This window comes from Perognathus longimembris, chromosome 1 (genome assembly GCF_023159225.1).
Source record: "Perognathus longimembris pacificus isolate PPM17 chromosome 1, ASM2315922v1, whole genome shotgun sequence".
In the NCBI taxonomy this organism is placed as follows: domain Eukaryota; kingdom Metazoa; phylum Chordata; class Mammalia; order Rodentia; family Heteromyidae; genus Perognathus; species Perognathus longimembris.
This window is the reverse complement of record NC_063161.1, coordinates 128,846,953-128,918,274: the sequence shown is the minus strand read 5'-3', so window position 1 is coordinate 128,918,274 and position 71,322 is coordinate 128,846,953. Positions and strand designations below refer to the sequence as shown.

The 71,322-nt window shown below is 41.5% G+C and overlaps 2 protein-coding genes, 1 non-coding gene and 1 pseudogene across 3 annotated transcripts; 2 read left to right on the top strand and 2 right to left on the bottom strand.

Moving 5' to 3' along the window:
* Positions 1 to 1,927: 1,927 nt before the first annotated feature.
* Positions 1,928 to 2,678, bottom strand: LOC125363482 (annotated as a pseudogene).
* Positions 2,679 to 12,303: 9,625 nt separating this feature from the next.
* Positions 12,304 to 43,359, top strand: Smu1 (SMU1 DNA replication regulator and spliceosomal factor). The gene is made up of 12 exons (XM_048362184.1): positions 12,304 to 12,416; positions 17,784 to 17,994; positions 21,121 to 21,273; positions 23,357 to 23,467; positions 25,151 to 25,279; positions 27,322 to 27,441; positions 29,220 to 29,336; positions 31,157 to 31,284; positions 32,149 to 32,275; positions 35,469 to 35,636; positions 41,760 to 41,912; positions 42,871 to 43,359. The coding sequence occupies exons 1-12, from the start codon at positions 12,391 to 12,393 to the stop codon at positions 42,967 to 42,969; spliced, it is 1,542 nt and encodes a 513-aa protein (XP_048218141.1). The 5' UTR covers positions 12,304 to 12,390; the 3' UTR covers positions 42,970 to 43,359.
* Positions 41,952 to 42,083, top strand: LOC125341535. Its single transcript, XR_007209003.1, has one exon. It is a non-coding gene; the product is annotated as a small nucleolar RNA SNORA42/SNORA80 family (small nucleolar RNA).
* A 3,407-nt stretch (positions 43,360 to 46,766) lies between the features above and the next one.
* Positions 46,767 to 57,338, bottom strand: Dnaja1 (DnaJ heat shock protein family (Hsp40) member A1). The gene is made up of 9 exons (XM_048362303.1): positions 57,180 to 57,338; positions 55,975 to 56,114; positions 55,687 to 55,864; positions 54,003 to 54,107; positions 53,255 to 53,482; positions 49,498 to 49,612; positions 48,963 to 49,078; positions 48,607 to 48,707; positions 46,767 to 47,999 (listed from the first exon to the last, which is right to left on the bottom strand). The coding sequence occupies exons 2-9, from the start codon at positions 56,104 to 56,106 to the stop codon at positions 47,781 to 47,783; spliced, it is 1,194 nt and encodes a 397-aa protein (XP_048218260.1). The 5' UTR covers positions 56,107 to 56,114; positions 57,180 to 57,338; the 3' UTR covers positions 46,767 to 47,780.
* Between the last annotated feature and the right edge of the window lie 13,984 nt (positions 57,339 to 71,322).

Here is a 71,322-nt window from a genome sequence, read left to right as displayed (position 1 = left end):
AGCCAAAGAAAGTAAATGGAAAAAGTGTTCCAAGATTCTTGAATTGTCCTTTCTGGAAGGAGGTAAATTCCTATCAGACTTTTATAAGTCAAAGTGGTTATTGTAATCCCTGCAACATCACTCAAAGAATGGTAAAAGTACCAGTTGCCAGTGACTCAAGCCTCTACTCCTAGCTACTTGGGAGGCTAAGATTCAGAGGATCATGGTTTGAAGGCAGCCTGAGGAGAAAATTCCAAGAGACTTCATCCCCAAAATAACCAGCAAAATTCTGGGTGGGAGATGTGGCTCAAGTGGTAGATATCCTGTCAAGAATTCAAACCCCAGAACTGGCCAGAAAGTTAAAAACAAAACAAACAACAAAAACAAAACCTCTTGGCTATCCATATATTCTAGCTTTAACAAATATCTGTCAGGGGAAACTAAATCTTAAAACACTCATTATTTCTCATATGACTTGAAGAAGAAAGACTGAGCTAAGCTGAAAAAGTGAAGTTCTCCTTACCCTACTGCACCTCAACTTTCTCTTGGTGAGGATTTAGCAGCATGACAATCATCAGGTGACCCTGGTGAGATGGTAGAGATGAAGGTCATATTAGAATAAAGTAAACAAGTAGAACTAGCATTTGGGGAAACACTTTCTAGAAGTTTGGCTATGAAAGAAAGAAGAGAAGAGAAGTGAAATGATAGGGGTGGTCAATGCAGAATTTTAAGGATGATAGACATCAGAATATGTTTGTGTGCTGGTATGATGAAACATATTCAAACCTCATGGCAGACATAGACTACCCAGAGTAACTTCACAAGTTAGCTTTCTATAGCAACCTCATAGTGGCATTTTAATTGGCATGAATGAGAGAAAGCATGCGGGCCCAATTCTAGCCAGTCTTTCTTACTAGATCTCGCCAGCTACTTCTATTCCTTTCTCTTCATTCCCATGTCATACTGAGGCTCCATTTCCTTACTTTGTCCCAGTGCTCCTGACTGAACTTTCTGTCACCAAGGATACCAGGTTCCCACCCTTCTACCTGAAGAGCCAGTTGTATTTCTTAGGTGTCAGGAACTATCCTAGGAGTTGAGATATCAGTGTGTCATTTAAATGTGTCACTTTTCCATTTAGTAACACCTCATTTTCCTCTGGTGGAATCCTTCATTTCTTTTTCTTTTCTTTTGGCTTTTGTGGCTTTAAACAACAGAAATTTATTTTCACAGTTCTGCAGGCCCAGTGTTTGAAATCCAGGTAGGTATTTGACTCTTGGGAGAATCCTTTCCTTGCTTCTGTCTGGCTTCTGGTGGGGCCTTCCATTCTTGATGTCCCTTGGCTTGTAGCTGTTCCTCATCTCTGCCTCTGCTGTCACAGCGTTCCTGCTGAGTCTGTCTTCTGTCTTCTCATGACGCCTCTTCTTATGAACATACAAAGGACTAGGCCTACCCTAATGACCTCATGTTAACCATGGTAATAAAGATCCAATAAGGTCACATTCACAGGTAAATAGTTCAACCCTTAACAGTGCTCATTCAAATGTTTAAGTTCTTTTACATGTACTTTGTTTTTTTATTTTACTGTTTTATTCAGGGGCTCAAACTCAGGGTGTGTGGACACTATCTTTTTAGCTATTTTGCCCAAAGCTTATGTTGTACCACTTGAGCCACACCTCCATTTCCAGCGTTTTGGTGGTTAATTGGAGGTAAGTTTCATGAACTTTCCTGCCTGGGCTGGCTTTGAACTGTGATCCTCAGATCTCAGTCTCCTGAGCAGCCTCCTAAGCCACCAGTGCCCTGCCGTGTGTGTGTGTGTGTGTGTGTGTGTGTGTGTGCGTGTGTATAATTTATTTAAGAAAAAGTAAATACCAATTTGAACTTGGTTTCTCAAATCTGCAGTTTCTTAAATTTTGCAGCATTTTTGGCAGATCACATCACAGTGTTATGATATTCTAGACACATCTCCAAGAGAACATTTGACTTAATGAAGTTCAATACAAGTACTTCCAATATTTAGAGAAATATTAACTTAGGTCCCATACATTCTTTTTTTTTTTTAACTATGTTTAAGTTTGTAATTCCCATCTGCCATTATACTCAAGCTAATTCAGAGAAAATCCAGAACTAAAATGGAAGGAAACATGGCAAATGCTCTCTCTTACATGATATACAAGACCAGCTATCTTCCAGTCCACATGCAAAAGGCTGAGAATAGGCAGTTTGGTGTTTTGGTCAAACAGTAATGAAAAGTTCACCTAATCAGTGAATATAGACAAAGCACCAATTCACTATTAGCATAGCATTAGGTGCTTAGCCACAAGTAGTTTGACACAATAAGTTCATGTTTAGTACATATTTAAGACTTCCATTCACAAAATTCTTGGCATCATTGAGTTCCAAAGTTTTTATTGCTCTGCGACCTGAGGTTTGTGTTGTCTCTCTTTCAGTCCCAATAGCTCTGTTTTGAGTTCTCCAGGTTTTGGTGGAATTTCAGGTATTGTCAGGTCCGGTCAGTAGTACCTGTGCACCACTTGAGCACCGGTGCACATAGCCAGGAGGCTGGCCGCCACCATTTTCAGATAACTGGGCCAGGGCACGCCCACGGGCATGGTGGAAGGGCTGGCAGGGAGGGAAAAGGGGCAGCGTTAGAAGGTTCTAGGCCCACAATCCGCCCCACAGCTATAGGGGTACGGGGTGCTCTCCTACCCCCGCGCACGGGCCTGTCTTCTCGGGGTCACTGAGAGGACAGACTGTTGGCAGGGGCCAAAGTGCAACCTTAGGGCCTTGATCAGTCAGTGAGGGGCGCTCCGCGCGCAGAACCGCGGGCCCCCTCCCCTCCATGCCACCCCGGCCCCGCGGGCGCGGAGGACTGGAATCCTTCATTTCTAATCGCCCCCTCCCCTTTCATTTTTCTCCTCCTTAACTTCCCCTTAGCCAGGTTGCTGTATGGGGTAAGTTGGCTTGTTTGAGAAGGAGTTGCTTGGTTGAGGAAGGAGGGGGCTCTGTGTGTCAGAGATCGCCTATTCCACTCGGGCCAGGGGCTCCTGTGGCACACTGAGCTGGAGGAAGGTTCAGTTTCCCTGAACTGAAAGTCCCTGGGGCAGCACTTGAGCTAGACTGGAAGTTCCAGGGAGACAAAGGTAAGAACAGACATCTTACCCTGATGAGCCAGAACCAGGCTATGCCAGAACTTTTGTTTACTTGGGAAAGGCTTCAGGTTTCTTCCTTTCTGAGAACTATGTGTATGCCACGTGGACACCACACAGGCCAGAGTCAACAAGAAAAACAATACCCGGGGGAAAATCCATCTCCCTGAAGTCACAGGACTGCAGTGTGTGTGTACGCGTCAAAACTTCTGCCACATGACTGCACATGCATCTATGTGCTTCCTAGCTGTGTATGTGCATGTCCTACTCTGTGTGAACCTCTATGTGTTTAATGCAGAGAGGGAGAAGAAAAGACTATCTGTATTGTGTCCTATCCCCAGAAATTCCTGTATCATTGTATGTGTTGTGGGCATGCATATATCTGCATGGTTATCTGAATTCTGTGTCTAGAAATGAATGCTATGTGCTTCTTTCCATGCTTCTATGTTTCTATGTACTTGTCCTTTTTAAATCCCATGATTTTCCCCACATTGTATCTTGAGTCATGATACAAGGAAGAGAGGTGCCACCCTTGAAGTCTCTAAGCCCAGTGTTTGATACTCTGAAATACACTTCTCTCTAGTTCTTTCCTATTCAGTCTCTCAGCAAACCTGCTGTTCACATGCAGACTTATATGTGTGTATATTTGGGCCCATAGCACAGGCAATCATATAGGAATTCATGGCTATTGGACAAAATACAGACTAAGTCCTCTTCTCCCTCCCAGCATACCACACAGAGAGGGCCCCGGAGACATGCACATACACTGATATGAAGCACATACAGAAACAAGTATGCAATCATGACAGACGTCCAGGCCTCACAGCACAACAACTCTCTCCTTAGAACCCTTGATGTTCTAACCTCCTGGTACTATGGTTCCTTCCTTTTACTGCGCCCACAGTGCAGGTAACCCTTGCTAAGGAAAAAGACACAGCTAGATAGGTGGACCCACCTATAATTTATCATTTGTAACCACAGCTGGGGATTCCTCAACCTGATGCAGCCACATTTCCTCTCTGGTTGACACTATTCCTTTTCTCAGCAACACCATTTTTTTTTTTTTACCACCACAAGTACTGTGGTCTGAAAACAAGGACTTATATCATCTCTGATGAAAAATTTATTGCCCCCCTTTCAGCTACAGATATGTTGGCTTGTAACAGCACCCATTCTCACTTTTTTTCCCCCTGCATTGTGATGTTCTTCCTCATAGCCAAGACTAGATTCTCCAGAAAGACCCAATCTCAGGCTGGGACTGTAGCTCACAGTTCATCATATCAGCATACCAATATGCTCTGGTATTTTCCATACTTAAAATTCTAGCAAGTACAAGGAGACCCTGTATTTGATTGCCTGCCCTAGGAAAAAAATCCATCTTAGTTCTCTTTTGCTAGTACCCTATTGGTGAAAATGACAGAATAGCCAAGTATGGTGGCTCAGGTCCACAATACAAAGTTGGAGGCCAGCTTGGATTACATAGATTCCAGGGCATCCAAAAAAGACAGAATAGTGGCCTAGCCCAGTTTAAAAGGTGTTTTTTTTTTTTTTACCAGCTCACACAGCTAGGGGACTCAAAGTTGTACCTTTTTTAGGAACAAGCTCATAGTGCCACCTGGACATGGTCTCAACACTGTCTCACTTTCATCACCTATGAAATGGGATATTAATAGTCCCTATCATGTAGAATGTTTGTGCAGACAGAAGAAAAGCATTCAGAAATCCAGACAGCATCTTAATGGTTGTCATTTGTCATTGCTTTTTGCTTTATACAGTATTTTCTAGTCAAGGAACAGAAAATATTTCAAACTGGTTACACCTAGAATATTCTACCCTTTTCTTCCTTTCCCCCCCCACCCCTCTCTCACTTCTTTTTTTCCTTCCTTCCTTCCTTCCTTTCTTCCCTCCTTCCTTTTTCTGTTTAGTGTTTGAGCTCAGGACCTTGCACTTCCTAGGCAGGTGCTCTGTCTCTTGAACTATGCCCCCACCTTTAAGCCTTTTGTTTTAGTGATATTTCAGCTAGGGTTTCCTATGTTTGTCTGGGGTTGGCCTCAGACTGTGGTCCTATCGTACCTATGCCACCACACCTGGCTTATTGAGATGGAGGTCTCATGAACTTTCCATATAGTCTGCCCTCAAACCCAGATCCTCCTTGTCTCCCTCCACCTCTTGTGTATAGATGTATGTATGAGCTGCTGTGCCTAGAGGCCCTACTTCTTAATACCCAGAAGTTTATTTTGGCTCAGTATCCACCACTGGGCTATTCAGATACGATGGGAAGGAATATGGCTGATGAAATTTGGTGTTTGATAGTTCACTTCTGGGGATGGGTAGAGCATTACAGGGAGAAAGAGGAATAGTGAGCTTATTAGTCACCTTAAAATGTCATGTGACACTTTAATTGAAATAAGAGAAATAGAGAATTCCTTGCTCTTCTACAGTCAGGGATAGTATAGGAACAAGGATGGAACCTTTCCCTGGATCTAGTTAAAGGAAGGGCAGGCACTCCCAAAGCAAAAGTTTAGAACTTACTCTGTGGCCCCCGAGTTCCTGGAGGCTCTAAGAAAGTAATCTAGGGAAGGAGGTTAGAGATGACACTTAAAAGGCCAGCAACGCTGGGAAATCCCTGTGGGAAAGTACAGGAAGCTTCTGGGGCTTGTTGTGATCTGGCCCTGCAGATTCTGTTTGCACGGATCCAAGATCAAAGGTGTGCAAAGGAAAGCCTCTAGGAATCACAAGTCCTAACAAGTCATGGTGTAGAGAGCTTGCCTCTGCTTTGAGCCCCAACCTTGGGGTTTAACTCCTTTCCATGTAAACAAAAGAGTATGCTGGCCACATACTCCATTGTGGCTTTGTGTCACAGATGATGAATTGGCCAGTGGACACACACAGGGATTCCCAGGGGCCTAGACAAAGGGGAAGACCAGGAGGACTAGCCAGTCACCACCTGGAACACCCTAGGGGAGTATGAGCCTGGCCATGAGGCATCTCAGGAAAGGGGAGATTATGTCCTCACCCAGAAACTGACTACTTCTACCTGTATTTTGACTTACAAAGTCATATAAGTGATTTTTAAAAACCTATGTAGGTATACAAAACAAATACAAGTGTTCACTGTCAGGGATTCTTGCCCTGGTGTAAAGTGGGGATTAAAAAGACGAAACTGGGGGCTGGGAATATGGCCTAGTGGCAAGAGTGCTTGCGTCCTACACATGAAGCTCTCAGTTCGATTCCCCAGCACCACATATATGGAAAACGGCCAGAAGGGGTGCTGTGGCTCAGGTGGCAGAGTGCTAGCCTTGAGCGGGAAGAAGCCAGGGACAGTGCTCTGGCCCTGAGTCCAAGGCCCAGGACTGGCCAAAAAAAAAAAAAAAGACGAAATTGGGCTCTTTTGGCTCATACCTGTAATCCTAGCTACTCAAGAAACTGAGATCTGAGGATCAAGGTTCAAAGCCAGCCCATAAAGGAAAGTCCTTGAGAATCTCACCTCCAATTAACTACCAAAAAGCCACAAATGGAAGTGTGGCTTAAGTGGTTGAGTGCTAGTGTTGAGCAAAAAGAGACAAAAGAGACAAAAAGAGACTAAGAGACAAGTATCCAGGCCCCAGTTCAAGTCCCAGGACACACACACACACACACACACACACACACACACACACACACGGAGAAAATCATGTTGTTATGGTAGAATTGTGTGATGCTTTTTCTCTAACTTTGCCTTATCATGTTAGGTGAAGTTATTATAGCTTAATAGCAAGTAATTAAGTACTGTAGTTTACAAGGAAGTAAAGCTTTTATCCTACTTTGACATTCAAATATTTACCTTTCCTTCTACTTCCTTTGTCCTTAAACCAAGGATCTCTTTTCCTTCTCCTTCTCCCTAATAACCAGTTAAAGACATCTAAGAGGGCTGGTTTATTCTAGTTGATTTTCTTTGGTTGTTCTGCCCTCTGCTGGATTAATTGGTAGCAGATGAGCTTTGGAGACTTCTGAGCTTTGGCCTTTTCTGTAAGAGGCACCTTCCCTGAAAGGGGGCATGATTGGAAAACGAGATTTCCTTTGACTATTTATTCTCTAAAAATCATATCCAGGAGATCTCCGAGTATGAGATGGGAAGATTCTTGAGCAATATAACTGTCTTGTGTAGAGGTTAGAAGTTGTCTATGTGAAAGGTCTGCTTGAGTTTCTTCTTTGCTTCAAAGACAGGGTCTCTGTGTCCCAGGCTGATCTGGAACTCCCAATATTTGTGCCACAGGCTCCTGAGTGCCAGGATTACAGGAAAATACCACCCCACCAATCCTGTTTGAGTTTCTTTATCTATATATGGTGGAGAGATAGGAAAGAGACCTGATTTGTCTGCCGTTAAAAAAATTTCCTAGACAAATTCATCTTTAGTGATTGACAGTTTATCAGTTCGTTAACAAGAGATCAGCTTATGATATGGGTCATGGAAAGGGCATGGAAATGCACTAATTATATAGCTGTAATACCTGTATAAGCAAGTAATTCATTAACAAACCCTTTCTTAAGTAGGCAAAGACTGCAGTTTCAGGTCTAGGATGTACCTCCCCTGGTCAACATGCATGAGGCCATGAATTCAGTCTCCACCACCACCACCTCCCCACTCCACAACAAGAACAATATCATTACATATAGTAATGGATATAATAATCCAGTCTTTTATAGAGAAAACATGGAAGAGGAAGGCAGGCTGGGGCATGGTTGTCAACCAGAGATATAAAAAGCCAGTACTGGTCTAGTGATGTGGTTCAAATAGTAGAGTATTTGTCTATCAAGAGTGAGACCCTGAATTCAAAAATCCAGAACTGAAAACAAACAAAACAAAATCTGATATGTCTAAAGCTAAGGATGAAGATGTATAGAGTTCTCCAGGGTGGTGCTTGTGATGTGATTGATGTGGCTGCATAAAGCACAAGCAGAGCCGTAAGTAAAAAGATCTGACAGGCTGGTAGGCACCAGGGATTTTCTCAAGTAGCAAGCAATACAGACAGAATACAGCTCCTGCCCTTGTGTCTGTCTCCCTCTCTTCCTCCCTTCCTCTCTTCCCCCATCCCTCCCTTCCTCCCTCTCTCCCTCCCTCCTTCCCTTTCTTTCTGCAGTAGTAGGGTTTGAATTTAGGTCGTTGTAATCTTGTACTTGCTTAAGCAGGTACTCTACCACTTGAGCCACTTCAGAAGCCCTTTTGGTGTTGATTATTCTTTTGACACCTTGGCTTTTCTGGGCTGTGATCCTCCTATTTGTGCTTCCCTGCATTACTGTGATGTGAAGCGTTATGGGGTCTGGGGGGGGGGGAGGGGGAGGTTCCACATCCCTCCAAAAGTCCACCACTCAGAGACAGTCTCAAGCAAAAAGATGGGTTTATTGGGGAAGCAAAAAGCAAACTGCCCGGTTGGGGACATAGCACAGACTTGGGAGCTGAAGCTACATCCCCCACCAGTCCTTGAGCTGGGGTTTATCAAGGTAAAAGCGTAGCACAGATGTAGGGGGTTGACGAAGGGGGTAGAGCACGCAATAAGTTCACAGATGTAGGAGGTTGACACAGGTGGCAAAGCATGCAACAAAGCAAGCGTAACAGAGATGTAGGAGGTTGACACAGGAGGTAGAGCAAATAACAAGTTAAGCAAGCCATTCACAGAAGCAGAATTTTGGGGTCAGGTTGACCTAATAATCAAGATTGAGTCAGCTCTATTTCTCCTCCCCCGCTGCCCCCCCCACAACCACGTTTCCCTAATTTAGATGGAGTTAGCTCTACAATAAGAAGCAGTCCTCATCCATTGGTCAGAGGATATCTGGTGAAACATTTTTGCAAGAGCTTGCCTCACACAATTCACAATAGCCAAAATATGGAAACAACCCAGATGCCCCTCCACAGACGAATGGATCCAAAAAATATGGTACTTATACACAATGGAATACTACATAGCGATTAGGAATGGTGAAATATTGTTATTCGCAGGGAAGTGGTCAGAACTCGATCAAATAATGTTGAGCGAGACAAGCCTAGAACACAGAAAACAAAGGGGCATGATCTCCCTGATATATGACTGTTGTTAACAAAGGGAGACGGAGAGACAGTAGAGACCAGGTCTGTGAAACCAAAAACTGCTTGTCAAATAGTATTCCCCACAGGATTGGGGCAGCGACCCAACAGTATGTAACTAAAACCAAACAATTACTTAACATATAAAGGTCAAAAAGTGACCTCTCAGGGGAATACAATAGCTCAAAAGCTATGTATGTACGTTCATATAAGACTACTGTCGACATATGGTCTAATATCGACATTACATTTAAAGCCCTAGGCGAACTTTCTTGGGCGTGGCCACGTGGCTACTGTATATGTTCTTGGTACACTGTATATTGTATATATGTCTACTTGACCTAGAGAAGAGATAGAAAAACAGGGCGTAAGATATCACAAGAAATGTACACACTGCCCTACTATGTAACTGTACCCTTTTTGCACAACACCTTGTCAAAAAATTTGTGTTCAATTAATAAATAAATTTAAAAAAAGAGCTTGCCTCAAATAGTGATCCCTTGATAATTTGCCTACCAAATAGCTATGGTTACAGGCTTGAACCATTGTTCTTGAGCTATCTTCACTCTTAATACCCTCTCTCTCCTTTCCTTTCCTTCTTCAATGTTTGAGAAAGTTTGTTGTTTTTTTTTGTGCCAGTCCTGAGCCTTTGGGACTCAGGGCCTGGGCACTGTCCCTGGCTTCTTTTTGCTCAAGGCCAGCACTCTACCTCTTGAGCCACAGCGCCACTTCCATTTTTTTTTTTTTCTGTTTATGTGGTACTGAGGAATTGAACCCAGGGCTTTGTGCATGCTAGGCAAGCACTCTACCACTAAGCCACATACACAGCCCTTGAGAAAGGTTTTATTTTTGTATGTTCATAAGAAAGAGTTCTGATGATGCAGGAAAACAAAGAAAATAAATATTAGTCCAAATTCCATCACCAAGATGATGTTAGGTGAACATTACTGCAAATTGCTCTATGGATACATACAGATGGGCGATTAGATGGTAGTTAGATGGAACAGGTTCACAATACTTTTCATTTTATTTTTATTTTTTTTGGCCAGTCCTGGGCCTTGGACTCAGGGCCTGAGCACCATCCCTGGCTTCTTCCCGGCTCAAGGCTAGCACTCTGCCACCTGAGCCACAGCGCCCCTTCTGGCCGTTTTCCATATATGTGGTGCTGGGGAATTGAACCGAGAGCTTCATGTGTAGGAGGCAAGCACTCTTGCCACTAGGCCCTATTCCCAGCCCTTTTCATTTTATTTTTTGTAGATATTGGGGTTTGAATTCAGGGCCTCACACTTTCAATTGCCTTTTTCTTCTCAAGGCTGACACTCTTAACACTTAAGCCATACCTTTCTTCCAGCTTTTTGCTGGTTAATTTGACCAAAGAGTTTCATGGACTTTTCTGCCCAGGCTGGATTCAAACTGTGACCTTTAGATCTCAGCTAGGATTACAGGTGTTAATTTTTGCTGAAAATCTTCATGTCAGATATATTTTGAAATTTTTGTATTTTGGAAAGATTATGGTAGTATATGTATTGTATATTATATATGAATCATATATTAGCATATATGAATATACTATGGCATATAATATAATGATATTATTATATAAGCAACGTTATATATCTTATTGATACTGGAAGACTGTAGTGCCTGAATTAGGTCCTTTGTCTTTATGGTCTTGAAGAATGAGTCCCTAAACAGAGAAGGAAAACAACAAAAATTTATTGAGAAAAAGATAAGCAGATCTCCTGGTAGTCAGGAGGAGTCCCAAGGGAGGGAATCACTTGGGGGGTGGTGGTGTTGTGCAGGAGTTAATAAGGAGAGAGCTATGTGACTCTTGAGATGGTTGGACAGTCTGTGAGCCATATCAGTCCCTAGACTCAATCAGAGGCTTCAGGAAGCTTATATAAGTTCTCCATTCATCATTTAACCCCTTTGTCTGGATACTGGGTTTGGAGCACACCTCTGGGACCCGACCAGTCCTCATATGCAAGTCTTGGCAGGAAGAAAGACCCTCCATATTCTGGACTTTGTTTTCTGGCCCAGACTCAGTGTCATTACTTTCTCATGCTACATGACAACAAGTATCACTTTCCCCCAAGATTTTCCTATCCTTACTTCCTCAGCATGATTCTAAGGAGATTGGTAAAACCTGATGGTGGAGAGTTCAGATTTCAGGAGCTGCCAGATATCAGTCTACATTGCCTACTTACAAGCAGCCAGGTAAGCTGAGACTTCAATAAAGCATTTTAAATGGCCTACATTTTATTTATCACTACTAATTTAATCATGTAAGGTTTAAAGCCTATTAAAAGGAATCTCAATGCTCCTTTTATACACTTGCATTTAGTTTTTCAGCATCTGCATCAATCCAGTGAAACTTTTTCCAACTTAATATGTTTTATTTGGGAAGGCTATAAATAATTTACCTCTTTCCAAGATGTGACTATGCAAGTACTAATTGGGTCACAAACATTTTACAGTTAGGTTGATTCAGCTGTTTTATTTAATTAATTTGCCGATCAGCTCAGGTGTAGTGCTCTACCACTTTGAGCCTCAGCAAGCCACTTTCGGTTTTTTGGTGGTTAATCGGAGATAAGAATCTCAGGACGTCCCTGCTTGGGCTGGCTTTGAACGTGAGTAGCTAGGATTACAGGAGTGAGCCAAACGCTGGTTTAGCTATTTTAGTTTGAAAAATAAAACAAAAAAACAAAACAAAACTGATTTTACAACTCAACTCTTGGGAAAGAGTTAGGGAAGGGGTGACACTGTTCAAAAAGAAATGTACTCTTTACCTTACTTATGCAACTGTAACCCGTCTTTAACGCACCTTTCTAGTAACAATTTTAAAAAAGTTCTAAAAAAAAATTCTAAAGAACAAAACCACCTTGTCTTCTTAGAGATTGGCTAGCATTTCACTTGTTTGACGTGAACTCATCTCCCAAAAAAGTATTATAAATTCAGTCCCCCCACCACCCCCTTAGCCATTAGGCCCATAAATCTAATCAGCTAAGTGAAAGCCCTATTTCCACACCAGCTCTTCGATGCCCCGCCCCCGTTCGCCCCGCCCCTCCTCTCCCGACATCTCCGCCTCCTGAGCCCGAGGCGGACGCTGGGCGGAAGTGATGTAAGACGGCCGCCGGAGGTGTCGTTGGTGAGTTGCGCGGCGGCGCCTAAGGAGAGTGGGGCCTGCTCGGGAGCGATACCGCGATGTCGATCGAAATCGAGTCTTCCGAGTGAGTTCTGCGCGGGAGTGTGTTCCCTGCGTGGCGGGGGGGCCCGGAAGTCAGTGGTGTGGGCTGGAGAGTCCTTCGGGGAAGGCGTCCGTGCGCGTGGGGAGGAGGTGGGAGGCCGCTTCCTTGTCTTCAGAGATGCTCTAGCATTATCCGAGGATCCTTGAAGTGGGCCCGCGGGGAAGCCTGGGGCACGGCGCGGGGGCGGGGCGGGCGCCCTTCCTGCCCTTCGCGCTCCTCTCGCTCGGACTCACCCCCGGTTTTGGCAGGGTCACCCCCCTTGTACAGCCAGGCTCCTTATTGCTCCAGTTCCTTCCGTACACACCACACAGGCCCAGGAATCAAGCGCGGGACTTGTAGTTTGTTTGGAACTCGGAGCCTGCGAGCTTCTGCAACCACAAATGAGAGACCGACGGACCGAATCTGGAGATGGGACCCGAAGAATGATAGTTGCGGGGTGGGGCTGTAGAAAATCTTCAGTGGACTTCTCCAGGACTCCACTCTCCGCTTATCCTTATCGATATTTTACAGTTAGGTTTCCAGCCAGAACTTTCGCGTTTCTGAGTCTAAGGGAGGCAGAGGATTTGTCATGAAGATCTGCTCTAAGCAGAAAGGGAGTTTCACTCTTTCATACTGAAGCCTATTTAAGTTGCTGTTTAAGACGCTGAAAATAGAATAGGCAACGCAACAGACAAAAGCCCTTCGCCTTATAGAATGTTTTGATGGGGAAGGTAAAGAATACACAAGAAAAATAATTAGGGGCTGAGAATATGGCCTAATGGCAAGAGTGCTTGCCTCGTATACATGAAGCCCTGGGTTTGACTCCCCAGCACCACATATACAGAAAATGGCCAGAAGTGGCGCTGTGGCTCAAGTGGCAGAGTGCTAGCCTTGAGCAAAAAGAAGCCAGGGACAGTGCTCAGTTCAAGGCCCAGGACTGGCAAAAAAGAAAAAGAAATGTACTCACTGCCTTACACATGTACATCACTTTGACAATAAAGAAGTAAATAAAATTAAAAGAAAAATAAGCAAAATAAGAACTAACATGCTGGTAGATATTGTAGGGAAAAATAAAGAAAGATGATAGGGACAGCCACAGGTTATAATTAAGATAACTAAGTTAGAACAGGAGCTGGAAAGGACTGCATGATTTGGAGTCCCCATGTCGATTTAACCAGACTTCAGTACCATACTGTGGAAGCAGTGGCTGCGGCATGTTCTTATTAGCAATAATAGATACTATTTATTAACCATTTTCTGTTCTAAGCGTTCTATAAGTAGTATAGTCAATTGCTTGTTCAACCCTCCAGAATAGAAATTTTTCTTTTTCCCAAGAAAGTGAATTTTTAGTAAATTGAATAAATGTACAAATCTGGGTTCCTGTAGAAGCTTGTTACTTGACAAAATATGTCAAATGGGATATATCTTGTTTTTTTCTTGTGTGTGTGTGTGCCAGTCCTGGGGCTTGAACTCAGGGCCTGAGCACTGTCCCTGGCTTCTTTTTGCTCAAGGCCAGCACTCTACCTCTTGAGCCACAGCACCCACTTCAGGCTTTTTCTGTGAATGTGGTCCTGAGGAATCGAACCCAGGGCTTCATGCATGTGAGGCAAGTTACCTCTAGGCCACATTCCCAGCCCTCTTTTTTTTTTTTTAATTGTATATTCTAGTACTGGGGCTTGAACTCAGGGCCTCAACCTCTTGGTTGAAGATCAGGGCTGGCACTCTACCACTTGAGCCACACTTCCACTTCAAATGAGAAGTGAAATGGATTACATGAAGTGTATACATTTTATTTGCTTTGTAGTTTTTTGTACCTTCTTATGTTGAGGAAACTGAATCGTATGTTTTGTTCTAAATGTCATTCTTGAATATAGTAAGTTCTTATCAAGATATAAAATCAAAACTGGAGGGCTGGGAATGTGGCTTAGTGGTAGAGTGCTTGCCTAGCATGCATGAAGTCCTGGGTTCGATTTCCTCAACACCACATAAACAGAAAAAGTTGCAAGTGGCACTGTGGCATGGTAGTGCTATCCTTGAACAGAAGGAAGCCGGAAGCCAGGGACAGTGCTCAGGCTCTTGAGTTCAAGCCCTAGGACTGGCCAAAAAACAAACAAACCACAAAAACCTATAACTCAGTGGGAGAGGGTACATGTAAATTGTGAGGCTATGGATTCATTCCTTAGTACTAAAAAAGAAAAAAGAAAAAGATCTAACAAGTCCTTTGCATGGGTAGTAAATTTGGATTTATATCCTATAGCAACTAGTCTAGAGGATAACTGGTAACCTACAAAATACAACATTAATTCTGTATGTGAGAAAAGAAGAAAACAGTATATAACATTGATTTGCTTTAAGATTATGCAATTTTTTTTTTTTTTTTTGCCAGTCCTGGGGCTTGAACTCAGGGCCTGAGCCCTGTCCCTGGCTTCTTTTTGCTCAAGGCTAGCACTTCACCACTTGAGCCACAGTGCTCCTTCTGGCTTTTTCTATACATAGGTAGTGCTGAGGAATCGAACTCAGGGCTTCATGTATACGAGGCAAGCACACTACCACTAGGCCATATTCCCAGCCCAAGATTATGCAATATTTTAATCTGTGCTATGGAGGATATGAAAGTAATTAAAGAAGGAGGCTGGATGGGGCAAATAATACCTATTTATTTATTTGGTGGTACTGGAGTTTGAACTCAGGGATTTTGTCAGTTATATTTTAAGGTTGGGTCTTGCTTCTTGCTTTGGTCCACATATTCTAGCTTCTTGTAGTTGCTAGGATTACAGCCACCTGTGTCCAGCTGTTTTTTTTTTTTTTTTTGTGTGTGTGTGTGTGTGTGTGTATGTATGTACCATTTCTGGGGCTTGAACTCAGGGCATGGACACTGTCCCTGAGCTTCCGCTCAAGGATAGCACTCTTCCACTTTGAGCTACAGCGCCACCTCTGGCTTTTTCTGTTTATGTGGTACTGAGGAATTGAACCCAGGGCTTTCTGCATGCTAGGTAAGTACTCTACCTCTAAGCCACATTTCTAGCCCACCCCCCTTTTTTTGGCGCTGTACTGGGCCTGAACTTAGGGTCCTGTGCTCTTTCGTGGCTATTTCACTCAGGGCTGGCACTGTACCACTTGAGCCACAGCTCCATTTCCAGATTGTGCAAGACATTTTATTTTATTTTTTGCCAGTCCTGGGGCTTTGACTCGGGGCCTGAGCACTATCCCTGGCTTCCTTTTTGCTCAAGGCTAGCACTCTACCTCTTGAGCCACAGCACCACTTCTGCTCTTTTCTATATATGTGGTGCGGAGGAATTGAACCCAGTGCTTCATGCATGCAAGGCGAGCACTCTACCACTAAGCCATGTTCCCAGCCCTGTGCAAGACTTTGAAGGTAACATTTCATACACATTTACAGAATAATAAAATACTTGAGACAGCACTCACACAACAACGGTCACTTGTAAAAACACAACACTTTCCCTCCCCAGCAGCATCCATGTGTAGAATATATACATATAAGGCCCTCCTAATCAACATCAAGTGGGGATAGAGGAGTCTAGGGCATCTCCACAGTAGATAGCTCTCTACAGTATGACAAGTCTGCCTCCTGAGGTGGGCGGGCAAAAGGACAGACATAGGACCTGAACTGGTGGGGAGAGACTTGATTTGTGGGTCTGGTTGACATTTTTCTTAACAGATGAGGAAGTAGAGATGTTAGACTTGCCCAGTGCTACATTTAATAAGTAATAGAACCATCATTCAAATTACAGCCTATCTCACAATGTAAAGAGCTTTTAGCTCTTTATAACATTGTGATTAACTAGTGAATTTAATTTTGACAATGGAAGATAGGGTGTTTTAGGCCAGTATCTTATTTGGAGAATGCATTGGAATTAATGGTATTATGCTAAGGAAGATAGTACCATTTGAGAATATTGGAGGACGAGCCTGGGTATCTTGTAAAAAGACCAGGAGGAAGTGGGTAGGGGAAAAAGACCACCACGAGTAGCAGGACTCACTTCCCAATGCAGTTTTTAAAAGTAGGGTGTTTGACTCCAAAGCCATACTGTTAAGATTGTTTTGAGGAATAAACAAATCAATATATCTAAAATGTCCTGAAGAATGCTTGTTATATACTAAATATAGACTGCTGATTATTGTTTTATAATTATTGTTTCTTCTCTGAGAAAGAGAGTTCCCTAAGTTTTAATCTGAAACCCCTTATAATCAGAATATTCTGGCCCTGGATAGTATACTGTCTAAAAAATACAGTGTGAGCCACACATATACTTTAAAGAGAGTGAAAGAAACACCATCAACTGAATTTATACAGGCTAGCCTCTTAACTTTTTTTTTTTTTTACTAGACTCCTCATTGTTAAGCCCAGGGTTAAGTTTTAACTACTAGTAGTTATATACTTAATTATAAGTATAATATGATTATAAGTTAGTTTTTATTGCATGTTGACAGTGGTTACTTATTCCCCCAATATGTGGAAGCTTTCTAACTTCTCTTTTCCTTTGGAGTTGACCTACAATGTTTTTTTTTTTTTTTCAATTGTCCTGGATATTTGGTAATAAAAGTGAGGGATGATATTTTTCCAAATGAGGAGGTATAACATTTGGAGGTATAAAATTTGGTAAAAAATATAGCTGGTATTATTTTTTCAGATGAGGAGGCATAGCTTTGCATTTATATATGGTATAGCTCTAATTTATTTTCAAATCTTTGTGAAGAAAAACCTCAATTTATATTTTTTGGTTGTCAATTAAAAAATAGACCAAGTCATCCAACAATGACTTAGATGTTTTCCTAATGATAGTCTTGATAAGAATAAGCAATTGGGCTGGATGCCAGGGGGCTCATGCCTATAATCCTAGCTACTCAGGAGGCTAAGATCTGAGGATTGTTGTGAAGCTGCTCAGACAGGAAAGTCTGTGAGACTGGCTCCAAAAAGCCAGAAGTGGAGATGTGTCTCAAGTGGTGGAGCTCTAACTTTGAGCAAAAAAGCTCTGGGACAGCACCCAAGCCCTGAGTTCAAGCCTCAGAACCAGCCCCAGCCCTACCTCCACCCCACCCCTGGGGGAAAAATGATTTCTGGCTTAGGAACAAGTGAATCACATTGGTAGCAATTTGCTTTCTAAGTGTGAAATGCAGAACATCTGATTTCCCCTCTCTGAACCCCAATTCTCCTATCTCCAGGATGGGACTTAGAATGATTTTGGGGGGAGTTTTACTCTCACAATAAATAAATAGAAAGTATGTAGTAAAAAGATGAGTATGGGAATTAAGCTGCCATAAGCTTATTTTGCCTTCTGGTGAGGCCAAAAATAAAGAGAAGTAAAACTTTTTGGAGAACGCTAAGTGTCTCTTTCTTATTTTCAGTGTGATCCGTCTTATCATGCAGTACTTGAAGGAGAACAGTTTACATCGGGCGTTGGCCACCTTACAAGAGGAGACTACTGTCTCTCTGAATACAGTGGACAGCATTGAGAGTTTTGTGGCTGACATTAATAGTGGCCATTGGGATACTGTTTTACAAGCTATACAGTCTCTGAAATTGCCAGACAAAACCCTTATTGACCTCTACGAACAGGTAAGATGGGTGGTGATATTGATGCCTGTAGGCTGGTTGGCTATGGCCTTTGAAGAATCAGTGAGCATTCCTTCAAGCACTCTTGGGGTATAACTGCCTGTAAAACTTACTTTGTCTCTGGGGATATGGCCTAGTGGCCAGAGTGCTTGCCTCATATACATGAAGCCCTGGGTTCAATTCCCCAGCACCACATATACAGAAAATGGTCAGAAGTGGCGCTGTGGCTCAAGTGGCAGAGTGCTAGCCTTGAGCAAAAAGAAGCCAGGGACAGTGCTCAGGCCCTGAGTCCAAGCCCCAGGACTGGCCAAAAACAAAAACTTACTTCGTCAAGGCTTGACAATGTAAGTAAATTTTCCCAAATTGAAATTCATTTTTGTGGTTTTAGAGATCAAACCTAGGAAAATATGAAACTGTTTCTCAAGTGATCACTAAATGAATATTGTGATACCAGTTTTATACTGTACTTTAGTTCTAGCACTAACTAGAATTAGCAAACATCATATAAATTAAATGCTCAGTGGCTGGGAATGTGGCTTAGTGTAGAGTGCCTATCTAGCATGCATGAGGCCCTGAGTTCGAGTCCTCAGCATCACAAAACAAAAAGCTGGAAGTGGAGGTGTGGCTCAAGTGGTAGAGTACTAGCCTTGAGCCCAAAAAAAAAGCCAGGGACAGTGCTCAGGCCCGGAGTCCAAGCCCCAGGACTGGCAAAAAAAAAAAAAAAAAAAGTTAAGTCTACAACAATATTGTTCTTTTTTTTTTTTTTTTTTTTTTTGCCAGTCCTGGGGCTTGGACTCCGGGCCTGAGCACTGTCCCTGGCTTCTTTTCGCTCAAGGCTAGCCCTCTGCCACTTGAGCCACAGCACCTCTTCTGGCCATTTTCTGTATATGTGGTGCTGGGGAATCGAACCCAGGGCCTCATGTATATGAGGCAGGCACTCTTGCCACTAGGCCATATCCCCAGTCCCAACAATATTGTTCTTACTGTAGACACCCACTGTATTTTGAGGGTCTCCAGGCTTCTTACACTTTTGGCTAACTCCAAATTTATGTGATCGCCATAAGCTATTCAAGTTTAATAATTCTCTGCAAAGACTCATAGAACTCAGAACTAAGCTTAATATTTAATGATTCTTACAATTATGATTTTATTATCAAGGAGACAGAACAGATATAGATGTGTCTGAATATAGATCTTATGTGCTGTCTGTAGAATTAGGTTGTGCTACCACCTGCCACGTCAATGTGTTCATCACCCAGGAAGTTGTATTGAGGTTTTTATTGAGGTCTTATTATGTAGGCATAATTGATAATACATTCTTCAGTCCCAATCTCCATCTTCCCTAATACTCCCAGAGGCTGGACTAACTGAAAGTTTTAACCTTCTAATCACATGGTTGGGTCTTTCTGATAATCAATCTCTATTCTGAGCCACCTCAATAGCACAGATTTAGGTGTGATTCAGTATATTAATAACAAAGATAGGATAATCCCTGACAATATTCTAAGAATTTTAGAAGCTTTCAGCTGTGATCCTAGGATAAAGACATAGTTATTTATTTAGATGCTAGTCCTGGAGTATGAACTTATGGCCTGGGTATTGTCCTTGAGGGTTTTTTTTTGGTCTGTCATGGGGCTGGAACTCAGGGCCTGGGTGATGTCCCTGAGCTCTTTTGCTTAAAAAGCTACCGCTTTACTTCTAGTTTTCTGCTGGTTAATTGGAGATAAAAGCCTCACAGATTTTTCTGCCCAGGCTGGCTTTGAACCTTGATCATCAAATCTCATCCTTCTGAGTAGCTAGGATTACAGGCATGAGCCGTCAGCGCCTGGCTTTGTCCCTGGGCTTTTTTTTTGCCACTCCTGGGCCTTGAACTCAGGGCCTGAGCACTGTCCCTGGCTTCTTTTTGCTCAAGGCTAGCACACTAGCTTTTAAGCCACAGTGCCACTTCTGGCTTTTCCTATATATGTGGTGCTAGGGAATCGAACCCAGGGCTTCATGTATGCGAGGCAAGCACTCCATATTCTCAGGTCCCCCTGAGCTTTTTTGTTCTGGCTAGCACCATGCCACTTGAGCCACAGCTCTACTTTCAACGTGTGTGTGTGTGTGTGGTGTGTGTGTGTGTGTGTGTGTGTGTGTGTGAGAGAGAGAGAGAGAGAGAGAGATTAATTGGAAAAAAAGAGTCTCACAGACTTTTGTGCCTTTGTGGCTAGGATTACAGGAATGACCTACAGGTGTCCAGCTCCAAATTATTTGCTAACTGGGGTTTGAACTCAAAGCCTCACACTGACTTGGCAAGAGCTCTGGTGCTTGAGCTGTGCCTCCAGTCCTTTTTGCTTTTAGTTATTTTCTGGTGAGTTCTTATGTTTTTGCCCTAGACCATTCTCATATAGTGATCCTCCTACATATGGCCTTCTGCTTATTGAGCATCACAATCACTATCATGTCTGGCATTGAGTATTGCTAATTTTTTAGACTGGCCTCAAACTGTGATCCTCCCAATGCCTGGATTTCAGGTGTGAGCCATTGTGTACAGCCTAGTTTCTTTCTTTCTTTTCTTTTTTTTTTTTTTGGCCAGTTCTGGGGCCTGAACTCAGGGCCTGAGCACTGTCCCTGGCTTCTTTTTGATCAAGGCTAGCACTCTGCCACTTGAGCCACAGTGCCACTTCTGGCCATTTTCTATTTATGTGGTGCTGAGGAATCGAACCCATGGCTTCATGTATACGAGGCAAGTGCTTTTGCCACTAGGCCATATTCCCAGTCCCTAGATTGTTTCTTCATAGTTCACTTAAGTTGAATAATTTGCCAAGAAAAATTTTGGTGATTGGAGAAAGGTGTTTGGAGTTTACAGAGGAATGGAACTATTCCACCTTTAGTTTTCTTGTTTGTTTGTTAGCATTGTATCCTAAACAGAAGACAGATATGTGGAGATAAAAGTGAAGTGCTGAGAGTAGTGATATACTCTTAAAAACTCAGAATTTAGGAGGAGAAGGAAAGGAGGGGAGGAAGGAAGGAAGGAAGGAATTGAATAATTGGAGTTGCTTATAGTTCATTGTTCACCTGAAATTGCTAGTGAAGAGAAAAAGTGACATAAGAGTTGTGGTGAATCATTCATCTTTTTTCATTGTCCAGGTTGTTCTGGAATTGATAGAACTCCGTGAATTGGGTGCTGCCAGGTCACTTTTGAGACAGACTGACCCCATGATTATGTTAAAACAAACACAGCCAGAACGATATATTCATCTGGAGAACCTCTTGGCCAGGTCTTATTTTGATCCTCGTGAGGTATGTCTGTAATATTGAAAACCTTTTATCAACTGTGAAAATATGTGCTAATGTGCTCTTTTTTGGGGGTGGGTGGGTGGTATGGAGATTCGAACTTAGGACTTCATGCTTGCAAAGCAGGTTGTCTTATCATTTGAACCATGTCTCCAGCCCTTTTTGCTCTGGTTACTTTTGAGATAGACTCTCATTTTTGCGTGGGTCAGTCTGGACCTTGAAACTTCTATGTACTCTTCCCACCTTGTTGAGATTTCAGGCATGCATTACCAGACTCAGCTGCTTTGTTGAGCTGGAGTGTTGTGAACATTTTTGACCGGGCTGATGATTCTCTCCATATCAGGCTATTGTGAAGCTGGGATGACAGTTGTGTGTCACTGTACCAAGCTACTGATTGAGATAGGATCTTGCAGACTTTTTGCCCAACTGGCCTTGCCACGGTCCTCTGGATCTCTGCTTCCTGAGTAGCCAGGATTTGCAACTGAGCCATTGGAGTACTGGGCTTGCTCTTGTTTTGTGTGCCAGTCCTAGAGCTTGAACTCAGGGCCTGGATGCCATAGGGTTTCAGAGCTTTTGTGCTCAAGGCTAGTGCTTTACTACATGAGACATACCTCTACTTCTAGCTTTTTGGTGATTAATTGGGAGAGTGTCATGGACTTTCCTGCTTGGACTATATTCAAACTATAATCCTCAAGGTTCAGCCTCCTAAGTAGCTAGGATTACAGTTGTGAGCCACCAGCACCTAGCAAGGGATTTAAAAAAAAAATTGTTTCATTAGATTTTGTTGTGTTATTTATTTATTTTTGTTGTTGTTGTTGTTGTTGCCAGTCCTGGGGCTTGGACAAATGGCCTGAGCACTGTCCCTGGCTTCTTTTTGCTCAATGCTAGCACTCTACCTCTTAAGCCACAGAGCCATTTCCAGCTTTTTCTGTTTATGTGGTGCTGGGGAATCGAACTCAGGGCTTCGTGCATGCTAGGCAAGTGCTCTATTGATAAGCCACATTCCCAGCCCTTGATTTATTTTCTGAGAACAATACTTTTCTGTTTGTGTACGTTAGCTGAATTTTTCTTTTAACATAAATAATCTTTTCTGAGTATTTGAAAGTCTTTTTCCCAAACATCCTGCTCCCATTTTTAAAGATTGTGTGTTGGAGTGGTTTATCATTGTTGTTATGTTCAACATAAACATGTGAAAACATGCCTTTTTCTTTTGTCTATCTTCCCCATGGTTTTACCCTGATGTCACTGTAACTGACTTTGGTATATTATATATGTGGATATATAAATGTGTGTATTGGGACTAGGGAAGGGAACGGGAATATCAAAATGGAGAGACAAAGGCTAAAAGACAAACCAATGCAACAGCAATACTTACAAAACTATATGCTGTAAACCAACTGTACAACTCATGGGGGGAGGGCAATGGGGATGGGGACAGTCAGGGGATAAATGAGGGAGGAGGTAACAAATTGGTGTATAAATACCGCGCGCTAACCGATTGTGCCACTGGAGCTCCTGAGGTAACAAATTGGATAAGAAATGTATGCACTGCCTTATGTATGAAACTATAACCCCTCTGTACATCACTTTGACAATAAACAAACAAAAAAAAGATTGTGTGTTGGTTAGTAGAGAAGTGAAAAGTTAGAACCAGTAATAACAAGTAGATTGGCTGGCATTTGTTCTTTTTCAGCTCATACTTCTCATATGCAATGGGTAGATTGAGGTAGCCATTTTTTTTTTTTTGGCCAGTCCTGGGGCTTGGACTCAGGGCCTGAGCACTGTCCCTGGCTTCTTTTTGCTCAAGGCTAGCACTCTGCCACTTGAGCCACAGCGCCACTTCTGGCCGTTTTCTGTATACGTGGTGCTGGGGAATTGAACCTGGATCCTCATGTATAGGAGGCAAGCACTCTTGCCACTAGGCCATATCACCAGCCCCTGAGGTAGCCATTTTTGAAAACTAAATTGGTTTAATTAATTCTATTTAACTGGGTAGTTTCATCTTTTATTTTCTTTAATAATTAGTTGTTTAAACCCACTCCTGTCATCTTGTTACTCTTTGGGAATGATGCTACCTCCTCTCTTTCAGGCCTACCCAGATGGAAGTAGCAAAGAGAAAAGAAGAGCAGCTATTGCTCAAGCCTTAGCTGGGGAAGTCAGTGTGGTGCCTCCATCTCGTCTCATGGCATTGCTGGGACAGGTAATTAAATGGCTATAGAAACTGAAATTACCCTGAACTTTTGTTACTGTTCTGTATTTAAGCTATATGTCTGAGCACATAGACATCCTTTAAATTGGAGCCTATCTATGATAGCAGTGGCTTGCCACACTACTTTTCCTCTTTCTAGGGAAAGGCACTGTAGGTTAGTGGCTAAGAACATAAACTCTAGCATCAGTTAGAATTAGGGTGGCCATAAAATTTATTACCCTGTGTGGGATACCATGGAGAGTACTACTGACCACAATGTCAAGATACCAGGTACAAATGCAACTGTCATGGGGAAACTGCAGAAATGTTCACTCTAGGTAGAGTCTAGACTCTCTTACCAGCGATGTGGTCTTGGCAAGTGACTTAACTGTTTGATACCATTTATTCATGGTGTTGCAGTAAAGATTAAATGGGTAATGCTCATAAAGTACTTCATATGTTGCCTGGTACTTTGTAAACAGTAAAAGATAGCTGCTGGTGATGAATTTTTTTGGTAGTATTTTTAGCATTGTTGTTGGCATAAAGCTACCTGGAGTAATAGATGTTTTATAAGTAGCAAAGGGTACAGTGATTAACAGGAATGTAAATATTCTTTGGTTTAAATCTGCATTTAGGAAACAAACCCAAAAGCTATTTGTTGCAGATTTATAATCATTTTTTTTAATTTTAATTTTTTTGTTGTACTGGAGATAGGACTTCACACATGTTAGACTAATGCTCTGCTATGGAGCTACAATCCCCAATCTCAGGTTTGTGGTTCTGACATTTAGTTTTTTGTGTTTTTTTTTTTGGCCAGTCCTGGGCTTGGACTCAGGGCCTGAGCACTGTCCCTGGCTTCTTTTTGCTCAAGGCTAGCACTCTGCCACTTGAGCCACAGCGACACTTCTGGCCATTTTCTGTATATGTGGTGCTGGGGAGTCAAACCCAGGACTTCATGTATACGAGGCAAGCACTTTTGCCACTAGGCCATATCCCCAGCCCCACTGGTTCTGACATTTACAATTAATCCTTCCTTCCTTCCTTCCTTCCTTCCTTCCTTCCTTCCTTCCAGTCTAGGACCTTGTGTATACTAGGCCATGGCCCCAGCTCATAACTTGCTTTTTTCATTGGTACATGAAAATAATTGCATATATGTATATAAAATTTTATATTTGTATAAAATACTCTGCATGAGGTTACCATGTGATTTTTTTTTTTCATTTTAAAAAAGCAGCTTTAGTCCAGCACTGATAACTCTCACCTGTAATCCTAGCTACTCAAGAAGTTGAAATCTGAAGATCACGGTTCAAAGCCAACCTGGGCAGGAAAGTCCATGAGATTCTTATCTCCAATGGTAGAGCACTAGCCTTGAGTTGATGAGCTCAGGGACAGTGCCCAGGTCCAGGGTTCAAGCCCCATGACTGACAAAAATAAAAATAAATAAATAAAAGGGCTACACCTAAAAGGAAAATAGGAGTATTGTAGATTTGTTGACTCAAAGAGTCTCTTTTGACTCTCTGATCAGCACTTAGTTTTGAACAAGATATTATGTTGTGCTTGGATAACCAAAGGTAATTAGTGTGTAGAAGACTGAATATCCTCTGGGCCTCATCCTTTCAGGCTTGGTTTTATCTGAGTAATCATGACTAGGGTTTAAATTACTTTAGTAGATTGCTATACTTTTTTTCTTTATAGGCACTGAAGTGGCAACAGCACCAAGGGTTGCTTCCTCCTGGTATGACCATAGATTTGTTTCGAGGTAAAGCAGCTGTCAAAGATGTGGAAGAAGAAAAGTTTCCTACACAGCTGAGTAGGCATATTAAGGTAGTATCCTCAGACACTCAGCCATCGGTAGTCATTTGTGTACTCAAATGGGTTCAGCCACAGCCTGTGGCAGGGCGTGAGTGTAGAACTCCTTCTCTTGAGTCTGATAACACTGAAGGTTGTTGCTAGTGTCCACTCAGGGTTCTGCTGTGGCCTGTTCATGGCATATGTTAAATATATGTCCAAGTAGATAAAAATGTGATACTTGGGCTGGACACTGGTGACTTGCACTTGTAATCTTAGCTACTCAGGAGGCTGAGATCTGGGGATCACAGTTCAAAGCCAGCCCCAGGCAGGAAAGTGCCTGTGAGACTCTTATCTCTAATTAACCACTCAAAAACTGGAAATGGAGCTGTGGCTCAAGGTGATAGAGCACTATCCTTGAGCAAAAGAGCTCAGGGACAGTGCCCAGGTCATGAGCTCAAGCCCCACAACTGACCAAAAAAAGAAAGGTGATACTTGGATCATCTACCATTACATTTCCTCCCATTACATTTCCTCCCAATAATCCAACATTTGGAAGATTGGTTAACTCTGGTTAAGCCTAGGACTAACGGAACTTTCTAGGTAGAAGCATTTGTGGTTTTGCCTCCTGCATACCATGGATTGTAAAATAGGCTTTATGTGATAGATATCATCTATGACTAATTTTTTTTTTGTGTGGTGTTGGGGATCAAGCTAAAGGCCTCACACCTAAGTTAGTGCTGTAGTGCTGTACAACTGAACTGTACCACAACTCTTGTATTTTTATTTTAGTCTGAGGTTTGTGTGGGACAAAGTACAAATCAAGTAATTGCTACAGTTCACAAACTATGCTGTGTTCTTCTAATCTTTGACTTTAGTTTAACATTTTGAATTTGTCTTTTCTTAATTATATGTTCTAATTTGAATGTGATAGTATTTTTGAGCAATACCTTTATTTGTCCTGGTGGAAGCATTCAGATAAGTAAAGTAGAAGTCCATTATAATTATGCCACTAGACTAGTATTTTATTATTATTATTATTGCCAGTCCTGGGGCTTGAACTCAGGGCCTGAGCACTGTCCTTGGCTTCTTTTTTTTTTTTTTTTCTTATTTATTGTCAAAGTGATGTACAGAGAGGTTACAGTTTCATATGTTAGGCCTTGGGTACATTTCTTGTACTGTTTGTTACCTCCTCCCTCATTCCCCCCTCCTGTCTTCTTTTTTACTCAAGGCTAGTACTCTACCACTTGAGCCACAGCGTCACTTCTGGTTTTCTGTTTATGTGGTGCTAAGGAATTGAACCCAGGGCTTCGTTCATGTTAGGCAAGCACTCTACCACTAATCCACATTCCCAGCCCCAACTAACATTTTTTTTTTTTTTTTTGCCAGTCCTGGGGCTTGGACTCAGGGCCTGAGCACTGTCCCTGGCTTTTCTTTGCTCAAGGCTAGCACTCTGCCACTTGGGCCACAGCGCCACTTGTGGCCATTTTCTGTATATGTGGTGCTGAGGAATCGAACCCAGGGCTTCATGTATGGGAGGCGAGCACTCTTGCCACTAGGCCATATTCCCAGCCCCCCAACTAACATTTTTTTTACCATAAACATTTTCCATTTTTGTCATTGAAAAGGAAATGTACATCAGACCTTTCTGTTTTCCCTTTTTGTCTAAAGTCCTATGTTACTGGGACTATCTAATGCTTAGCATGCATCAAGTTTAAATTAGGCCTCTTAGAAAGCTTATTTACAAAGTCTAGGAAAACCCATTCATATTACGTATTGGCTATGTTGAGTGTCAAAATCACACTAGTTGCTGATTATAGAAAATTTCATGAGTCAATAAATTCCATGTTTTTCCCCTTTTCAATAAATAATCTCGTAGTCAAAAATCTGTCTTAATATGAACTTCTAGACAAAATTTGTCAGAAAAAATAGATTTCCTGATGTCAAGGTATAAAAATACCTCATTGTGTGGGTCAGCTCTGACTTTTTACAGGACAAGGTTTCTTAAAAGGCTAATATGGGAATTATTTTAAGGCTGTTAGATAAAAATTCATGTTGCATTGTTTGTTTTAAAACAGTTTGGTCAGAAATCACACGTGGAGTGTGCTAGATTTTCTCCAGATGGTCAATATCTGGTCACTGGGTCTGTTGATGGATTTATTGAAGTATGGAACTTTACTACTGGAAAAATCAGGAAGGTAAAGTATTATGTTTTAACTTTTCTAATAGAAGAATTACTGACTTTGAATTAATTATATATGTCTTATTTCTCAGATTATTTGAGGCAGTGTCTTTATGTAATGAGCATGTATGTTATAATTTAAAAACTAACTTCTTGCAGCTTAAGCTGTTCAGCTGGTTCCTCTCTCAGCTGTTCCATCACTGTATCCTCATCTTATACTCTTTGTAACTGACTTATACCCAGGTTCTGTAGCAAAATGTCTTGTGAGTTGTTAAACTGCCATGGCTCCTTGTCCCTGGGTTCCCAGAGAAAATGTCTCAAGATGGCAACTCCTTTGCTTTCTGGAATATGGGGGCGGGGGGTGCATAAAATAGTTCTCCTCACTCTCATAGCAGATTAGTCACTGCCTCCCAGGACCCTGTGCTGGGAATAAGGCTTTGAGGTTTTGTGCTTTTCCTGCAACTAAACTTGGCGATCTCTTGGTAGGACTATCTGATATTGCTTGGTGTTGCTGTCTTTGGTTTCTCAGCTCCCAATCAGTACACCCAAAATCTGGTTCCAAACTCCCTGCTGCTTTTCTGTTCCTGTGATTGCTTCTCTGTCATTTCCTGGTCTTTTCCACCTTGTGGTTTCCTATTCAGAATCTAGTCACTTTGTATCACCAGATTCTTCTCATTCATTGAGTGTAAATGGTATATGCAAGCTGTGTGCTAGTGGCTTATGCCTGTAATCCTAACTACTCAGGAGGCTGAGATCTGAAGATCAGGGTTCAAAGCCAGCCTTGGTAGGAAAGTCTGGAGCTGTGGCTTAACTGGTAGAGCACTAACTTTGAGCAAAAAGAAAGCCCAAGGAGAGTGCCCAGGCCTTGAGTTCAAGCCTCAGGACTGGCAAAAAGTAAAATAAATAAATAAATAAAAAATTAGAGATGCTTCCATTGTGTCATTGTGCCCCAGAATCCTTCTTGACCTTTTTATTTTGGTGGTACTGGTATAACTCAGGACCTTGCACTTTCTTGGCTTGCTTGCTCACTTGCTCTACCCCTTGAGCCATGACTTTTTGTTGATTAGTTTGGAGGTAGAGTCTAATGGACTATTCTGCCTATGCTGGCCTCCAACTTAGCCTCCCCAGTAACTAGGATTAGTGAGCCACTGGCACTGGACTATTTATTTAACTTTTAGCCACTTAGTTAAAATTCAATATTTGTTGGGCACTGTTGTCTCCCACCTGTAATCCTAGCTACTTAAGAGGCTGAGATCTGAGGATCAGAGACTCTTACCTCCAAATGACCAGCAAAAAGCCAGAAGTGGAGGTGTGACTCAAGTGGTGGAACAACAGATGTGAGCCAAAAAAGCTGAATGAGTTCAAGCCTCAGTGTCACACACACACACACACACACACACACACACACACACACACACACACACACACAAAACTAAACTAAAAGATGTGAAATAGAAACGAGGAATTTTACCTAGAAAAGATCTAGTGTATTATGTTTGTTTTCTTTAAAAAAAAAGTAGGATTTAACTGTTTCTGAGGCTGACCCTTGAATTCAAAAGTTCCTCTTAAACATGCCTAGATTATCTTGTTTTTAAAATACTAGTTTTAATTATGTAAAATTATTTATTCCCAGTTCATTATAAACATGTATATGACACTGCTACTTGCTTTGTAGTTCTACTAGTTACATCCCATTATCCCACTTTTAGGGCAGTTTCTAGAGTAATTCATGTGCTGACTGGGGCCTTAGTTTTTGTGTTATTTTTGATAACCGCTAACCATTGTTTCTTTTAGGATCTTAAATACCAGGCACAGGATAACTTCATGATGATGGATGATGCTGTCCTCTGCATGTGTTTTAGCAGAGATACAGAAATGTTAGCAACTGGGGCCCAAGATGGAAAAATCAAGGTATGGATTAGTGACATGAACTTGTATATACAGACATTTTGAGAAGTATGTACACATGCTCTTCAGTATAGTAATAGGTAATTATTTAATAAACTTTATGCTGATCACTTTACTTTTTCTTGTGTAGTTCCAATAATTGCCTTGAGTGCTCCAATAACGTTAGGTCATGTAGCTGATAAATGGTAGATCTGGGACTGCAATCCAAAATTTTTTCATGCATGGTTCTGTTCTAGATCAGTGTATATGGTGTATTGTACTTTGGTTTTTTCTTTCGTTGTTGTTTTATGGTACTAGAGCTTACACTTGCCATTTGGGTCCTTTACTACTTGATCCATGTCCCTAGATAGACCTTATAAATATTTTCTCTCCCTCCTTCCTTTCTCTGTCAATACTGAGCCTTGAATTCAGGGCCTCACACTTTTACTTTGCTTTTTCACTCAAGCTGGTACTCTACCGCTTGAGTCATACTTCCATTTCCTGATTTTTGAGGGTTGTTTTTTTTTTTGATGAGCAAGTCCTGGGACTTGAACTTAGAGCCAGGTGCCATCCCTAAGTTTGTCTGCTTAAGGCTAGTGCTTTCCCACTTTAGCCACAGCTTCATTTCTGGATTTTTGGTTGGCAATAAGAGTCTTAGGGCCTTTTCTGCCTGGGTTGGCTTTGAACCATTGCCCTCAGATCTCAGCCTTCTGAGTAGCTAGGATTATAGACATGAGCCACCAGCACCTGACTCTAATTTTTTTTTCTTTCTTTCTGCTGGTCCTAGGGCTTGAACTCAGGCCCTGTCCCTGAGCCTCCTGGTGCTCAAGACTAGTGCTCTACTAGATGAGCCAGAGTGCCACTTCCACCTTTTTTTGAGTAGTTCATTGGAGATAAGAGTCTCACGGCCTTTCCTGCCTGGGCTGGCTTTGAACTGTGATCCTCCTGAGTAGCTTAGGATTACAGGTGTGAGCCACCAGTGCTTGGCTTTTAATTTTTTTTTAAGGAAATGGTTTATAGCTATAGTTGTATTTAATTAATTGTTCATACTGTTCCGTAGGCTAGATAAGATATAGTAATGGTCTCTGCTAAGTGACCATTTTAGATTTAAAAAATTTTATAAGTGCAGTGCTGGGAATGTGGCTTAGTGGTAGAGTACTTGCCTAGCATGCATGAAGCCCTGGGTTTGATTCCTTAGTACCACATAAACAGAAAAGGCTGGCAGTGGTGCTGTGTGGCTCAAGTGGTAGGGTGCTAGCCTTGAGCAAAAGAAGCTCAGGGACAGTGCTCAGGCCTTGAGTTCAAGCGCCAGGACTGGCAAAAAAAAAAAAAAAAAGTGTAGCTAGGCACCCTGTTGAGCCCAGGGCTTTCTGTAAACATCCTTACCACTGAATTTGTTCCCTAGTCCTGAATATTTGGATAATTTGTAAGAAAGAGTTTTATGTTTCAATGGGATCAACTATCATTGTTCTACGTGACCCAGACATATCATATTCAGCTATTAGCATACGTCGTTTTTTTTTGTTGTTGTTGTTGTTTTGCCAGTCCTGGGGCTTGAACTCAGGACCTAAACACTGTCCCTGGCTTCTTTTTGCTCAAGGCTAGCACTCTACCACTTGAGCCACAGCACCACTTCTGGCCATTTTCTATATACGTGGTGCTGAGGAATCGAACCCAGGACTTCATGTATACGAGGCAAGCACTCTTGCCACTAGGCTATATTCCCAGCCCTAGCATACGTTTTTAATACTGTTTTGGTACATTAGTGAGCATTGCATCTTAATTGCTCTGTGGACTATAGTAGAACACTATTTACAAGTTTTGTTGTTTTGTTTTTAATAAAGGTGTGGAAGATTCAGAGTGGACAGTGTTTAAGGAGGTTTGAAAGGGCACACAGTAAAGGTGTCACCTGTCTAAGCTTTTCCAAGGATAGCAGTCAGATCCTTAGTGCCTCTTTTGACCAGACCATCAGGTAAGTAATAATTCCAAAATTCTCCTCACTTGGGTTTGATAAAATGAGGCCCCAGAAGGAGAAAATACTAGTGATTATTTCTTCATCAGGATGGAGTGATAGGAAGAGTCAGATCCTCATTTCCCCCAAGTATAGTTGACACAGTACTGTCATTTTGTCCACTTGAGTCTGAAAGGGAATATTGCAGTGTTTCATGATTGAGTGTGGGCTGTGGACCCATTCATAATCACCTTAGAGAGCCTGCTACACATAGATTCCTGGGATCCAGGTGAGGCCCAGTGATTCTGAATCTTTAATTGCTAGATTTTTAGAGTCCCGTCCTTGGGATAAGCCACCTGTGGTAATATTGACACTTTCTTCTGGATTCTTTTTTTTTTTTTAATGGAAGATTTTTTATTTTCACCCTTTTTTTCCCCATGTTTATTCTGTGTGAGGTTCAATGAGCCTTTCTTCTTTTTTTTTTTTTTTTTTGGCCAGTCCTAGGCCGTGAACTCAGGGCATGAGCACTGTCCCTGGCTTCTTTTTTTTTTTTTGCTCAAGGCTAGCACTCTGCCACTTGAGCCACAGCACCACTTCTGACCATTTTCTGTATATGTGGTGCTGAGGAATCGAACCCAGGGCCTCATGTATACGAGGCAAGGACTCTTGCTACTAGGCCATATTCCCAGCCCCTCTTCTAGATTCTTTATGAGCAACTTAGTTTTATTTTGCTGTTTGGCATAATAAAGATGAGTACTACATACATAATAGCATTATCCTTTAATATTATAGCACAAAATTCTGATTCATCTGATACTCATTCAACATTTAGCTCCAACCATAACATGTAAAATATTTTTTTCCCTTTGCTTTTATTTGTGATAGAATTCATGGTTTAAAATCTGGGAAAACCCTGAAGGAATTTCGTGGTCACTCCTCCTTTGTTAATGAAGCAACATTTACACAAGATGGACATTATATTATCAGTGCATCCTCTGATGGCACTGTAAAGGTTAAGTATTAGATACTGGTTTCTTTTGGGATGTCTGCTTTACTTTTGTTCTTTGAGGAGGCTATATTCATGATAATATTGATGATTGTGGTTGAGTTATTGTCTTACCAGATAATTTAGCCTTAATTGGGCTAAGTCTAAGTGACAGTCATAGTCTGTGAGTAATTTTTTTTTTTTTTTTGCCGGTCATGGGGCTTGAACTCAGGGCCTGAGCACTGTCCCTGGCTTCTTTTTTGCTCAAGGCTAGCACTGTCACTTGAGCCACAGCACCATTTCTGGCTCTTTGTATATGTGTGGTGCTGAGGAATTGAACCCAGGGCTTTGTTTATACAAGGCAGGCACTCAACTACTAGGCCATATTCTCAGCCCCTCTGTGGGTAATTCTTATTGGACTAAGGACCACAAATCTCAAACCTCTGCAGTCCAAACAAGCTTTATTTTGTATAGAAAAAGAGGAAGGCTGTAGAAACCTAAATTTCAGTTTTTTCCCATTCAGATATACACAGTGGTTAAATCTCTCTTATAAATATAGCCACCTCTTGCAAGCAAATTCACAAGACTTAATGGACAAATAAAATATACTTTTTTACATAATGGACATTAGTACTACATATGTAATATGTCACACAACCTTACCCCCATGGTCCTCAAATTTAGGGTCTGCCCTAGCATTTACAGAGGAATGGAAGAGGTTTCAACTGAAATAATGGTTCTTTACTATCTTAAAAGATTTAGTTATTTAAAGAAAGGGCCTCATTTTCTTGAAAAGGTATGAGAAATTGAAGCAGAAATTGTTAGAGAAATCTTTGAAATACTTCTTTCAACCTGCTTCTATTTAAATTGCTTTATATTAGCCAAGTGCTTTGTGATAGAGGATCTAGAAATTTTTTTTTTTTTTGGCCAGTCCTGGGCCTTGGACTCAGGGCCTGAGCACTGTCCCTGGCTTCTTCCCGCTCAAGGCTAGCACTCTGCCACGTGAGCCACAGCGCCGCTTCTGGCCGTTTTTTCTGTATATGTGGTGCTGGGGAATCGAACCTAGGGCCTCGTGTATCCAAGGCAGGCACTCTTGCCACTAGGCTATATCCCCAGCCCAGGATCTAGAAATTTTAAAATAAGCACTTAGAAGTCAGACCACCACCTGAAGTTGTTCTTCATTAGGCATTTAAGTAGGAGTACACGTACTCTTCCATGAAATGGGTGGGGAAACACATAAAGCGCTTTATTTATTTATTTATTTATTTATTTTTGCCAGTCCTGGGCCTTGAACTCAGGGCCTGAGCACTGTCCCTGGCTTCCTTTTGCTCAAGGCTAGCACTCTGCCACTTGAGCCACAGTGCCGCTTCTGGCCATTTTCTATATATGTGGTGCTGGGGGAATCGAACCCAGGGCTTCATGTATATGAGGCAAGCACCCTTGCCATTAGGCCATATTCCCAGCCCCTGTTGGTTGTTCTTTTTTTTTTTGGCCAGTCTTGGGCCTTGGACTCAGGGCCTGAGCACCCTCTCTGGCTTCTTCCCGCTCAAGGCTAGCACTCTGCCACCTGAGCCACAGCGCCCCTTCTGGCTGTTTTCCATATATGTGGTGCTGGGGAATCGAACCGAGAGCTTCATGTGTAGGAGGCAAGCGCTCTTGCCACTAGGCCATATTCCCAGCCCTGTTGGTTGTTCTTTTTTTTTTTTTTTTTTTTGGTTTTTAACGTTGTTGGTTGTTCTTAATACAGATTGTAACTAGAATTATTGTGGAACTAAAAAATAATTGTCCATACCTATTGTCTCATCCCAGACCTACCAAGTCAGAACTTTCAGGGTAGAATCTTACGCTCAGGCTCCATTTGGTTTTGATTACCAAACAAGTGTAAATTTGCTTTTTTTTTTTTTTTTCCTTCCCCCACCCCTTTTTTTTTTTTTTTTTGGTGACCCCCCTGGCCGTGGAGCTTGATCATTAGGCCTGGGTGCTGTCTCTTGAGCACCAGCTCAAGGCTGGTGTTCTACCACTTTGAGCCATAGTGCCATTTCCCCTTTTCTGATGGTTAATTGGAGATCAGAATCTCACAAACTTTACAGCCTGGGCTGGCTTTGAACCACAGTCCTTAGATCTCAGCTTCCTGAGTAGCTAGGATTGCAGGTATGAGCCACCTGTGCCCGGCTTCCAATTTATTTCTATTTATTTATTTTTTCCAGTTCTGGGACTTGAACTCAGGGCCTAGGCACTATTCCTGAGCTTGTTTTTTGTTTTTTTCCCCCTAATGCTAGTGTTCTACCACTTGAACCACAGCACCACTTCTGACTTTTTCTGTGATTAATTGGAGATAAGAGTCTCACAGACTTTGCTGGCTTCAAACTATGATCCTTGGATCTCAGCTTCCTGAGTAGCTAGGATTACACGTGTGAGCCACCAGTGCCTGGCCCGGTTTTAATTTAATTAAAAAAATTTTTTTTGCCTGTCCCTATCCATGAGCTTCTTTTGCTCAAGGCTAGTTAGTGCTCTAACACTTGAGCCACAGAACCATTTCTTGCTCTCTCTGTTTATGTGGTACTGAAGAATCGAACCCAGGGCTTCATGCATGCTAGGCAAGTACTCTACCACTAAGCCACATTCCCAGCCTCCAATTTAATTTTCTTCTTTTTCTTTTTCTTGCTAGTCCTGGGGCTTGAACTCAGGGCCTGAGCATTGTCCCTGGCTTTTTTTTGCTCAAGGCTAGCACTCTACCTCTTGAGCCACAGCACCACTTCATGTGGTGCTAAGGAATCGAACCCAGGGCTTCATGTATGGAGGCAAGCACTCTACCACTAGGCTATATTCCCAGCCCCCAATTTAAATTTTTTTTAAGGTAGATTACTATGTAATCCAAGCTGTCCCTGAACTCACTGTCCTCCTGCCTCAGCTTCTCAGGTGCTGGGTTCAACAAACATAATGCTTGGCATCTGGTTGTTCATAACACAGTGTTAACATATCACTAATATCAAAGATGGGCAACATGTTAAGGTATAAGAAAATAATCAGATTTTTAAAAATGTTTTGTATTTTTATGTTTATGTTGATTAACAAATAGATGAGTCCTTACTGTGCACATGAAAATGCTGGGTATTTGATCTTAAAGCTAAATAAGATTTTTTAAAAATTAATTTTGCTCTTTTTAGTTATCTATTTTCTAACTCTTGAAACTAGAAATTCTTAAACTTTTATGTGGTAGATCTGGAATATGAAGACAACAGAATGTTCAAATACGTTTAAGTCCTTGGGCAGCACTGCGGGGACAGACATTACTGTCAACAGTGTGATCCTCCTTCCTAAAAACCCAGAGCACTTCGTGGTATGCAACAGATCAAATACTGTAGTCATCATGAACATGCAAGGGCAGGTGAGTGCTCAGAAAATGCTTTTGTGCTGGACTTGATTCGCTATAGGGTCCACCACTTTATAAACTGTGTAAGCTATATTTATTTTTCAGACACTTAAATTGTAGCTTTACAAAACATCTATTTTGTATTTCAGAAGTTGCCTCTTTTCTTCAGGGTGTTTGTGTACTATGATCTTTCTTTTTCATCCTATGGGTAAATGAGGCTTTGATCTGTCTTTAAACTTCCTTTAGAGACACTCTGAATATTTTAAGCTGGCAGCAATCTGTGTGATAAGGAGAAACATGTGGTGCATGAATCTGGGGCAGTTTATAACTAGCCCAAGTACTAAAGTGGAAATCTAAAAGGAAAAAGGCAACTGTGTCCCCATGTTGTGAAAGTTTCCAAGGAATTTTACTTTTTGGGCCATGAGGAAGCTCTGGGACATTAGGAGTGTCAGGGTTCGAGTCTCAAGTCCTAAGCATGTATGTTGTGATGTTATTAATATAACATTGGCCTTGGCATTTGAGGATCCTGCTGAGCATGGAGAAGACCCATAGGCTGGTGTATGCTATTCACTTTTCATCCTTTGATTCCTATAATTGAGGAAGTAGTAGTAAGAATTCGTGGCTGAGATGGCTGGTCTACAGTATCATTGAACCACTGCACAGTAGCCACAGCTGCCCAGTGCATCAACTGAACATACTTATAGTTTTCTACCTGACCTCTAAAAATTTATTTATTATAAGTTTTTGCTATATATCCCAAGTCAGCTTCAAACTCTATAACCTCCTGCTTTGGCCTCCATGGGATTACAAAGATACGTTCCCATTGCCCAGCTTTTAAAAAAAATTGTTGGGCTGGGAACATAGCCTCGTGGCAAGAGTGCTTGCCTCATATACATGAAGCCCTGGGTTCGATTCCTTAGCACCTCATATATAGAAAAGGCCAGGAGTAGCGCTGCGACTCAAGTGGTAGAGTGGTAACCTTGAGCAAAAAGAAGCCAGAGACAGTGCTCAGGCCGAGTCCAAGCCCCAGCCAGAGCTGGCCAAAAAAAAAGGTTGAAAAAAACACTTCAGAGTTCAAATAGACACTGGAAAAAAATAGAGATACTATGTACGCTTCTCCCATCTTCTTGGTGTTATATTTTACAAAACCATAGTATGTACAATGATCAAAAGTAGGAAATAAATATGCTCATTACCTGACTTACATAATTGTAATCCTTCTGTATATCACCTCTGTAATAACAGCAAAGTGAATTAAAAACTAGGAAGTAAAATTAATGCGATATTCATAAATCAATTATAGGCCTTATTTGAATTTAACCAATTTTTACAGGCATTTATGGTGCTACTGGGGTTTGAGCTCAGGGAGAGCCTTGCACTTGCTAGGCGGGTGCTCTGACACTTGATCCCATACCCACAGCACCCTCTACTTTTTGGAAGCCAAACTAGTTTTGTGATGTTTCATCACATGTATACATTGATTTGGCTCTATGGCAGTGAGATTATAGGACTGTTTTATTACTCTCATTGATGCATGCTGTACCTATACTTTCATAATCAAGCCCTCCCTATAGTCTTAATTCCTAGTTGCCACTCATCTGTTTTCCATTATTGTGATTTCATTATTAAAAAATAGTTTGGTGGGGCTGGGAATGGCTTAGCTATAGAGTGTGCTTGCCTAGCATTCATGAAGCCCTGGGTTGATTCCTCAGCACTACATAAAAAGAAAAAGCTGGAAGTGGTGCTGTGGCTCAAGTGGTAGAGTGTTAGCATTGAGCAAAAAGGAAGCCAGGGACATTGCTCAGGCCCTGAGTTCAAGTTCCAGGACTGGCCAAAAAAAAAAAAAAAAAAAGCAACTTTGGTTGTTTTTTGACAGGGTACTGGTGGTTAATGTCTGTAATCTTAGTTACTTAGTAGGCTAAGATCTGAGGATTGAGACTCAAAGCCAGCCCAAGTAGGAAAGTTCCTGAGACTCTTATCTTCAGTTATTGCCAAAAAGCCAGAAATGGAGCTGTGGCTCAAGTGGTGGAGTGCCAGCCTTGAGGGGGAAAAAAACTGGTATATTACCAAGTCCCTGAGTACAAAGGTATATATACATATAGCTCTAACCGGTAAATTCAGTTTCCTTCATTCTTTTTTTTTTTTTTTTTACCAGTCCTGGGCCTTGGACTCAGGGCCTGAGTGCTGTCCCTGGCTTCTTTTTGCTCAAGGCTAGCACTCTGCCACTTGAGCCACAGTGCCGCTTCTGGCCGTTTTCTCTATATGTGGTACTGGGGAATCGAACCCAGGGCTTCATGTATACGAGGCAAACACTATTGCCACTAGGCCATATTCCCAGCCCGTTTCCTTCATTCTTAGCATCCCCTGTCAGAGTAGTACATTTGTTCAAACCTACGTTGGCACATCTCTTTCACCCAAATGCCATAATTTACATTCAGGGTTCATTCTTACTTACCATTTTATATTTTATGAGTTTGGAAAAATGTGTAATAATATGTGTCCACTGTTACTGTATCATAGACTAGTTCACACTGTCCAAAAGCTTCTTGGTTCTCTGCCTAGTTATCCTTCACTTCCTCTCTGACTTTTGGCACTCACTCATCTTTTTATGATCTTAATATTTTTGTTCTTTTCAGAAAGGCATATAGTAAGAGATGTTCATGTAGCCTTTTCACAGATTGGGTTCTATCACTTAATAATGAAGTTTTTTCATGGCTTAATATCTCATTTCTTTTTTGTTTATTTTATTGTTGGTCATGGGGCTTGAACCCCAGTGCCTAGGTGCTGTTCGTGATCTCTTTTCCTCTAGGTATAGCACTCTACCAGTTTGAGCTACAGTCCCACTTCTGGTTTTCTGGTGGCTAATTGGAGATGAAAGTCTCACAGACTTTCCTCTTTGGCTGGTTTTAAACCGTGATCCTCAGATCTCAGCCTCCTGAGTAGCATTACAGGCTAGAGTTACCAGTGCCCAGCTTACCTCATTTCTTTTGGTGCTGAATAATCCTTTGTTTGGGTGTGCTACAGTGTTGGTTCCAAGTTTGGGCAGTTAATAATAAAGCAGATGTGAGAAATCATACGTAGATTTTTGTGTGAACATAAATTTTCAATGCTGTGGGAAAATACTGAGTAGTGTATATGGTGAGGTGAGTCAATTTTTTTTTGTTTGTTTGTTTTTAGGGCATGAGCTTCTTCTTTTTTTTTTTTTTTGCCAGTCTTGGGGCTTGAACTTAGGGCCTGAGCACTGTCCCTGGCTTCTTTTTTTTTTTTTTGGCCAGTCCTGGGCCTTGGACTCAGGGCCTGAGCACTGTCCCTGGCTTCTTTTTTTTGCTCAAGGCTAGCACTCTGCCACTTGAGCCACAGCGCCACTTCTGGCCATTTTCTGTATACGTGGTGTTGGGGAATCGAACCTAGGGCTTCATGTATGGGAGGCAAGCACTCTTGCCACTAGGCCATATCCCCAGCCCCCCTGGCTTCTTTTTGTTCAACCCTAGCACTCTACTATTTGAGCCACAGTGCCACTTCTGACTTTTTCTATATATATGGGTGCTGAGAAATGAACCCAGGGCTTCATGTATGCAAATCAAGCCCTCTACCTCTATGCCATAATCCCAGCCCCCACTGGCTTCTTTTTTCAAGGCTTGCTTGCATTCTACTACCACTTGAGCCACAGCGCCATTTCACTTCCATCTTTTTCTGTTATACGGTGCTGAGGAATCGAACCCGGGCTTCATGCATGTAAGGCAAGCACTGTATATCTGAGCCATATTCCCAGCCTATGTCATTTTGTAAGAAACTAAAGACTGTTTTTGAAAGTGTCTATATGATTTTATATCCCACCAGCAATGAGTTCTTATTGTTCCTAATCCTTGCCTTTAATGAATGCTATTGTTTTGGATTTGGGCCATTGTAATAGCTGTATAGTGCTATCTTGTTTTAATTGGATTTCCCTAAAGTCGTGAAAAGATGCAGAACATCTTTTCATGTGTTTATTTGTCATATGTATCTCTTGGTGAGGTATCAGTCATCTTTGGCATATTTTTCAGTTGAGGTTTAAGAATTCTTTGTAAGCCCAGTGCTCTTGGCTCATGCCTGTATTCTAAACTACTCAGGAAGCTGATTATGGTTTTAATCCAGCACAGGGCAGAAGAATCTGAGAGATATTATCTTTCCAATTAATTACCAAAAAAATAAAAATGGAGCTGTGGCTCAAGTGCTAGTCTTGAGCAAAACAGCTCAGGGTCAGCGCCGAGAATTCTTTCGAGTAATAATCCTTTATTAGATATATTTTTCCCAGTTTGTGGCTTTTTTTTTCTCTCAAATTTTTATTATCAAACTGATGTACAGAGAGGTTACAGTTTCATACGTTGGGCATTGGATACATTTCTTGTACTGTTTGTTACCTTGTCCCTCATGCCCCCCTCCCTCCCCCCCTTTCCCTCCCCCCAAGTTTGTGGCTTTTTATTCTTGTCTTTTTATTCTCTTTGATAGTAGTAACTCTCACAGAGTAAGGAATTCATATTTTTTATTTATTTTTGGAGTACTAGAGTTTGAACTCAGGGACTTACCAGTGCTAGGAAGACACGCTACCACTGAAGCCATGTCCCCAGCTTAAATATTTTATTTTAATGAAGTTCTTGTTTGCCAGTTCTTTCCTTTATGGATTCTTTTTGATGTTATATCTAGAAAATTACCAGTAAACCCAAGATCACCCAGATTTGATCATCAAGGTTGTCTAGATCATCTTATAGTGCTGAGTTTTGAATTTAGGTCTGTGGTCTATTTTGAGTTAAATTTGATGAAAAGTATTAGGTCTGTGTCTAGATTCATACTGGTTTATTTGCCTTTTTTGTTTGTTTGTTTGTCATTATCTCAGTATCTGAGTTACAGCTTTTTAAGTCCTGAAGTCAGGTAGTGTTAGTCCTTCAACTCTGCTTTTCCCCCTTTGATAATGAATTTGCTATTCTATAGGTCTTTTGCCTTTCAATATAAACTTTAAAATCAGTTTGTTCGTATCCTAGAACTTTTCTGAGATTACACTCAATCTATTGATCCAAATTGGATGTCTTGATCATATCAAATCTTCCTATCCCTCAACATGGAATATCTACTTAATTTTGTGATATCTTTTATCAGATTTTTGTAGTTTTCCTAATACAAGTTTTATGTATGTTTTGTTAGATTTAAACCTAAGTATTTCACTTTTATTTTAGTGCTAATATAAATGACATTGTGTTTTTAATTTCAAATAAATTTCAGTCCCTAGCCCTGGCAACAGCTGATATGTTTTTCGTTATAATCTTGTGATTTTGAGAATAGTATATAAGTGGACTCATTCTATACGTAACCTTTTAGCCCTTTTTTTGTTGTTTTGAGACAAAATCTCACTATATAGCTCCAGCTGCCTTAAATTAAGTCACTTTGCCTCAGCCTTCCAAGGGCTGGGACTATAGGCGTGCACCATTATGATCCTTTTAACTTTTTGAAATTGGTTTCCTCTCAGCTTGGCTAATGATGTTATAAATAAAGTATTACAGATCATTCTATCCTGCATGAGAAGAGCATTGCATTTATTAGAAGGGAAATTGAGAAATTCTAAGTCCAGAAAGCATTGAGAACTGATGGTATGCCAGGCATTGTGGTTCATACCTGCAATCCCAGCACTTGGAACAAGGGAGTTGGATTGAAGTTGGAAACCCGCTTGGTCTACATTGGGAAATCCTATGTAGGATGGGGGGGTGGGAGGGAGAAAAAAAGAGGGAGGGATGGTAGGGGAGAAAATGAATCTACACTGGTTTGTGGTAATGAGTTTGAGAGCAAAATTGGTGACTCAGATGTATAAATTTGAAAGTTTTTATCTGCCACTTACTTTACTAGCTTACCTGTTGATTATTTCTGTTGACTATTTCCCTTTAGCACATGAAAAATCCGATAGTAAACACAATGAAAAATAACAATGTAAAAATGTCAGTTTTTTAAATGTAGTTTCTAAAATGGCAGACCTCAGTAGAAGTAACTTAGCACTTTCTGTTCATTCTCTAGCACTTCTAAAAGGGGGAAAAAGGCTTAAAATGCTGCTTGTGGCCAAGCTTTTAAACACACGTTTTGTTTTGTTTTTACTTGGTGTATGATGTGGTCTAGATTGTCAGAAGCTTCAGCTCTGGTAAAAGAGAAGGTGGTGACTTTGTTTGCTGTGCTCTCTCTCCTCGTGGTGAATGGATCTATTGTGTGGGGGAAGACTTTGTGCTCTACTGCTTTAGCACAGTTACTGGCAAGCTGGAAAGAACTTTGACAGTAAGTATTACTAAGGTCGTCTGAGGAAATTATGGTAATGCACGGGTATGGATTCATGGCAGGCTTGTTTCCCTGAGCCTCTCATAGTGTTCCATGCCAGAGGAAACTGGCCCCGAACCATTGCCTGGCCTCTGTCTGTAGGCTTCTGGCACTGAAGTGGGTTGCACATTGGAAAACTGTGTGTGTGTGTGTGTGTGTGTGTGTGTATTATATATGTATAATATATATAACATATATGTATAATACATATATATGTATAATATATATATGTAATGCCTTAATACTTGGTGTTTTCTGAAGTACATACTTTTTTACTGTTACCATTATGAGCTTAAGTATGAAAATATATGTAACGGAAGTATTTTACCATCCAAGTGGTAGGGGACAATAAGTAATTATATGAAATTGTCTCCTTTATCAGGAAAAAATCATCCTTTAGTGACCCCCCTCAGCTTCAGGTAGACAGGGGATGTGTGTACAGAAAACACAGAAGGGAATAGAACCTATCTAGCCAGCTAGATTAGCCAGATGTTCCTCCTAGGGTTGACAGATAACATATACTTTTCTCCCTATCATTTGGAAGGCATATTACTTATACATTGTCTCCATTGTCCTAGCTAATTAGGTGTTGTTGTTTTTTTAAAACATATTCGGCTCTCACATTAAAGTCAGACAAGGAATAAACGCCAGCTGTGTGAAAGTCTCCAAATGTCAGGAGCTTAACACAAAGGTTTTTTGTTGTTGTTATCAGTACTAGGGTTTGGACTCGGGGCCTTACGTTTGCCAACAGGCTCTCTACCACAAGTTTTATTTTTGTGTTAGAGTATATGAGTTGGATTTGCTCTTTTTAGTTGTGTCATTTAGAATATGTGCATTTTTAATATATCTTCCATTCAGCTCTGGGAACCTCTTTAGAGTGATTTATTAAGACTTACACACTGTGCTTTACCCATTCCAGGTTCACGAGAAGGATGTGATTGGTATTGCACATCATCCGCATCAGAATTTGATTGCTACCTACAGTGAAGATGGACTCCTAAAACTCTGGAAACCCTAATTCAGCTTTTAAAAACCTAGCTTGAAGCATGTACTTAAATGAAAACATACTTAAGTGTTTTTGTTTTTTCAGGTCAGCTTTCTTAAAAAAAAAATACCCCATTTAGCCAAGAATAATTACATTCTTAAAAATAGTTACCCTTTTGAAAATATATTTTTAAGATTTAGTTTTTCTGCCTATAACTGTGGCAGACACATCAATCTTCTGCCTGCAGATTTGAAATACTGATATTTCTAGAAAAAAGATGGACTTCTTTGATTATCTGAAATCCTGATTAAAATGTATTTCCCATCATAAAATTTGTAAATAACCCCACAGTAGCTGTTTTTTTAAGATGTTAATAAACTACCCATTTCTGGATGCTTTGTAAATAAATATTCATCTGGTCGATATATTTACTGAATATGGGTGAGAGAATTCATAATCCTTAAGTCTCAAGTCCATCAAGAAGCTATTCCTGGGTTCACATTGATGGCAGTTGGATAGACTGACATAAAAACTATCATGAGGGTTGGGAATGTGGCTTAGTGGTAGAGTGTTTGCCTAGCATGCATGAAGCCTTAGAGTGCTAACCTTCAGCAAAAGCAGCTTAGGGATAACCTGATTTCATGGCACTGCCCTTTTTGCTCATTCTGAGCTGTGCTTTCTCATATGTTTAGGCCAACTTTAGGGAATATAGTCCCCATCTTCTGGTTGGAAATAGTTGCAGGATCAGTTCAGACAGCTTTGGCATCAGTCTCGTATGTGAAAGGAGGGTTGGTTTGGCATTGAAAATGTGCTGCTGTTCTAGATAAGCACTTTACCTCAGCCCAATATGCTGTTCGGAAGAAAAATTAGACAAGGACCTGAGATTTAAGTTTTTTGTAATGATCAATATTATCTAAAAATGTTTCAGAGATAACAAAGCTCTTACTTTGCACATGGATTTCTCTTTCATCTTTAAAGATGTACGGCTGGGGACATAGCTCAAGTTGTAGAGTGCCTGCAAGTGGGAGGCCCTGAATTCAATCCCCACTACTGCAAAAAGGGGTGTGGCGGGGAGAATCAACTGAAGATGTATAGGACTCCTAAAGATCTTATTTCTAGGCTTTTAATGCCTCCCCTTTAAAAAGGGATAGCATTCCTAATTTTTTTGTGACTTGAATACAGCCCCAACCTATGCTTGGCATATAATGTTCAATATTGGGTAGATTGATTTTGTGCAGCACTAAGAAATCCTTTTCTAGTCATCTTCTGTAACATTTTCCTTTTTCTGCAAGCCCTTGCCTTTTGTCTTAATGTGGTTTGTGACCGTTGTGATGTCTTAAAAGTAGTCATGGGAATTGAACGTAGCCACTAGATGTAAAATGCAGTTTAGCATTCCAGTTTTTAATTTTTTTTAAATGGTGGTAATGGCATTCACTTCACTTGGCATTTTGGTGATCCTACTACTTGAGGCATGCCTTGAAGTAAAAGTTTTAAGTTGGGAAGAGGAAAGTTTGTCAGCTCCCCTTCCCCAGTTCTGAGGACCGTTTAGCATCCCCAGCCTTATGCCCGAATTCTTTGAAGGCAGGTAACACCTGGGAGGTTGGAGCACCACCTAGGCTGCATAACAAGACCCTTTTGAAACCAGTGAACAAAGCAAAAACAAGCTGGGAATGAAGGACTTTAGCAAGAAGGAATCTTTCCAGGATCTGCTGCATGACCTAGTGGAGCAAGGTAAAAATGTGCTGCACAAATTAGCATAGAGGTCAGGCAGGGACCTGAATTGGTTGTTTTCTTTCTAGTGAGATAATGCATTGGTCCTAGCTGCAAAATTGAAAACCTTTTTGGTCAGTCCTGGGGCTTGAACTCAGGGCCTCAGCACTGTCCCTGGCTTTTTGCTCAAAGCTAGCACTCTACCTCTTGAGCCACAGCGCCACTTCTGGCCGTTTTCTGTATGTGTGGTGCTGAGGAATGGAGCCCAGGGCTTCTTGTATATGAGGCAAGCATTCTACCACTAGGCCATATTCCCAGCCCATTGAAAGCCCATTTTTTTGTTACCCAGGCAGTATTTGTTAATCTCTCAACTTCATTTTGTACAGACTTGAAGACTTGTTTTTGTTAATAGGAACCTTTCGCCTAGGTTTTTTTTTTTTTTTTTTAACACGTGACATAGCTGGGAATTAAACTTGGGCTCAGTTTGAACCATACCTCCATTTCAAGCATCTTTCTGGTAAATTTGGAGGAGTCACGTTTGCTTGTCTGGGCTAGAAAGAGATCCCTAGATGTGAGCTCCCAGAGCAGCCATGAGTCACTGGTGTCTGGCTTTGCCTGGCTTTTCTTAAACCCTGGATGGCAATCCCCTCCAGGGCTGAAGGCTGAAACCCCAGACCTGCTTCAGCAGCCTGTGAATGCACAAGTCACCTGCTTCATGTTTGCTCATTGCGCTTGGGTCCAGGACAAGGAAGGTGAGCCACTTACAAAGTAGTGGGAGTTGGGACCAACTGTTAAGCGATGTATGCCATTGGGTTTTTTCCCTTAACATTTCTGGGCTGTTGGTTTTGTAAGAGACAAGTTAGCAAAGCTGATGCAAGGGGGGTGCCAGGAATCAATAAGCACTATTCTGAAATGAGGCATGTGCTTTAGTTATTAAGTAGTCTGTACTCATTACTCATTAGACCTGATTCTCTTCTCTACCACATGTTCCAAAGAACCTGTCCTATCTTTATACCTAGTTGTTTAGAGTCAGAAGAATGGCCTACCTATCAAGGCAGTGAAAGACAGCAAATGGTACAAATCGCAGGTACAGTATCTTGTCTCAGAACCATACATAGAATGAAGATCTGGGCCAGCTGCTTATGCCTGTAATTCTAGCTCCTCAGGAGACTAAACCAGTCCAGGCAGTAAAATTTGAGACTCCTAACGATCAAGAAGTTGGAAGTAGATTTGTGGCTTGAGTGGTAAAACACCAGCCAAAGGTTAAGGGTGCATGCCCTGGCCCAGCTCAAGCCCCAGGATCATTGAACCGACCCCTCACAAATTTTCAGACAATTCCCATTGGAAACCAGTTTAACGGCACAGCTCAATTTCTTTGCCGCCTGCCTGTTTGAATTTTGTCAGTTTCTTCACCTAAATACATAAGCTTGGAGTTGGGACAGAGTTCATGGGTTGTTTCTTCATAGTCCCCTTACCTAAGAACAATGGGTAGACATGATTGGACAGCACTGAAGTACAAGTTGAAGTCCATAGAAGTGTCACTTGGCAATTTACAGATCTACACAAACTGTAAAGGCCCAGCAAGCATGCTCAAAGTTGACAGCCAGTATAATAGTTTTCTCATAAAGCAGAAAATGCATATAATTAGGTAAAGCTTTTAGAATATTCTTGCTCTCAGTTCCTAAGGGTTGTGATGGTTAACAACTTTCAGGTGATATAAAGGCATTAGAAGTTTTTGTTAGCATTTTTTTCAGAATCTTCATTTTCTACTTCGAGATGCTAGGAAGTACATTTGTCCAAGTTGGTAAGTTCTGGTTTGACCTTGTTTGCCAGCTACCTCTCCTAAGTCACTTGTGTAGGTATCAGCCCTGTGTTGCTAATTTTCAAACACCATTGCAGTCAGTCATTTTAGTTTCTGATCAATTACTGGTGGTCAAGAAAGCTTGTGCTAAAATTAAAAATTTGGGAACACTTCTAGATTTGGGATCTTGGCTTATACCTGGTCTCCACTTTCACTCCCTGCCCATGTTTGTTTTTAAACATTTAATCACAATTCAGTTTTTAAAGTGAATGTCTTGGTGATCACAGGGGAAAAAAAGCCTGTAGTGACACAATGGAAGTACTTTGTAATCAGTATATTAAGGAGACATCCATACATTTCAATAGTTGCTTAAATTCTGATATCTGGATTTAAGCTTATGAACATGACTTTAAACATACAGTTAAAGCTATTCATTGTAATTTGCTATACTACCAACATTGAATTACAGTTACTTTGGAGCAAATGTTTTAAAGTAAGCCTGTAACACACCTAAGGAACACCTTCCTATGTTATACATGCAACTTCTCAATGTACAGGTCTCTTCAATGGTTTCTGCTACCCAACTCTGAAGAAGCCACTACTCAAGGGCATATCATGGTCCAAAGGGAAAAAGAATGCTAACTACGACTGGTCAACATAATATATATATGCATATTTTATATATGAACACACATATATATATTTAAGAAGATGGCACAGAGGGGGATGCAATTCTAGAAGTGCAAGCCCTTAGAAGCAGCATATAAGCCTCTTCATTAGAAAGGTATAATTTCTGTATCACTGTTAACACACGCTAAATTATGTATTACGCCACTCTTCAAGTAATAGTTGAGGCAATAAAATGCAAAGATATCACAATGAGTCCACTTAATACAAATTAACTAGACAAACATTTCTCTACATACTAACTTTTTCAGATTACTAGCCAAATACAAAGGTTTAGCCCCACAGATTAATGATAAAAGGCCATACACCAAAGTCAACACATATACCTAGCATTTCAGTTTAAGCTTGTCCATGTACACAGCTGAATCAATTACAATATGTGGTTTAACAGATGCTAGAGGAACTATTTTCAAAGTTTTTACAAGTATTAAAATTTCATCTTGCACACAAGTCATCATACATACAGAGCAAAGTCAGAAGCTTTTATATTTGTGTTTATTCTTCATTTAACTTTTTAAAACACTACTATAGTTGAATATTACAACAAAAAACAATAGCAAGTAGTGAACTTATTTATGATTACAGTCCTTCACTCCGTCACTACTGCATTTAAAATGCCAGTAGTGGGTGCTATTCACTGGCTCCATTATGAGGTTTGACACTGAACACCACCTCTAGGGTGATGTTCATCATCCTCGTAAGCTTCTCCATTATAATGGCGTCGTCTTTCCTGATTTGGATCAAAATCCACAAGTTCTACCTGATCCATTTCATCAGTCTCTTCTACTTCCTTCCTCTCAGGAAGGAGTTTTTCCAGCAAAGAGAGTTTATCAGGAGAGAGGAAGCCGTTTTCAGGAAAGTTTACCTGAAGGAAGAAATTTCTGTTAATTTCATTCCATCATTAGCTTCTTAAAAAGTTACCATGGATCCATTTCCCCCAAGGAAAACACAAGTAACCACATATAATCTAATCTTAAGTGATTTATAATCCCAGGTTAGAAAGGACTTAGTGTCTAATATTGTGTAATTATGATGGAAGTCAGATTTTTCGAACTCAAAATTATCAAAACCTGAGACATTTTAATTAATTAAGAGACCAATTTAAGATTGGGGAAAATTCCTTATTATCCTAGTAACAAAACTGAACATTATAAAAAAAAATTTCATTTTACAGAATGTTCCTGCTGAACTAAAAGATGATAGCTATAGCTATTCCTGCCGACAGTGTGCACTGCTAGTCATCAAACCTAGAACTTCATGTACACTATTGAAATGCAACCTCAGCTTCAGTTATAGATTTTCACTAATACTTGTTATGCAACCTTCTCCCTAAACTAACTTTAGAACTAATAAAAACCAACAACTTAGTAAGCAGTACTCAACACAACAGTAATATAAATCAATGTATCTCTTACTCAAAGACAAGAGGAAATGGAGTTTAGCACTGATTTTTGTAAGCTAACCATTCTTACCTTAAACTCAATGATTAGGCGGCCCTTTTCATATGGTCGTCGATAAATTGGCATGCCTTCATTTAGAACACATTTGATATCTCCATGCTTGACTATCTGACCTAGAAACAATGAAGCCAAATTCTTCCTTAAAGTATGGCCACATTTTTCATAAAGCAAGGAAAACAAATTACAGAGAGATGTCTAGCTGGTAGGACATTTACGTAAGAAAACAATTTTAATGTCTTCTACTTGTGGATTCTCTAGGGGCTACCAAATATAGCCAAGAATTTTTTTATAACCTCATTCATCCCAGGAAGTGCCTAAAGTTCTTTACACAAAACTTTCGAAAGACAAGATCCATGTAGTGACCATACCTGGATGAGAAGTGATGACTATGGTTCGGTTGTCAAGAGTGGAGATTGGCTTTTGGAAGCCACACAATGCTTCAACCAGTTGTATGTCCATACACATGAAAAGGTCTTCTCCTCGTCTGTACCAATGTAAATATGGCACATTATTTATGTATTTCAATTCATGATTAAAAAGTACCATCACAATCATGTTTCCTTGACAGAATTTACAAGTGTTCACTGGTACCTGGCTAGTTAATGATACATTATAACTTACATTCTAAGACAAACAGGATAAACAGCCATTGGCTCATGCCTGTAATCTGAGCAACTGGAGGGAGGCTCAAATCTGAGGATTATGGTTTGAAGCCAGCCCAGGCAGGAAAAGTTGGTGAGATGCTCATCTCCAAATGACTACCCCAAACAGCCAGAATTAAAAGGTGTGGCTTAAGTGGTAGAGAAAACTCAGGGAGGCCCTAAGGCCAAGTCCCAAAGACCAGCACAAATAGACAACTAAATACGCAAGATGTCAGTGAGTAGTTAATTCTTAAGTTTTTACCGTGTAAAAACAGCATGGTCCTTCTGGTCTAATACAATGATGATATCTCCAGGCTCCAATCCTGGTTCTTGGTCTCCTTCACCATGGAATGTTATCTTCTGGCCATCTTTCATACCTGGTAAGATGAATTTGATACTTTTAGTGCATACTTAACACTAAGGCCCTATCCTACAACCTACTGGAGGACAAAAATGTATGTTTGTGGGTGCATGAAAAATGCTAATAACAAGTCTGTGGATGCCAAGCGTCACAGAAATTAGTACAGAACAAAAACTATAGAACAGAGAGACTTCAAAATCTCAAAGCTGATTTACTCTGGGGAAACAAGTTGTACAATTTCCCAAAGTTCCAACTTTCCCATAGAGACCTATCTCACTGTTTAAAATTGTTTAATTTTAAGTCTAGTTTGGCACTAAGGTTGGCAAACAAACATACTAATGTTCCTTTTCAATTGTTACTTCTAAGCACACATTTATACCAAATTACTTTTATTGCAGTGTAAACCAACTTGTAGCAGCATCTAAATAGAAAATCTAGACATATGTAATCTTTGAGTAAAAATCTAGAATCTAGGCTGGTGTAGAGCTCAGTAGTGCAGTGCTTCTCCAGCATGTGGAAGGACTTAGTTCTAGTTCTAGCCTCAAAGCTAGGAGGGGATAAAGGGTGTTTAGTATTAGGCCCATGTGGTCTGTCAATGTCAAAAACAGAGAAAGGGCTGTTTTCCAACGGATTTGTATGTGTGGACACCAGCACCAGTGCACTTGGGTGAACTCAGAGTCAGAGGCCTCATGTTCTCCCTTGGTTTTTTGCTCAAGGCTGGTGCTCTACCTCTACCACTTGAATCACTTCTCTACTCTGGCTTTTTTTTTAATGTGGTTAAAGATGGAGTCTTACAGACTTTCGTCCTAGGTTGATTCTGAACTAAGATCACCTGAGTCTCAGGCTCTTGAGTAGCTAGGATTACAGGTGTGAGCCACCAACAACCAGTGATGGACTTTTTTGTTGTTGTTGGTTGCGGGGCTTGAACTCAGGCCTGAACTCTGTCCCTGAGCTCTTTTGCTCATGGTTAGAGCTCTACCACTTTGAACCACAGTGCCACTTTCGGTTTTTGAGTTGTTTATTGGAGTTGAGTCTCATGGACTTTCCTGCCAGGAGTGGCTTGAACCAAGCCTCCTAAAGCAGCTAGGAGGTATACCCATAAATCCACATATGTTCCAATATAGATTTTAAACCCTAATACTAGTATATTGATAAAATTTAGCTACTTTTAAAATAAGGCAAAGTAGGGGCTGGGGATATAGCCTAGTGGCAAGAGTGCCTGCCTCGGATACACGAGGCCCTAGGTTCGATTCCCCAGCACCACATATACAGAAAACGGCCAGAAGCGGTGCTGTGGCTCAAGTGGCAGAGTGCTAGCCTTGAGCGGGAAGAAGCCAGGGACAGTGCTCAGGCCCTGAGTCCAAGGCCCAGGACTGGCCAAAAAAAAATAAGGCAAAGTAACTGTTACTTCATTAAGTAATTAAACTCTGGTAGGTCTTCCTATCCTAAGTGACTCCAAACATAGTATAAACTCTACTACTGATTGGCCAATTAAGGGGAAAAAAAATAGGTTTGCATAATCAATTTGACAAGACTCCTCCATTCCCCCACAACTTTGCTAGTCCTGGGGCTTGGGACTCAGAGCCTGACCACTGTCCCTGGGTTCTTTTTGCTCAAGGCTAGCACTCTACCTCTTGAGCCAAAGCCCACTTCTGGCCTTTTCTGTTTATGTGGTGCTGAGGAATCGAACCCAGGCCTTCATGCATGCCAGGCAAACACTCTACTGCTAAGCCACATTCCCAGGCCCGCCCTTACTTTTTATATGGCACTGGAACTAAGGGAGAGTAGGCAGTATCATGATTCACATGGTACTGTAGTCATCCCTTGACAGCAGTGGATTGGTTCCCCAAATACCAAAATCTGAGGAGATTAAAATTCCTTACATAATAAAATGACTTAACATCTGCATATAATCTGTGAATTCATCCCCATATTTTAAATCACCTCCAGATTATTTGTAATACCCAACAATATAAAAGCTACTAAAAAATTTACCTATTGTTCAGGGATAAGTTACACATCTGTGCTGACACAATTTTCTTCCCTAAATATTTTTAATCCACATTTGCCTGAATGCAGATGTGTAACCTATGGATATAAAGGACTAGCTTTGTTCACGGTTTAAATGTTTGCTTAAATTTACACATATTTGTATAATAAACATGCACTGCTCTCAACATTTTAAAACTTCCTTGTAAATCAGTAGTATTAGCAAATGAGCAAGTTGGGTGCTGGTGGCTCATGCCTGTAATCCCACCTATTCAGGAGGCTGAGATCTGAGGTTCATGGTTTGAAGCCAGCCCAGGCAGGAAAAGTTGGTGAGATGCTTATCTCAAACTGACTACCAAAAACAGCCAGAAGTAAAGCTGTGGCTCAAATGGTAGAGTGCTAGCCTTGAGTACAAGGAGGCTCAGAGACAGTACCCAGGCCCTGAGTTTAAAAAAAAAAAAAAAAAAAGAACAATTAAATCCTAATATGGAAAGAAAAATCACTGTTATTTATAACATGGAGTCCAAGAGGAAACGATGGGCCTATAAACATAAAAAAAAATTTAAGTGAAGTTACTGCAAATCAAGTTAAAAAAGAGGTCAGGAGTTTGGCTCATGTGGTAGTGTTGTCTAGCAAGCATGTGTTCAAATTCTAGAACCTCCAAAGGGGGAAGAAAAACAAAAAACAGGCTAGCTATAGCTTAGGAGGCTAAAGCAAGATTACTTGAACTCAGGGGTTTAGGACAGCCTGGGCAGCAAAATGAGAAACGTCATCTCAAAAAAATATGTTGCCAGATGCTGGTGGCTCACGTCTGTAATCCTAGCTACTCAGGAGGCTGGGATCTGAAGATCATGGTTTGAAACCAGCCTGGGCAGGAAAGGCTATGAGACTCTTATCAACCGTCTAAAAACCAGAAGTAGAACTGCAGTTCAAACTGGTAAAATGTTAGCCTTGAGCAAAAAGCCAATGATTAACCTTGCCCCCCGCCTCCCAAAGTACTCAATTTCTAACTAAGTGGTAACCCCTCTGGTACAACACCTTAATAAAAAAATTACATTTAAAAAATAAACATGTTCATTAAAAAGATGTAGCCAGGCATGGTGATGCAAAGACTAGTCTGGGCTACACAGCAAGAACCTGTCTCAAAACACTTCACTCAATCAATATACCCACCCACTCAGAAAAGTCATAAATTTTAATAAGCCTACTTATTCATCACCCAAACCTTGTCCTTCTTCCCCTTCTAGAGACCCCAATTTGACTCTAATTTTTAAAGAAAGTAGAATTATGGCTTAACAGGAGAATGGAGGAAAATGTTATTCAACCATTTACAGCAACACCAAGCAAGTTAAATGAAGACCTATTACATTAAATGAGGAGATTCTGGATCACACATATAAACTAAGGATCAATTTTTTAAAAAAAATTACAGAAAAACACTAAGGGGCTGGGAATATGGCCTAGTGCTTGCCTACCATGCACCAATCCCTGGGTTTGAATCCTCAGCACCACATAAACAGAAAAAGCTGGAAGTGGCGCTGTGACTCGAGGTAGCCTTGAGCAAAAAGAAGCCAGGGACAGTGCTCAGGCCCTGCGTCCAAGCCCCAGGACTGGCAAAACAACAACCACGCTATTAACAAACTTGACATGGAAATGGATCAGCACTCACCTTTGTCAATATGAACTTCCAGAATCTTCTTTTCTCGAACTATTTTCCTTCCATTGCAGCTTTTACATCTATCTTTAGGACTGATCCTTTCTCCATGGCCCTGGCACTCCATGCACACAGACTGAATTTGCTGAACCATTCCAGGTCCTATCTGATGAATTCGTATTTGCATCCCAGTACCTCGGCAGTTGGGACAGCATTCCACTGCCCCTTTTTTACCACCACGGCCTATATAGTTTAAGGAAAATCATATATGAATTTAGTAGTGGCAGACATAATGTTTTTGCAAAGTAGTTCTTTCTGAAATACTAGTTTCTTAATATTTGTAATGCGTTATGGATACTGTTTTAAAAATAGAAAACTCACAAGGAGTCACTTCAGAATTAAATTACACAAAATTCAATGTGGTGGCATAAGCCTGGACTCAGCCCAGTAATCCAGGAGGTGGAGGCATTCAGGAGCTGGAAGGCAGATTTAGGGAGTTGGATGCCAGCCAGAGTTCCAATGTGAATTGCAAGTTATTTTGGACTTCATAGTTAAGACCTTATCTCAAAAAGCCAAATAAAGAAAATGAACTAATGGGGAAGAAAAAAATTAAAAAGCAATGCCATTTTGCTAATATTTCTCCAAGAGGCAGATTCAGGTTTTAATATTTGTATCACCAAGTCTTAGACAGCGTATGTCTGTTTTACCTATCCAAAAGGTCTCCGACAATATTTTCAGTTATGTGAAAAATGTTAGACTGTACCTTCACATTTGTCACAAATCACATTCTTTTGCAGAGCCAGTTTTCTTGTTGCACCATTATATAAATCTTCTAAGGTAACTGAGAGCTGATGCACAACATTTTTACCTAGAACAAAATGTCCAAGTCTATGTAAATGTCTTGTTCGAAAGCATGACACAAAATGACAAATAATGGAAGATGAGCTTCACATGATGTAAGTGTTGAGTTACCCCTCGTGAAGAAAGTTCAAATCACATAGGATTCTCAAACTGTGATGCAATGACAGATGAGGCAAACTGAGCCAGAAATTAATAATCTAAGGATATAACAGAAGCACCTTAGAAATATAGCAATGATAAATAATACATCTACAACTGGGCTTAACTGGGCTCATTTACAATAAAAACAAAACATACATTTCTTCAAAGCTTTTACCAAACATGTCATTGTACTACATGGCAAGAAACTTCATTACTTTAGCACAGAAAATTGCTATACACCAAGAAACCACAGAAATATGGATTCCTACTTTTCAGAAGCATATTTACCATGAGGCCAGTATTGGTTAAAGAATAAATATCTTCTACTACTTTGTAATATAGCATTGTCCAGTATCAGTTTCTGCAACGATGGAAATGCTTTATTTGTATTGTCCAATGTAATGCCAATACAACAGCCCCATAGTCACACACAATTTATTAGACTTTGTCTGACGGCTATTTCCAACTGAAGAATTCCTTTTTTTCATGTGGTTAGTGGCTACAAAGGAGTGTTACATCACTTATGTAAGAGGGTTGAGATCACCTAAGGATAGTGGGGCTAGAGTCCCTCATCAGAGTTAATAAGTTCCTAGCTAGTGGTCCTTCCAATAGCACTTTATCCACCAACAAAACAGTACTGCCTTATCTTATGCCTAACTGAAAAAAGTTCTCAAATTCCTTTCTGCACATCATGCTTAATGAGCATTTACTTGCTAAATGAATTATGAAGCATCATTATTCTTTTTGCTCCTAGCTTCACTGTTGGTTAATCAGTTTCTGTAGTTGGCTTTGGCATGCTTAAACTCCCTTCTGTCTTTAGTTTTATAGAGTACAAGAAAGTAAGCATCTGGAGTTTCCAAACAAAAAGTAACAACAAAAAAAAATCCCACAACTCTCAGCTAAGCCATACAATATACCAGTGATAACTTTTAAGTCTACTATTTAGTTCAAAGTGAAATAGAATTCATTCTAGTATTGAACTACTCAATTAGCCAGTCCTTATTTATACTGGAAAAGGAAGTGAAACTGACTTCTCTCAACCTGAATGCTATAAAGTTTATGGACCACCCCCTCCCCCCAATATTAAAATGCACGTATGTTTAGATGACACAACTGAAGCAAGCTTTAACATACAGCAGGCTATTTGGATGTAATGGTTTTATTTGCTTGATCCATGAACTTTAACTCACCTTTCTCTAAAAAATGTTCCTGTAGCTACCATTAGATTTCAGGGGTAGGGTAATACAAGATCTTTAAAGTAAGTGCTCACTTTTTACCACAGCTTATTTTCTATTACCCCTAAACTAAAAATGACAGCAGAAATCACACGTTGTTTCTGTTCAGTGTACAATATTATGCCAACATGAAAAAAAAAACTGGATGAATTTTCTAAAATGTGAGCAGCAAATATAATTTGCTGCAGGTAGACTGGAATTTTCTCATACCTCGCCTTTCTCTCTGCATCCTTCCTCCTCCTCCAAAAAACATATCAAAGATGTCCATGGGGGAGCCAAAACCGCCACCTGCTCCACCCTCCTTAATTGCCTGTTCTCCTCCTTTGTCATATAATTCTCTTTTCTTGGCATCAGAGAGAACCTCGTAAGCTTGAGAAATCTGTTTAAACTGTTGAGGAAAAAGTAAAGTCCATTAAAAAAGTGTTAACAAAGCACAGTCACTAGATACAATTTCATAGCCAACAATTACTTGGGTATGATTAAGAACATACTACTTGCCTTTTCTCCTTCATTTGGATTCTTATCAGGGTGGTACTTCAAGGCTAGTTTCCTGTAAGCCTTTTTCAATTCTTCCTGGGTGGCATTGGGTTTGACTCCCAAAACATCATAGTAAGTGGTTTCTTTCACCATTTTCTAGCCTGAAATGAAGAAAATGGAATTCTAACCAGCCATCAACGCAAGGTTTTTTCATCATCAGAGCTAAGGCAATCTGTTCTTCCTCAAACTCTATCTTAAGAACAGTACCTTCCTTAAAGATAATTCCTGCAATAATTCAGCTATTAAGTTCTAACAGGAAATAGAAGCCAGTAACTACCAGGGAATTTAAAAAGCCTTCTAGTAGCTGACTCCTCTCCCCGACAGCAAAGCTACCACAGTAAACTGAAACTGGGATCTGGATTCTTCCGGTTCCCCTTTCCCAGAGGTGGTGACGGCAGCAATCCATAGGTGCACTGATAGGTTCCGGCTATCGGTTATTACTACATTTTCACTATGGCACATCTGATAAATCAACGCAGGCGCTCCAGAAAGATAGCATCGCGGCACACGGGATGGTGCAGTGGTTTACGAAACCGGTCTCTTTGAGAGCAAGCTCCCCAGGCCCCTCCCTCAGGGGTGTTTTTCAGTCACACTGCTCCCAGCTTACCACGATCACCGACAAACCCTTCCCTGCGTCGGTCCTCAGGTTCCCCCGCCAACCTCCACACTTGGCGCCGACCGTTAAGCTTTCCTTCCTTTTCTCCCTCCCGCCAGGGTCAGAGGGAGTGTGTGTGGTGGGGGGGGGGGGGGGAAAGCCCAGCTCTCAACAAAGAGAGGGAAGGGAGACCGGAGATGCGCCAGCCGCAGCCTCCGCCCGGCTCCTCCTGCAACCCCTCACCCCAGCCTCGTTCTGCGCGTGCGCGCAGCGCTGCCCACCCGGCGCGGGCGCAGGGACGCGGCGGCGCGCACGGCGGGGAGGCCGAAGGCGGCCCGGTCCTCACACACCTCACGATGAGCGGGGGAGGCCGAGGAAAGGTCTCAGGCCCACTCACGGCGGTGGCGCACTGGGCCTCCACCCCACAAAAAGGGAATGGTAGCTCCAGGAACCCTCCACCCTCTCGCCCACGCGGAACCAACCGCCTCTCGACTGCGGCTCCATCGGGCTTCTTGGCACCGCCAAGGGCTCAAACCGGGGTCTCAGGGAAAGCGCGAGGGCTGGAACTCACCGGTGAGTGGGCTGGGGCCTATGAAGGAGCGGGAAGGAGCGCGTAGCTGTGCGCAGCTGGGGCAGCCGCCGCTCCTCCAACCTCTCTCCGAGCGTTCTGGAAAGTTCCGCCTGGCCCGCCGCTGCCGTCGTCTTTTGTAGTCTAGCCCAGGCGCGTCACTCGCCGGAAGTCCCGCCTCTCCGGCTGCTGCCACCGCCCCGCGGTTACCTGGGCAACGGCGCGGGGGCGCTCGGAGAGGGCGGAGTTGTGCCGAATGGCCTTGTGGGGGTAGGCGCGCGCCCGGGTTTCTGAGGCTCCTGGAATCTTCTGGATCCCTTTTCTCTACTCCTGAGGGCAGAGTGCGTCGAGGTTGTCTGCTGAAAGGGCGGTGGCCCAGGAGCGCTGCGATTCCGTGGCACATCTCCCCGATTCCAAATCAGTGGGCATCCCGGGAGGATCGGGAGGGAGCGGGCCTGTGTGCGGAGCCGGCCTCTCGGAACACAGGCCTGCACCCCACCGGCTTCTCATGGGTTTTTAAGGGTTCTTTTTGTTTGTTTGTTTATTTCATTTGGAACCTGCTGGTCCAGTAATGCAGAACTAGACTGGCCTGGCGACACCAGAGTCACCAACCTTGGATCTTGCTTTTTTTTTTTTTTTTTTCATTGCTCAGCCCAAGGACGCTCATAGTTCACCGAATTGTGAAGATGTCTGATCTTTTTTTGCGCAAGTGCAGCCACCTACGCTTGTTACCTGTTTTGGAACTAGTGGGCACTAGGACCTTGTGGAGCATTAGGAGCCTGGGGCCGCGCTAATCTGGGGGAAAATTAGATTGCTTTAGTGCGAACTGAGGGCCAGCCAGGCTTTCTCTACTTAGCAAGAGACACTAACAGCCACAGATTATTTTAATATCACTTATGTGCAAATCTCAGTAGTCTCTGAATCCGGATCTACCTACGATCTGCAGAGTCAGTCCTTGAATTTTCAAATGATATATTAGGACTGGGACACAAATGGAGTCCGTCTTTACCCAATAACAAACACATCAGGCGTTGGTATTTACCACAGAAGCAGGTGGAGAGAGTTGAAAAAGCCTAGTTAGTGCACCTTGCTTAGACTTTTAGTGGAGGAGGCAAGTCAAGGAACTACAAGAGAAACCACAAGATAAGAGGTCAGCACAGGAGAGGCAGCTGAGTTGAGTTTTGAAGAAGGAAGGAGAGCATTGCAGCAATGGATAAGAGAAGTCTAGGGTGTGGGATAAGAACATTTTAGGAAATTACAAGTCTTTGGATGTAGCCAAGCTTAAAGGAGCTGGAGGGGAGGGCCTCAAGACTGTTTGGGGGACATCCTTAGCTCTTGGTATAGCTTGCTAAGCTAAGGACTTTGAACTGCTTGTTGAAAGGATCCCTATGTCACCCTTCCATTAAATTGCCTTCTCAGTCACACAGATTTCCAGTTTCCCAAATGAAAATTTTCACTTATGTATGCTTTTGTTTTGGCTAAAAAACAAAACAAAACCCAGTTTTTCCAATCTTAGTGTATTATCTTCTCAAATATCCCCATAAGTTTTTTTTTTTTAAACCAACACTTTTAACTAAGTCTAGTATTGCCAGGCAGTATACCTGGACTTAGTATATAAAAATAATACAAAAATCCTGAGCCAGGCCCTGGTAGCTCATGCCTGTAACCCTTAGCTCTTCAGGAGGCTAAGATCTGAGGATAGCCATTCAAAGCCAGCTGGGGTGAGAAAGTCAGTGGGATTCTTTTATCTCCAATTACCCACTCAAAAGCAAGAGCTCAAGGAGTGTGCCCAGGCCCTGAGTTCAAGCCCCATGACTGACCAAAACAACAACAGCAACAAACCTGTAATTTGGGTGACATTGAACAAGATGCATTGTGCTTATAGATCAACTTTAGGAACTTAAATCCTTTTGTACAGTACTTAATAAGCTTTTTTAAAATCCTGTGAGTGAGCTGGGAATGTGACTCATTGGTAGAGTGTTTGCCTAGCATGTATGAAGCCCTGGGTTCGGTTCTTCTGTACCACATAAACAGAAAAGGCCGGAAGTGGTGCTGTGGCTCAAGTGGTAGAGTGCTAGCCTTGAGCAAAAGAAGCTCAGGGACAGTGCCCAGGTCATGAGTTCAAGCCCCAGGACTGACAAAAATAAAATTAGTCATTAAAAATATTCTGTTAAAAATACTTTAAAACTCATGAGTTTATGTATTAAATGAGCTTGATTCTTCATTGCAAAATAAAGTAGGAGTTATAAGAATTACCTTTAAACTGGTGATAATGGCTCATGCCTGTAATCATAGCTACTCAGGAGGTTGAGAGTCAGAGAAACATAGTTTGAAGCCAGCCTGGGTATCTAAGTCTGCTAGATGATATCTCAGAACAATAATTCAAAAAATAGCAAAAAGCCAGACTGGAAGCATGGCCCTGAATTCAATCCTCAGTACCTTTAAAACACACACACACACACACACACACACACACACACACACACACACACGGGGGTTGGGGGGGAGAGGGGAGACTCATGCCTATAATCCATTTGGGAGATTGAAATAGGGAGGATCATGGTTCAAGGTCAGTTTGGGCAGAAAAGCCCATGAGAGTCCATCTCAGTTGAAGAAGCTGGGCATAGTGATACATACCTATCATCCCAGCTATGATGGGAAGTAAAAAAATGAGGGATTATGGTCCAGGCACGTACCTGGGCAGGAAGCGAGACCCAATCTCAAAAATACTCACTACATCCAGGTGCTGGTGGCTCATGCCTGTAATCCTAGTTACTCAGGAGGCTGAAATCTGAGGATCACAGTTCAAAGCCAGCGAGGGCAGGGAAGTCTGTGAAATTCTTATCTCCAATTAACAAGTAGAAAACCAGAAGTGGATCTGAGCCTCAAAGAGGTTGAGCACTAGCCTTGAGCAAAAGAGCTCAGGGACAGTGCTGAGGCCCTGAGTCCAAAGCCCCAGGACTGGCCAAAAGAAAAAAAAGGATCATAGAGATTAACTGCCATTCAGCACACTTCATTGTGTCAGCTCTTGTTCTTTCTCTTACCCTGTTCTTACATAGGCACTTAGACAATCAAGGGAGACTCAAAGGTTGAAGATATACCTGAAAGGCAAAATAAGGAATTAAGGACGAATACTACACAGGTATTGGACTCAACAAAAATCACTTCTAGTTTTAATATTGCTTCCAAATGTTAGACTTTTGTTGTTGTTGGTGGTGGTTACAGGGCTTGAACTCAGTACGTGGGTGCTGTTCTTGAGCGTTATTCACTCAAGGCTCTCTACCACTTTGAGCCACAGAGCCTCTTATAGTTTTCTGGTGATTAATTGGAGATAAGAATCTTACTACTTTCCTGCCCAGGTTGGCTTCCAACTGCAGATCCTTAGGATCTCAGCCTCCTCATTTAGGAATTATAGGCTTAGAATTATAGGCTTGAGTCTCCATCACCTGCCCAAATGTTAAGACTTTTGATATAGATAATTCAATTTCTTAAATCCCATTTGGCTTTTTAAAAATGAACATTTTCTTTTTGAGACAAGTGTTTACCGAGGCTGGCCTCAAATTTATGACCCTCCCACTTCAGCCTCCTAATTGCTGGGATTGCTGGTGTGCATGCTTAGTGACATCATTTATGTGAATGACTCAGTTGGTGACATTGTGTGTATGTAAGCTCACATGTACACATATTTTCTGCATAATTATGTTAATTCTCTAACCTTGTTCTCAAATATGTTCTAGCTTAAGTTTGATATTACATCCAGATTTCTTCTCTGAACAGAAATTCTGATGCAGATATGAATTGTTTTGCACCCTAATCTTTTTTTTCTTCTTTATTGTCAAAGTGAAGCACAGAGGGATTACAGTTTCATATGTAAGGCAAGTATATTTCTTATCCAACTTGTTACCTCCTCCCTCATCCCCCTCCTCGGCTTCCCCCTCTCCATTTCCCTCTGCCCTCTAATCTTTTTGTCAGGAAAAAAAAAACTGGTGAGAGGCAACTTGTGGAAATAGCTTCAGTTTGTTGTAAACAGTTTTTATGGTGTTCCCATTAGCCCATGACACTAAAATCTTGTCTGCAAGATATTTTTAACTTTCTTCTTTTACTTCACAGAGACTTGAATTTTGTTTGAATTTGGACATTATGAATAAACTCAACATTCTTTTTTGTTTGTTTGTTTTTGCCAGTCCTGGGCCTTGAACTCAGGGCCTGAGCACTGTCCCTGGCTTCTTTTTGCTCAAGGCTAGCACTCTGCCACTTGAGCCATAGCGCCACTTCTGGCCATTTTCTATATATGTGGTGCTGGGGAATCGAACCCAGGGTTTCATGTATACAAGGCAAGCACTCTTGCCACTAGGCCATATTCCCAGCCCTCAACATTCTTAGTGGAACAAAGAACAAAATAATTCAAGCAGTGACCCCAGTGCAGTCTTCTCTAAGGCTTGTGCATGATTTTGGGGGAGTCAGTCATGGGGCTTGAACTCAGGGCCTAAGTATTGTCCCTGAGCTTTTTTTGCTTAAGGATACTGCTCTACCACTTTGAGCCACAGCTCCAGTTGCAGTTTTCTGCTGATTAATTTGACTTTCCTGCCTAGTCTGGCTTCAAACTGCCATCTTCAGAGCTCAGCCTCTTGACTGGCTAGGATTACAGGTGCACACTACTGGTGACCAGCTTTTTGCCTGATTTTTAAGTGCTGTCATATTCCTGCCTCACTGTGGACACATATCTGTCACTGCATTTATATGAATGTAGGTACTGCAGGTAACTGGTGGTAAAAAATGCCTTCTTCCAGAATGGTTCATAGCCATTCCCAATGACACAAAAAATATTAGGAGCTGAGTGCTGGTGGCTCACACCTGTAATCCTCACTACTCAGGAGGCTGAGATCTGAGGATCATGTCTTGCAGCCAATGGGTGGAAAAAGTCCCTGTGAGACTCTTATCTCCACTCAAAAACCAGAAGTGGCACTGTAGCTCAAAAAATTAACCACTCAAAAACCAGAAGTGGCACTGTAGCTCAAAGTGGTACAGTGCTACCCTTGTGCACAGAGAGGCCCAGGTACAGCACCCAGACCCAGAGTTCAAACCCCACAGTGGAAAAAAAATTAAAAATGCATATTAGTACAGCTGAGCCATGACTTTGTCTCTTAGGTTGGCAGCCTCATTGGTCCTGCATTTCATGGTGTCAGGAGATAAAAATCATACTGGTTGTTCTGGGGAAAAAAAAATCTTCCTGGAAGTGAGATGAAATTGGAATGTCTCAAAAAAAAAAAAAAAGAAATTGGAATGTCTCCTGGGATGCTTATACAGAGCTTATACTGTAAAGCAGTATGAGTTCAATCCCCAATACAAAACAAAAACAAAACAAAACCCAAATACACCAATTTGTCTACCAAGTACAAAGCCCTGAGTTCAGTTCGCAATATCATCTCAATAATAATAATAATAATAATAATGTAATGAGCACATTGTGTTACACAAGTAAGAGTCCTTGATAGCTTCCCTGCCTGGGAGGCCAGTTCAGAGGGTTGCTACTTATAGCCTGATGGCAACACACAGTAAAAAAAAAGTCCATTCATAGGAATACAGCAGTGCTTTTGAAGAGTGTGGCTTAACATTTTATCTCCAGCAGCTACAACAGAAATGGGGAGATAGCTGATCTCAATAAGTGTTTGTTTTGTGACTGTCTAATTATGAGGATCCAGTTTAAACACTCCTTGGAGGAAGACTCCTGATTACCAAGACCTGAAGTTCTACTCCTTTGATCTTGGCCTTGGTTTTGTAGCTATTAAGCAAAGTACTCTTCTATTATGGGGTTAAACTGCCACTTTAATATTTTAATGCTAAATTTCTTACATCTTCTTTAAATCTGAGAATCAAGGTAGGGGTGTTTGTGTGTGTACATACTTGTGGTGGTAGTGGTGGTGGAAAATACTGCATCCATCTGAGAGTTTGTCCACACATGACCTCAACAGTGTTATTGGCTTAAATCTATATATTCCTGCAGTCAGGCTTTCCCTCAGGACAGAAGCATAACTGGGAAGAGTACCAGGTAGGGCTTTGCCATCAGTCTCATGTTGATCATCTAAAAGATCCATTAACAGGTCATACAAGAATTATAAAGTACTCAGAACCTTGTAACTGGGTTAGCAACTACTGACACCGGGCGCTCTCTCTCTCTCTCTCTCTCTCTCTCTCTCTCTCTCTCTCTCTCTCTGTCTCTCTGTGTATGTGTGTGTGTGCGCGTGCGTGTGCATGTGCTCATGTGCATGCATGCACGTATGCACCAGTACTGGGGCATTTTTCCATTTGAGCCACCACCTCTACTTCTCAAAATTTTCTGGCTAATTGGAGACAATCATCTCTTGGATTTGTCTCGGTTGGCTTCATACTGTGATGATCAGATCTCAGTCTCTTGACTAGGATTGTAAGCATGACTCACCGACTTTGATTCAGGTTTCTTGATAGATTTGGGGACGGGAGACAGGTATTGGGCTATATCCACGGATTAGAGTTTGATCAGTTTAGCTGACAGAGTTAAAAGTCTAGAAATAGGCTAAATGTAAGTCTTTCTTCCTGGTGTTTGTCATCACCTGTCATTCCTGATTGTTATTTTCCTGTTACCTTTGGCATCATGAACACTTTTTTGGAGCAGAAGTGTGCAGTTTTCTATCTGATGATGCCATCGATGTGATGAGGAAAGTTTTCTTCCTCTTCTGCTTTGAAATCTTTTGTTGTTCTTGCTTCACCAGCAAAGGCTATTGAGGTGGTCACTACAATGGATTCCAGTCAAGTGCTAGTGGTTCTTTCTGTAATTCTACCTAGTCAGAAAGTGGAGATTGGGAGAAGTACCATTCAAGGTTAGCCCAGGAAAAAAGTTCATGAGACCTCCATCTCAACAGCAGCTGGGTGCAGTGGCACCAGTGGCTGTCATCCCAGCCATGTGTAAGGCTGAGATTGGAGGATTGTGGCCCCCTCAAGCAATGAAGTTTTTGATATCTCAACAGAAAAAGAATGGCAGGGTGGTGTGTTTCCCATGCTTCCATCTGTGTTGGGAAGTATAAGTAGGAGAATTACTGTCCAGGCTGGCCCAGGCCTGAAAGTGAGACTTGGTCTCAACAATAATCAGAGCAAGAAAGGCTATAGGTACTCAAGAAGTAGAGCACCTGCCTAGCAAGCATGAAGGCTATACTTCTTATGTGCTTTCTATCTCTCTCCCTTCTCCTCCCCCCATGAAGAATATGGATTTTGGAAGCTGAGCATGGTAGCATAAGCCTGTAATACTAACACACAGGTAGGAAAATCCTCAGTTTGAAGTCAGCTTTTGCTACATAGAGAGGCACTGTGTGGGGAAAAAAAAGTCTAGTTGGGTTCTGGTGGCTCACACCTGTAATCCCAGTTACTCAGAAGGCTGAGGATCAAAGCCAGTTGGGGTAGGAAAGTCTGTGAGACTCATCTCCAACTAACTACCAGGAAACCAGAAGAGGAGCTATGGCTCAAAGTGGTAGAGTGGTAGCCGAGAAGAGAGAGAGAGAGAGAGAGAGAGAGAGAGAGAGAGAGAGAGAGAGAGAGAGAGAGAGAGAGAGAGAGAGAGAGAAGAAGAAGAGGAGGAGGAGGAGGAAGAGGAGGAAGAGGAGGAGGAGAGGAACGGGAGGAGGAGAGAGACTGGGGGCTGGAGATAGAGTTCAGTAGTAGAGTATATGCTCAGCATATACAAGGTGGATTGCTAGCACCAGAAAAAAGAAAAAAAGCATATGGATTCTGGAAAAGGATTCTCTGGGTTTAAATCCTGGTCCTGCCATAAACAAATTACTGCTCTTTTTGTGCCTAGATTTCCTCATCTCAAAGAGGGACTAATAACAGAATGTAGCTCACTGGGTTATTGTGAGGACTAAATGAGTTACTAACATCATGTTCTACATAATGATGGCTTTGTTAACAATGGTGGTTTCATAAGATTATATCCCCTGGTAACATTGTAACCGTCTTAGTTTATCTAAGTACACTCCATGACATCTATACAATGGCAGTATTTCCTACTGATGTCTTTCTTGGAACATATTCCTGTCATTGCCTTTGTGTGACTATATCCATAAAGTGCTTAGAAAATGTTGTGAACATTTTGTAAGTGTTTACTAGTAAAAATGCTTATAAGAATGGTTATCCCATTCAAGCACAGGAAATAATATAGTTAGCAAATCAATGTTGATTAACCAACTTTTTTTTTTGGTACTGAGAATTAAAATGAGCATCTTACACATGTACCTGTTCTAGTGTATTATAGCCCTGTCAATTTACTAAAATGTTGGTTGAGTGCCTACTATGTGCCAGGGTCTTTTCTAGGTCAATGAGACAATGTTGACCATGACAGACAATCTTTTCCCTGTGTATTTACAGATGAGTGGGGGCACAGACATTAACCTGACTTTTGTACAAGTATATGAGGAAGTTCTATTAAGGAAGTTAGGTCATTACAAATTTTAGATATTTTACCTTTAACAATTCAGCAACCAGTCTGGGTGCCGGTAGCTCATGCCTGTAATACTAGCTACTCAGGAGGCTGAGATCTGAGGCTTGCAGTTTGAAGCCAGCCTGAATAGGAAGGCCTGTGAGACTCATATCCCCAGATAAACAACAAAAACTGGAATGTATCATTGATACTCACTTGACACTGTGTTGGATATGAACCTTACAACTTGGGGGCAAAGGGAGTAGGGAGGGGTAAGCAGGAGAAAATGAGGGATGGGGTAAGAGTGTTTAAAAACAAATGTATGGGGATGGGAATGTGGCCTAGTGGTAGAGTGCTTGCCTAGCATACATGAAGCCCTGGGTTTGATATCTCAGCACCACATAAAACAGAAAAAGCCAGATATGGTGCTGTGGCTCAAGATGTAGTGCTAGCCTTGAGCAAAAAGAAGCCAGTGACAGTGCTTAGGCCCTGAGTTCAAGCCCCAGACCTGGCAAAAAATTAAAATAAAATAAATAGGGCTGGGAATATGGCCTAGTGGTAAAGTTCTCCCCTTGTATACATGAAGCTCTGGGTTTGATTCCTCAGCACCACAAATATAGAAAAAGCCAGAAGTGGCGTTGTGGCTCAAGTGGTAGAGTGCTAGCCTTGAGCAAAAAGAAGTCAGGGACAGTGCTCAGGCCCTGAGTGCAAGCTCCAGGACAGGCAAAAAAACAAAACAAGGGGCTGGGGATATGGCCTAGTGGCAAGAGTGCCTGCCTCATATACATGAGGCCCTGGGTTCGATTCCCCAGCACCACATATACAGAAAATGGCCAGAAGTGGCGCTGTGGCTCAAGTGGCAGAGTGCTAGCCTTGAGCAAAAGGAAGCCAGGGACAGTGCTCAGGCCCTGAGTCCAAGGCCCAGGACTGGCCAAACAAAACAAAACAAAACAAAACTAAACTAAACTAAACTAAATAAAAACAAATGTACTCGTCTTATTTTGTAACTGTAACCCCCGCCCAGCTCATTGCCTTTTCAATGAAGATTAAAAAAAAAAAAACTGCAAAGGGAACTGTAGCTCATGTGGTACAGTGCTAACCTTAAGTACAAAAGCTCAGGTACAGCACTCAGGCCCTGATTTCAAGCCCCAGGACCCTGTACACCACCCCCCCCCCAAAAAAAAAAAAATCAGCAAACAGTAGGAATATAGTGTTTTAAAATATAAGCCTTTTATTTAGTGCTGTTTAACACTATGCTTCTAAAATTGATGATATAAAATAACATTTACTTGTTTAAATGTCTGCAACTAGGCAGGTCTTATCAGGGACAACCCATTTCTGTTCCATGTGGGTACTGGGATGACTTGAATGGGGATAAAGCCTGGTTTGGGGGCAGAAGATAGGTTGGGGGCTTCATTTTCCTTATTGTAGCTGATTTGGATGTCTCATAGCCTGGCTACTGGGTGCATGCATGAACAGGAAGACCTGAAGGGGTTAGCCACGTATACCACAATGAGTAAGTACAGAGCTCTGCTTTCATTGGGCTTCTTACGTAAGCACAAAGCTCTGTTTGTATTGTGCTTTCTAATGTGTCATTGGCCAAATCCAAATCCAGAGGCAATGTAGGAAGGAACTACACAGGATGAGAATTCTGAGATGTGAGAATCAGTGGATCTACTACACTAATAGACTGCCATAGAGAGGAAGGTTACACAAATGTTTTATTGGAAAAAATGGTTACTTTTTCTTTTCATTCACATATGCTAAAATACCCAGCAAGGGGATGAGGGTATATCTCAGTGGTAGAGTAGTTGCCTATGATGGCCCTGGATTTGACCCTTAACATTGAAAAAAAAATCCTTGGTATTTTCATTCCTGGGATGGAGCTCAGGAGTTTGAGGCCAGTCTGAATAATGTGAGATCCTGTCTCCACAAAAAAAGGTCAGTTTTCTGACTAAAATTCTTTGTTGGTTTTCATTTCACTCAGACGTCTACATTTCTTCCTTCTTCAAGAGAAGCTTCCCACAATTCACAAAAATTTCCTTTTCACTCTATATCTTGCTTAATTTTTTCTTTATGTTATTTACCCTCACATGACCTATATATTTATTTGTTTATGGTCTACTTGTCCCCTCTAGATTGTAAACTCTTGAAAGCAGGAATTTGCTTTTGTTCAGTGTGAGAGCCCTAGCTCCTAGAACAATGTCCTGCGTTGCTCAGTGTAGATGGTTCTCTGAGTCAAATAGCTAAATAAATATACCAGGCAATGGAGAGTTAGAGCTGCTGTGATTCCATCTGGATGAAGGCCAAGACTAGATGTGGGGTGCAGGTGTTCACATGGATGCTATAGTCATATCCCTCTCACTAGACCAGTGGGAAGACCTGAATTGTTAAAGCATGGGGGCCCTCTTGTTCTGGAAACAACTATTGCTTATCTGACTGTGAGGTCGAGCACCTGGATAGTAGAGGAGTCATATGTTTGGGGATGGCACAGAGGAAAACCCCAACAATTTTTAAAACTAGGCAGAGAAAATTTCTAGGCTTTTTGAAAACCTTGACTATGTAGGTTTAAAAAGTTGAAATAATTCCTGGTATAATAAGGTATAGGCAGCAGATGGGAGTGGAAGATGGATAAGACCTTCCATAACACAACACTAAACAAGGAGTCTACTATTGTAGACTTTAAATGTGGTAGGAACACAATCAGATGTGTGTTTTGAAACATTTTCCATGAAAGTGTGTGTGTGCACGTGCGTGCAACGTGATCAGTTCATATTTTGAAGCATTTTCTTTAGTTGCAGATTGGAGGAGCCAAATGTGAATTAGATAGAAAAGAAAGAACATTCTGGAGAAGATAGCACAAACATCGGAATTCAACAGAGTGATGTATTGGGGTTTAAGGAAAGTTGGAAGTTCAATGTTGCTGATATAACCTTTTGGCTCTCTGAGCAGCACCATGGCAGTTGGCAAGAACAAGCACCTGACAAAAGCCAGGAAAAAGGGAGCCAAGAAGAAAGTGGTTGATCCATTTTCTAAGACAGATTGTATAATGTAAAAGCACTGGCCATGTTCAATATAATAAATATTAGGAAAACACTATCATGAGGATTTCATAGAACCAAATTTGCATCTGATGGCCCCAAGGATTGGGTGTTTGAAGGGAGCCTCGCTAATCTGCAGAATGATGAAGTCACATTTAGAAAATTCAAGCTAATGACTGAGGATGTTCAAGGCAAGAACTGCCTGACCAACTTCCATGGCATTTATCTCATTTGAGATAAAATATGCTCCATGGTCAAAATGTAGCAGACCATGATTGAAGCTCATGTTGATGTCAAGACTACAGATGGTTATTTGCTTCATCTGTCTTGTGTTGGTTTTACAAAAAACAACCAGATACATAAGTCCTCCTATGCTCAACATTAACAGGTCTGCCAGATCTGGAAGAGGATGATGGAAATCATGACCTAGGAAGTACAGACAAATGACTTTAAAGTAGTAGTTAATAAGTTGATTCTAGACAGCATTGGGAGAGACATAGAAGAGGTTTGCCAGTCTATTTATCTTCATGATGTCTTTGTTAGAACAGTAAAAATGCTGAAGAAGCCCAAATTTGAGTTGGGAAAATGCATGGGGCTTCATGGTGAAGGTGGTAGTTCTGGGAACAAGACTGGTGCTAAAATCGAGTGAGCTGATGGATACAAACCACCAATCCAGGAGTCTGTTTAAAATTCAGAATTTTTAGGTACTAGGGATCAAACCTAGGACATTGCACTTGCTAGGAAAGTGCTTTGCCACTGAGCTACATCCCAGCCCTAAAATTCAGAATTTGGGTGGTTTTTTTTTTTTTTTTTTTTCCAGTCCTGGGCCTTGGACTCAGGGCCTGAGCACTATCCCTGGCTTCTTTTTGCTCAAGGCTGGCACTCTACCACTTGAGCCACGGCGCCAGTTCTGGCCATTTTCTTTATATGTGGTGCTGGGGAATCGAACCCAGGGCTTCATGTCTACGAGGCAAGCACTCTTGCCACTAGGCCATATTCCCAGCCCTAAAATTAAGAATTTTTAATGGTGCCAAATAAAAGGTCTATTTGTGAAAAAAATATTGCTGGGGCTGTGAATGTGGCTTAGCAGTAGAGTGATTGCCTAGCATGCATGTAGCCCTGGGTTTGATTCCTCAGCACCACATAAACAGAAAAAGCTAGAAGTGGTGCACCGTGGCTCAAGTGGTAGAGTGCCACCCTTGAGCAAAAGGAAGCCAGGGACAGTGCTTAGGCCCTGAGTTCAAGCCCCAGGATTGACAAAAAAAAGGAAAAGGTAAGCCTGAGAATGAAGAGATAGTGAAAGGCAAGACAGGATAAGTTAGAAGAGATCCTTGTGTATTTATTTATTTAATATTTTGTTTCCTGTGTCTTTTTATTGTTCCTAAGAAGTTCCAGGATAACTGGGCAAGGTGGCTCAAACCTATAGTCCCAGCTATGTGTAAGTCAGAGGTCTGAAAGATCAATGTTTGAGCCAAGCCTGGGTGAAAAGTTAGTGAGATCCATCTCAAACAATAAGCCAGGCATCCTGACATCCAAGAATAGGTATAAGGATTGTTGGTCAGGCTGGCTCTGAACAAACACAGGAGCCCTTATTTAAACAATAACCTAAAAATCAAAAAGTGCTGGAGGCATGATTCGAATGGTAGAGTATCTCTGAGTTTAAAACCCAGTACTGCTGGGTGCTGGTGGCTTGTGCCTGTAATTCTGGCTACTTAGAAGGTTGAGATCTGAGGATCGTGATTCTAGGCTACCCCAGGCAGACAAGTCCATGAGTTTCTTCTGTCTAATAAACTTCCAAAAAAAACTAGAACTGGAGGTGTGGCTCAAGTAGTAGAGTGCTAGCCTTGAACAAACAAAGCTCAGGGATAAATACCAAAATCGAGAGACACAGGATAAAAAGATAAATGATTACAAAAGCAATACTTGCAAAACTGTTTGGTGTAAATCAACTGAACAACTCATGGGGGAGAGAGGGGAAGGAGGATGGGGGAGGGGGAATGAGGGAGGAGGTAACAAACAGTACAAGAAATTTATCCAATGCCTAATGTATGAAACTGTCACCTCTCTGTACATCAGTTTGACAATAAAAATTTAAAAAAAAAAAAAAAGCTCAGGGATAGCACCCAGCCACGGAGTTCAAGCCAAAGAATTGGTACAACAAAATAAAACCCAGTACCATCCACACCCCCACCCCCATCTCTGTCTCTGTCTTTCTCCAGGACAACCTCCCTCCCAACACATATAAGCATTACTGAATTGAAGTAAAAGTTCTGACATTATCCATTGATGATGAGTATCAACATTTGAGATTGCAGTGACTTATCCTGAAAAACTTGGAAATTAGATTCTTTAGGGAGTTAAATTATGAAGTCAGCACACAGTGGAAGTTCACTGTCCTTAAGATAGAAGTCAAAAATAATAAAGTACAAATTATAGGGAGATGTCTTTAAAGTAAATTGTAGGGTATAGTCATCATGTTTATTGGCTAGAACATCTCTACTAATGTGCAATTGTAGGTATGACTACTAAGGTCTGGAAATATTGTGATTTAAAGATATTAATAAGAAACTGCATAGCTATTTTATCATGAAAATTAAAAATCTTTTATTTTCCTATTTAGCCAAATCAACATTTTCCCCAAGTACTATTTATTATGCAG

Excerpts from the sequence above, each read along its gene's own strand:
- Smu1 (XM_048362184.1), top strand. The coding sequence starts at position 12,391 with ATGTCGATCGAAATCGAGTCTTCCGA. Across the intron at positions 12,417-17,783 it reads ATCGAAATCGAGTCTTCCGA|TGTGATCCGTCTTATCATGC; the intron begins GTGAGTTCTGCG and ends TCTTATTTTCAG. Across the intron at positions 32,276-35,468 it reads CCTCTGATGGCACTGTAAAG|ATCTGGAATATGAAGACAAC; the intron begins GTTAAGTATTAG and ends TTTATGTGGTAG.
- Dnaja1 (XM_048362303.1), bottom strand. The coding sequence starts at position 56,106 with ATGGTGAAAGAAACCACTTACTATGATGTTTTGGGAGTCAAACCCAAT. Across the intron at positions 49,079-49,497 it reads GACCATGCTGTTTTTACACG|ACGAGGAGAAGACCTTTTCA; the intron begins GTAAAAACTTAA and ends ACATTGGTACAG. Across the intron at positions 48,000-48,606 it reads GCCTAATCATTGAGTTTAAG|GTAAACTTTCCTGAAAACGG; the intron begins GTAAGAATGGTT and ends TTCTTCCTTCAG.